At 45.7% G+C, this 72089-nt stretch overlaps 2 protein-coding genes across 2 annotated transcripts; one reads left to right on the top strand and one right to left on the bottom strand.

Moving 5' to 3' along the window:
- The first annotated feature begins 6652 nt into the window (after positions 1 to 6652).
- Positions 6653 to 8116, top strand: LOC139054756 (legumain-like). The gene has a single exon (XM_070532342.1). It carries the CDS (start codon positions 6681 to 6683, stop codon positions 8004 to 8006), a length of 1326 nt encoding a protein of 441 aa, XP_070388443.1. The 5' UTR covers positions 6653 to 6680; the 3' UTR covers positions 8007 to 8116.
- Positions 8117 to 39742: 31626 nt separating this feature from the next.
- LOC139059288 (uncharacterized) lies at positions 39743 to 71746 on the bottom strand. The gene is made up of 8 exons (XM_070537487.1): positions 71559 to 71746; positions 67048 to 67255; positions 64455 to 64504; positions 58857 to 58913; positions 54742 to 54765; positions 50829 to 50876; positions 44863 to 44905; positions 39743 to 40142 (listed from the first exon to the last, which is right to left on the bottom strand). The coding sequence occupies exons 1-8, from the start codon at positions 71559 to 71561 to the stop codon at positions 39979 to 39981; spliced, it is 597 nt and encodes a 198-aa protein (XP_070393588.1). The 5' UTR covers positions 71562 to 71746; the 3' UTR covers positions 39743 to 39978.
- Positions 71747 to 72089: the final 343 nt, after the last annotated feature.

Genomic DNA, 72089 nt, shown 5'->3' with positions numbered 1-72089 from the left:
TGCAGAGCCACTTTACATCCTGCATTAGGAAAGTGTAAATTTCTTTGAAATTTAGGCCAATTTCGGCCAAGATAAGCTTAATTAACAAAGCCACGAGAACATCTGAAGTCACCAGCGCGAAGATCTGAAAAATCCACGTACTACCCATCATTCTCACGGTGGCGAACAATGAGAGCGCCACTGTTCCCACTAGTAATCGCTGTAGAAAACTGTACGCTTGAACGTTAGATTCTCCTTCGAAACGCACCCACATCTCCCGGCAAAGACAAACCAAAGGCTGAACCTTCGCTACAGGCACTGATACGGCTCTTGACGTGCAACGAGACTGTCATTTAAAGCGCGGTCAGTCCTCTCGAACACACGTTTCTACGGGCAGGAAACGCAGCCATTGTGCGTGGGCCTTGTACCAAAGCGATAAGCACGGCGATTGTCAAGCTGGTGATAGTCGCCGGCGGCGGAGGAAGATATGAAATCGGAAAATCGCCACTCCTGTGCGAAAGCAAACATATGGCGCCCCGCGACTGATAATCCAGTCAGATGACCCGAAGTCACGGGACGGTATTATGTCGAGAATGTGCTCAGCTCCTTGCCCACTTTTTTTTTCTTTTTAGTTTACTGTGCTGGCGCTTTGTGTTGCATTCATTACACAACGAAATGAAGCAGTACCATCGAGCGAACACCCACCCCGAAACATTAGCAGGAGGACAGAAATGCTGCTAGATTTTTCCGCGTAGTCCTGTTAAAAAAATAAACTGAATAAGAAGTAAAGAAATAACATGCAAAGCAACACCCGCGCAGAGTTGGAAATATCGAAGAACGATAATCGATTAAAAGTATCCCGCAGAGCAATTAATCGTCATCGATATCCACCTTTCTTTTAATCGACTTAATTTCATTTCAATTTATTTCATCTTATTACCCTCAAGCGCATAGACGTTACAGAGGGGAGTGGTACGTGACATATAGAGAAAAATTAACAAACACAATCCAGACTAAACAAACAAAAGGCAATACAGAAAGCCAACTACAAGAGAAAAATAAAGAGCCAAATATATGTTAATGCAGAAGCAAATGACAAAGAGAATAAATGGCGGTATGCAAGAATGCTAAACGGTAGCTCAAAAACCAATCACAACCGGAGCAACATATACAGGCTGCCCCACATAACTTGAATGAGTTAGTGAATAAACTTTTACTTGGTCCAGCAAAACGCGATAAAACGCGCACCCGGCTAATCCCACGATGGGACTGACAGATCTAGTCTGCCGGCCCAATCGCGGGCGCGCTGGACGGCCAGGATCGATTTGGTCCTCAAAGACGGTACTTCGCAGGAGCGCGTCCCACTTTTTCTTGGTGAACTTCGGGCCCAGCGACCCGCACTCCCAGGGCATATGAGGCAATGTAGCAACCTCACTGCAGGCCAGGGAAAAACAATTCAGATAAATCTCAGGATATATGCTATTAAGGGACGCCGGATTCGGGTAGGAGTTCGTTTGCAGGAGTCTGCGTGTGACCGCCTGCGGTCTGCTTAACTTGGAGTGAGGCGGTGGCATAATTTGAGCCAACAATTTAAAAATTAAAGGTGCGCTGAAAGCGAATTGAACCGAAGGCAAACTATTCGCAATAGCCTATAGTAACTCAGACATCTTTTCCCCATACCTCACTCATTAATTATGTTTAATTACACAACTCTTTAATTATTGACTGAGGACCCCAAGTCTGATACGCAAATTTGGAGAGCACCTTCAGAGACCACCGATCGAGTTCTTTCCCTTACGACACGCCTTACGTAGTCCTTTATGATACGCCTTACAAAGAAAGCCCGCGAAATATGAAAAAATCGACGTGGCGTGAGTGGAGGGAAGAAACATTATCGTATTTCCGGCGAGGACGCAAATCCATTGCGCACCCGGCTGGTCCCACGTCGGGACCGGCAAGTCTAGCTCACTGGCCCGGTCGCGGACACGCCAGACAACCAGGATTTGCTTGCCTTGATGAACTTGGGGTATGTCGACCCGCACTCCCAGAGCATGTGTGCTAGAGTGGAGATCTGCGCGCCGGACGGGCAGGCGTCGGCGCGATATACGTCAGGGTAAGCCTCGTGTAGAACGGACAGACATGGATATGTGCCGGTGTGTAGAAGTCTAAGCGAAACGGCTTGCGCCCTATTCAACTTGGGGTGAGGGGGTGTACAGACCCTGGCTAAACATGTACAAGAATTTCATAACCTTTTTGTAAGTAGCGGCAGCTTCCCTGTAGCCGTAGGGACGAGTGGAATCGGCGCTCCTTACAGAGGAAGCGCGGTCGGTGAGGTGACGCGCAGCCTCGTGAGCAGACTCATTGATGCTCGGGGGAGCACCCTCGACCGACCCTACGCCAGTGGGAAACAAATCGAATGATGCGTGCGAGCATATAGACTCGAGCCGCTAAAAAGACGAGCAGATTGCTTGGCGATGCAACCTTCCTGAAAAGCCCTAGCTGTTTGTTTGTTTTGTTTGCTTATTCGTTTATTGGCAAAACAACGCTCAAGAGCGGTTCGTCTTGGTGCCAAGGCACAAGGCGGCACTAAGAGCCACCTGACTAGGCCTTTGACCGCAAACAGCACGCGCAGCAAACATGGGCGCAACGTGCTTTAAAACACACTGCAAGATATCAAACACAAATTAAAATGCACGTACATAGTATCAAACATGATACAGCAATATGAAGAATGTCTAGTCGTCAACACCTTCATCATCAGCATGACACCTAACTATTAGGGCCAATGGACTGCAATTGGAGTGAAGAGAACAAAATAAATGTACACCAAAATTACAACTGTTGGAAGAAATACATTTTAGTTAGTTTTCTTAACGCAAGCAAAGAGGGAGAACTCTCCATTGTATCTAAAAACGAGGGATAACTGTTCAAAGCTTCGGAATTTGCCGTTTTAATAATTGCATACCGTATCTAGTTCTCGTTTCAATTTTTACAACGTTTTTGTTTCTGAAATGATATGGTGTCTCCGTGTATTTCTATATGTATGGAAGAACAGGTCGCGATTTGCTTTTAAATCGAGAAAAATCTATTCCAACAAACGGTGTTTATACAACAATTCTATATGAAGTAGCCGGTTCTCGGGAGAAAGTATAGGGATGTATGAGCACGACTAGATATATTTTGAATTAGTCGTATACTTTTATTGTGCATTACTTACAGTCGTTTCAAATTATTCTTTGATGTAACCCCCCAAACTAGTAGACAATATTGTATATGGGAATGTACTGTACTAAAATAAAGTTGCCGTTTTAATCTTGTTGGCAACAACGTCCGAAATCTGTTTAGCACTCGAATTGATTTAGCAATGATACCTTTTATAAAATTCACGTGAGTTCTCCGTCGAAGATTTTCATGAAATAGTACCCCTTAGAATTCGCATTCTGAAGTCTGTTCTAATGGACGTGATTTAAATGTTATGGAGCTATCAAGGTGAACTGCTTTATTAACGCATGAGAAGGCAATGTATTTTGTTTTCCTAACATTTTATAAGAGTTTATTCGCATCTAACCAGCATGCCAAATTTTAAAGCCATAAATTAACAGTACGACTGATAGAGGAAAGGTTAGTAGATGTGAAAAAAACATTCGTAACATCTGCATAGAAGACAATGTCTGTGGTCAGGGGGATGTTCACAATATTGTTTATATACAGCAAAAATATTGTTGGTCCTAATATAGATCCTTCCGGAACTCCATAACTTACGAATTCAGTATCCGACTGTGCATTATTAATTACAACGAACTGAGTACGGTTAGTCAGGTAACTACGCAGTAGAATAATTAAAAATCCTCTTATTCGTAGTACGGTAACTTTGCAAACAGTATGGGATGGTTAATAGAATCGAACGCTTTGTTAAACTCTAAGAAAATACCCATATCTTTTATGGTAGCTCCTCTCAGACTGAAATATTAAAAATGCGAAACAATAGCGGGAGGTCGACGCAGACGACAGGCCTCGTTTCTACCAGAAAGCTTGCATCGTGAATAGCGTTCGCCGCCAGCGTTTCCCGGTGAACGTTACGGTTACCCAAGCTGCAGTTGCCGCGAAGCATGAAAACCAGTCAGGTCCTTTTAATGCTGTCGCGTTCCACTCTTAAAGGCGAAGTTTAAGCTTTCGCCATATTTTTCAACTGGGTTCTAGAAGGCCATTTTGCAAGCAACATTTCTAACATGCAAGAAGTTAAAGTATCGCCATTTGTTCATTCAAGTCACTAAAAAAAGTCGCCGATCGATAAATAGAAACTTTCCCTTAAATATACAAATATCTTCCTCACCTAGCGACAAACTTGCTTAAATGGCAACAGTGATTAGTAAAGCGCAAATTATAAAAATCAAATCTGAGTTTGGTTCTCAAAGATTGTTAGGTTAGATGACCCGAACAAACTCAGGATGATGCAAGGGGTGGTAGGTCACACTTGTTTTGCACTGCCCAGCGACAGCTTTCGCGGCAATGCAGGCTTGCAGGGCACATGCCGCATGCGTCTGGCACCGCAAATTACGGTCAGCATTGCTGCTTATAGACTTCATCTGCTACAGCACGTGGCAGCGACGCTCGAAATACAATCCTAGCTGTCCAAGCAAAGGATACGTAATAAAAAAAAACGCACATATGTGGGTGCTATTCTGAGAGATAACTTAGCATCAGTTGTGGTTTTTTTGGATTTGTCAGTGTAGATCCGACAATGCCTGCTTTCAGAAATGTTTGTGTATATGAGGCGGGCGTACATGGCCTACTTTTCCCTATTTCATCTGACTGTGGGGGCAGGGACATGCCTTCCCCGTAACCAGTGGATACGCCTATGACAAGCATACTGTCACGCACGTACAGGCAAATATAAACACATCTCATTCGATGACGACGAGGACTCGCTGTCACAACGCTCTGCCGTTATGAAGAGTGCCGGCAGCGAGAAGCAAGTGCTTCGTGCTGCCTTAGTTTCACCGCGAGGTCACCTTTCACGACCAGATAAAAGAAAGCCGTCTTGAAAGTAGTTGGAACCTGAATTGCACTTTTGAGTTTTAATTGCGCTATTGACAGACCAAGTAGCCAGAATCTATGCCTAGATCAAGGCTTCATAGACTACTGAAAACTTGAAGAGGTGGGGAAATTTATTAGTGGGAACTGAGTTGACCATGTGTGCTATATAAATATTGGTGATTAGTACGCAGATGGACCAATATGGCCGAGACTATATTGGTATAAGGCCAGCTGGTTGAGAGGCCGTACTCCTATCATCAGGGCTTTAAGCGATTTCTCTGCACTCGATTGATCTTGGTTGGGACTCCAGGTGCCATATTACCGGCTTTCGAAATGGGGGGTGGTCAAATCACCGACTTTCCCCCTGCCCACTTCCCAGAGTAGTGTGGCATGTGTCTCGCCTGACCTCGCCCTCCCCCGGTAGATACACCTATGCAGCGAGTAATGCCAAATTTTAGCGCAGCTGTATACGAGTTTCCATTTCGCGATATGTTGAGGCAAGGAATTCGACACTGAAACCACCTCATCGACTGGCATTGGGCCAGTGCTGTCAGACAGCCTTTGCAGACAAAGAGGCAGTGCAGAAACGCTGGCATGATGAGTGGAAACGGAGCCAGCCGCAGAAGAACACAACGACGAAGGCACGAGCAGTGGCATGAGAGCGAGTAGCAGTATGGGAACGCTGGCATGATGAGCGGCATCGGAGCTTGCTGTGGAAGACGACGACGGCGACGAAGGCTGGAGATGTGGCACGAGTGCGTTCACGCAGTTACGCCGAGGAACGCCGACGCTCAATCCAGCAACGGGCGCCTACAGCTGCGCTGTAAAATGTTCGCCGATTCTGAAGGCACTGCCATCAGAGACGGCGTCTCGAAGCACTAGCTGGCGCCACCGACAGTGCGGGAAACAGGCACATGACGCACTCGCCGGAGATTTCAAAAAGCCGCAGTGGCACGGCAGTATCAGGGGTGGGAGCGTGGCCTCACGATTTAAGAATTTTGCTTGTGTGATAGAAGGCAGAAGTTTGATACCGCTATTGCTGATGCATTTCATTTAGCATTATAGGGAGACTGCTCAAACTCTGGAGGTATGCAACCAAAAATTCGAGATCTGTCGAGTATAGATGATCGCGTCACCGTAAGCACGAAATATAAAACATTGAGTATGACGTATAAAGCACCACTTCTATCAATGGGAGTTTTGCAAGGCCGACCGTTGCACTCGGAGCAGTTTAGACATCACATTTAAATTATGCTCTTTCTTGCCCCGAATGCAGAGTTGTAATAGCCGAAACCTTTTCTATTTTACCTCCGTGAACAAGTAAAAGAAATCTAAAGAAAGCGACGCATTTATGTTCCTCCGACGCTTACACCAATCTCAGCAATAGGTATTCCATGAGCTGCTGATAATGGCTCGCTATAGCCCCGAAAGATAAAAAGCCCAGACGTATAGGCTATTGTTATGGCCGTTTCTGCTGCCTATTGACGTGCTGATATCGCAACACTTGAGCTATGCCAATTTCTATGAAGACGTGCAAGTCGTCACGGTCACGTGCCTTATCGTATGGGCGTACCTACACCAGTCAGGTGGACAAGCCATCTCACAAGCCGTGTCGTCTATTTAAAAACCTGCTGGGAGTCGGTACGCGATCGCACACAGCAGTCATGGCTCTGTCGCGGTACCTTTTCCTGGCGTTAGTCGCGGTGGCGTCGATGGTTGCTGCTGCACCCAAAAAGCCCGCATCCACGAAACATGCCGGGAATAGTGAACCACAGCTCTGGGCTCTACTCGTGGCTGGTTCTAATGGCTATGACAACTACCGGCACCAAGCCGACATTTGCCACGCGTATCACGTTCTGCGAAACCATGGCATTCCTGACGAACGTATCGTGGTCATGATGTACGATGACATCGCCAACGCTACGGAAAACCCAACGCCTGGTATCGTCATCAATCATCCCAAGGGAAAAGATGTTTACGAGGGAGTCCCCAAGGACTACACTGGAGACCTGGTCACTCCGCAAAATTTCCTGGACATACTTCAAGGAAAGAAGGTGAAAGGCGGCAGCGGGAAAGTTATTGCCAGCGGGCCAAACGACCATATATTTGTCAACTTCGCCGACCACGGAGCTCCTGGTCTCATCGCATTCCCCAACGACGACCTGCACGCCCGTCCATTCGTTAATGTCATCAAAAGCATGCACAAACAGAAGAAGTTCGCGAAGATGGTGATCTACATCGAGGCCTGTGAATCCGGTTCCATGTTCGACGGCCTGCTCCCGAACGACATGAACGTGTACGCCACTACCGCAGCCAATCCTGACGAGTCTTCATACGCTTGCTACTGGGACGACAAGAGGCAGACGTATTTGGGTGACCTATACAGCGTCAATTGGATGGAAGACTCGGACAAGGAAGACCTGCAGAAGGAGACACTCATCGATCAGTTCCAGATCGTGAAAGAAGAAACCAACACTAGCCATGTCATGGAGTACGGTGACCTGAACCTCGGAAAGCTTCCGGTCGGCGAGTTTCAGGGCGAACAGGACGCGAAGCCAATCGTCCTACCAAAGGTACCATATGACGCCGTCTCCAGCCGCGACGTCCCCATAGCTGTTCTAAGAAAGAAGCTCGCGAAGGCCTCCGATGCGCAAACTAAGCGGTCACTGAAGCACAAACTACAGCAAGCTCTTCGGAACAGGTCCTTCTTGAAGGAGAAAGTCGCCGAGATTGCCTCGTTCCTCGCTCAAGGAAACGAGGATAGCACCGAATCGGTCCTGGTTGCGAAGCGGAAGCTCACCAAATTTGATTGTTACGAGCAGACGGTACGGTATTTCAATGACCGGTGCTTCAAGCTCGCGAAGAACCCATACGCCCTCGAGAACCTGCGCGTTTTCGTGAACGTGTGTGAGTCAGGATATAAACTTTCGGAGATCTTCGAAGCCATGGACTTGGCATGCACCCACCCGACTGTTGTAGGTATTGTGTAAATACTAGCCTGCGCAAGAAATTAAAGATTGATGGGGTTCAGCATTTTTTTCTGAATTAGGTACAAAAAAGGCACCAAAAGAAATGGCAATAAATGCAATTTTGTAATTAATTTTTATTGTGCCGTGTGCGTGTTCTTCCGTGTGTGCGTGTTGTAAGCAGCTTGCAAATATGCAAGCGCACTTCTAGATAAAGGCACATCGACACTGATTGCATACATCGGAGCGTTTTCCCTCCACAAAAGCTCTTCGAACTCTCACGATAAAAAAAAAATATCTAAGGCTTCATGCGCTCCTATTACCAGCGCGCGCATCATAAGCCATAGTTTTTATGTCGGCCTGCGTGGCTGGCAATAAGCGCTCGACCGCTACCAATAACCGCTCGCGAGTTGACACTTCTTTTAAGCACACTTTATTGGCTGACTCTAAGCATAGGTGGTCGTTCGTGCAAACGCTCGGAGGATTCAAGTTTCTTGCTTACAATGATAGCTACAAAATGAAATTCACAACTCGAAGAAAGCTGTTACGCCATTAATGGCATTGTAAATACGCCCTGAGGCTCAAACATTACCCTCCAGATGTTAAAATTACTTCTACATGATCTTTCTGACTCATATTATAACACTGGGATGTTTCGCCTCGATACGCCTTGTTGTTACCAAACCACAAAATTAATTACCCCTCGCAAATATCAAGTTTGGTAAGTTTTTACTGTGCCACTACATATAGAAACCAACGAAAGCAAAAAAAAAAGATTGGTATCCATCCGACGGTAGCGTAAAAATACAATGGAAACCCAGTCAGGTTTCTCTTTCTTCGTGCTACAGCCGGTTGGAAGACCATAACTTTCCGGCTTCGAGCAAGGTGGCGTCACGTCAATGCCACCTATAACCCACGAACAGCTAGCAGCAGCGAGAATAACTGAGGCTTCTTGTGAAAGAATAAGAATACTTTTGAAGTGTGCCATTTAAGCAAGAAGGGAGAAACAAAAGTAAACAAGCGGCACAGTCACCGTGGTGATGGCGGTGACAATAAAGCTGGTGAGCAGTGGGTTTCAATGTGAGAGAACTTCCCACGGAAATATTGGTCGCGCAGTTATTTATCCACTATTTATTCAAATTCTTGTGGAGATATCAGATCTTATCCCTTTAGCCAAAGGGATCTCATTCCTTTGGTGTGCGCTTTCGACGCATTTCATTTTCGGCCACGCATTTATTGTTTTCTAGCATCAACATCAAATTGAAATAAAAAGTATGGGTTTCTACATGCCAAAGCAACGATCTGATTAAGAGGTACGTCGTGGTAGGAGACTCTAGAAAGCATTTTGATCCCCTGTGGTTCTTCACCATGCACGGTACGCGGGTGTTTCTGCGCTTCGCCTCCCTAAAGATGCGGCCGCCTTGGCCGGGATTTGATCCCGCGATCTCAAGCTTAAAAAAGGCCAGAATACATGGAGCGAATATGCGACGAATAGTCAGCGTTCGACGCCCGGCGGCGTACGCGCGGCGCGCAGCGGCGGAGATATCGTCGTTCGCCGCCGATCAAGCTGGCGCAGAAAAGTTCGTCGGGCGTCGACGATACCGGAAGCGGCAAACGAGCGGCGCCCCAAAGCGAGTCAATCAGACCTCACTATCCGCCCCCACTTCCAACTAAGCTTCCCCCCCAGTGTTGCCACAACGCACAGCATCGCCGCTTTCTTTACACTACATCGGCACATGAATGCCTCAAACACATAAAAAATACTAGAAGTCATTTCTAAACAAAATTTTACGCGTTTTAGAGTGTTCTGGAATTCAAAAGCGATAATAGTTGTTGTTAAAGTTTTTTTTTCTCTCATGTGTTTCACTACAGCGCATTTGCCTCGTCTAGCCACACTGATAACAACGCCGCGAATTGCCGGCGGCGGCCGCCGTGTCTTCGCTCCATGTAGCGCAGCCCGACGAACATACGGCGTCGCGCCGCGGCAGATTTTCTGCCGCCCGAACTTCGTCGTGAAACTTCGCTCCTTGTATTCTGGCCTTAACGCGATAGCCTCTACGCAACCACAGCGGCTGCGTAAACCTAAATGCGTCTCGTATAGCAATAAACCTTCAGTTGCAGTTCTGCGCTCGTTTTGGTATGGTTTAGCCTTTGTGTATGTCTCAATAAATGCATTGCCATTGAAACTGTGAGAGAAAGCCACATAGGGACTTCCTCTGCGGTCACTGGTCGGGAGGCAAATGGACAAAGCCTCGGCGCTAAGACAGGTGGCCTACCTCCTCCCACTATTCATTCGTCCATTTCTTTGTTCCTGCCTCGGCTACTATTACGCCTTTAATGAATATTACTGCAGAATGGCACTCCGTGAACAGTCTTTTAGAATCCCTGCGTTTCTCGACATTCACCCAAGATCGCTAGTGAACGGCGAAAAACTGATCGCATCTGTGTCCGCGCTTGCTGTGAACTTCTCTCCTCAAATTTCAGTTGCCCTTTCACCTTCCCTACAGCAGCATAGCCAGGCGGGCTGATTCTAGTTGAGCTGCCTGCCTCTCTCTATGCACTTCTCTCTCTCTCGCTTCTAGTGCACAGCAAATTTCCGATGGGACCTGTAGAAGGGCTGGTAACCCATGCATTCAGCAATGCCTTCTGACTTCAAGTCCATGCATGGCTTAATCTGTATGACGCCTGGCATGAAGGCGCCGAAGGAGACGCAATGAGTGTTTCAGGCACGTTCGCACCAGGCGAGATTTAGGTCAATTCAAGCTTGGGCTTCAATTTATGCATATCATAATACCCGCGTAAATACTTTCAGCTGTTTGAACATGTTACCCTCAAAGACATTTTCTTTCGGCAAAGATTTATTTGAATACGCCAGGTAGTTTTGAAACGATGCACAGCTGAAAAGCATGCAGAGCCCCAATGTGCATTCACCAGAAATTTTGTGATTTCCTGAAAAGAAAAAAAATGTTTATTACCCTGCGCACATTGATGTGTGCTCGCACATATTTCTTGATATAAGTAACTTATACCATGGTCTGTACCATGGTATATAGTTTACCGTGTGTGGCGCTAGTGTCAAGCACGTGATATTTCGTCTTGTTTTATATTTGTTGGCATTATAGCACCAAAATTTAACATATACCCTCCAGTTTTATAACTGCATTAAAACTGCCATTTACTTCACAACTTTTTTATCACTGCCTCTATTCGCGATCTTAAAGCGGCTCGAAGCAGGATGCTTTGTGGTTGCTGACACAGTTCATTCGGTTGTAAACCTGAGTGGTATGTCTGGCAATTGACGTCTCTGAATTACTCGAGATCACGGCTCCGTTTAGAAGTTACTTTCAGAATCATCGTGCCACAACGTAATGAATGCTGGAAGGGAGATGTGTGATTGCAGCATTAAACTGATATTAAGTGCCCAGTCATTCAAACCCCTGTAGCCACACCTCCACACGCACCCAAAGTGGCGATCAATTCTAGCAACCGAAAAATGGCATCTCACCTGCGGAAGGAAATGGCGTGGTAAATATCGAAGAAATATAAAGCGATCACAATGAATGAAGTGACGAATTTATCGCTATTTCAAAAACTGATCGTACTGTCACCATGCTATTTGTTTACATTAGCATGCACAGATAGCATCCTTTCATGACTGTTGTTTTGCTGTTAGTGGAGTAACGTGTACGTCGGCGCGTACGAGCGTTTTCCTATCAAGGTCCCATGATAAAACATAATAGTTACATAGGATGAGGCGGTAGACTTGCTATTGGACATTTAGCGCCTTTAGTCTTATAATAACATACGATATGCGTTTCATTAGCCAATTTATCGAAATGCATTCAACTCAGCCGAACAGTAGTGCACTAATCAGAGGACTGTAATGCAACCACGATAAGCGAGGTCATTCATCACTAACAATGTCAAATGTTTACTACGTGAGCACAAGTGGACATGAAAGATAGCTTTCTATTATGTTGTTATCAGTGACATTGTAGACAATTTTCTGACTACAGGCGAACAATAGCAGTGACGGCTGTTATCGCTTAGCATAACAGTGAGTGCTACTCTGACTCACAGTAAACATCTCAAAGGTATTGACCACGCGTCATTTTCATGATGTCGCCAACACATGGTCCAAAAACGACTCTTCTTGAATTTTATGTTATTAAAAATGGTTCGGTTATGACCTTTATGTTGACATCGGCACCCTCCTTGTATCAATAAGTGTCTTGTAGCGTATTCACAAGCATAACTTCACACTACGAAAGAAAGCAACACTGCTTGGATCGAATGTTTTCCTTGTTTCTATTGGCAGGTCATCCGCTTTTTCATCTACCTCGTCGTTTACTCCAATCATGCGCATTAGGCCATGAGAAATCTGTCGGATGTTAGTTCGCAATAAAGAAAGAGTGCTGCTTGTACAAGTTAAAGTTGTAACAGTGTGACTTCTTGAATGACGGTAAAACTGTACAACGGTAAAGAACAAACGCTTACTTGCAGCTGGTTAAGGATGCTTTCTTTGTTTTAAGGTCTCTTTGGAGTGGCCTCGAACTTTTTCCTTAAAACTTTATGGGGGCTAAAAGCTTCTTGGTTCATTGTTGGCGCGGACGTGCATGGCCTTTGATTCATATTTTCGTATGATTTCTACAAATCCTGACAACAGGAAAACAAGCGCCTTAGAAGCACCAATGGCCGCTACCTCGTCCGTATTTGCTTGCTTCAATATATTTTTTTATTTGATCATTAAGCACCATGCACGGACACAATATATATACTGAGGACAACGTGCTTATATTTTTTCAAAGAGATGGAGGTAGTCAGCTAACAATTATTTTTAATGGTATGTATAGATTATGCCTAACGAATGAATATTTTGCTCCATGTTCAACTTGCTTCAAATTACCTTGAATGCTGTGTTGACCCTGCCAGAAACCTGTAGGCTTCAGTGACCCTTTCGGCAGTCTTTTATCAACGGCGTGTGAAATGCACGTGAGTGATATGTGTCTCAGTATTGCTTCTCTTTCCAGTAAGCAACGATAACGACTCACGAAAAAAATATCTTCTAACAATTTACACCAGTTATTAGTCATGGAAGCCACGCCACCTCCATATATGTGTCTGTGTATATATATATATATATATATATATATATATATATATATATATATATATATATATATATATATATATATATATATATATTTATATACACATGCACACTCAGTAACCGCAATAAGACCAAACTGGATAGAGCAGCTGCGCTTATGCCCGGAGCAGCGAATTGTCCGACAATTACATGAAGGAAAATTACAACACTGAAAGACTCCAGATTCTTGGTGGTGCGAGAGGACTCGGGCTGCGAAATTGAACTGTCTCCTATTATGAGGCCTTGTAGTGCTCATGCAAGGCGTTCACTTCAGGGAACAATTCTTCAAGGTCATACAAAGTTTCTTCAAGTGTAACTGTTGCTAAAGGATATATATATATATATATATATATATATATATATATATATATATATATATATATATATATATATATATATAATGAGGAGTTTCTGCCTGTGGCACTGGGACAGTTTTTTTTTCTATAAATATGAAATCACGTTCAGGCACCATAATCCTCAAGATAATTATTTGTCGGAAGTGACACGAAGATGTAAATAACATAAAATCAAAGCTCGGCAACGAAAGCATAGCCTAGTGGTATGTTATTTCTTGTGACGGCCGTAAGATGGGGGTTTAGTGTTTAGTAATTTTAGTGTTGATAAGTGTTCTTTCGACGCAGTCCACTGCGAGCAATCGCAAGCACAGATTCGTAAGTTTTGCCAATGTCAAATTCTGTAAGTGAGACGTTGAGCAAAGCCTAGCCTTATACCGAAACTATTATTCAAGAAACCGCACACCCACGCTAGTAACGAATTCATCCGACAGAGTGCACTTTACGAACGTGTTCAGCAGTTGAGTCGCTACAACTATCACTTTGTGCGAGCAGTTCACACATTTTTTGCTGCATTATGAGAGGAAAATCAGTATGCGAGCCACTGGAGCGCCGCGTTTATGTCACTTATAACAGGTAAACCGCAGCGACGATTATGCCATGTAGCTGGAAAAAAAGAATAGATAGTGAGCGCCATATTCCCCTAAACAAACACAATTGCTCTCCCAGTAAATATTTGTCATATCTGGACCGATATAACATATTCCTTACGTGTTCGTATTTGCTTTCTTTCATGCAACTTTTGATTTTTTAAACGACCTATATGTCATCTGCAGTGACACCCGCGACAAAAAGAACACAGGACAACAATGATTTCTATAAGATGAATGTGTTACCTTGACGAAAAAGTAAAGACACCGGACGACTCGAGTGTATCTCTGTCAAGCTTTAGCCCCGGCTTCTGAGCCTTGCTAGGTTGAAAAAATATTTCTGCTGATTCTTATGTGGAAAATTCTGCCGGTCCCCGAGTAAGCTGGAGATTTTCAAAAAAAAAGTTAATCATACACGCGCTCGGAGAGTGTCAAATGATTGTTTAATTATTCCCGATTTTATTAGATACTAAGTTTTCAGGACTGACATAGAGTAAATTATGTGGAAACGCCACACAAAGGAGAACAAGTACCGTAACAAACCATGATGAACAATTGAAAAGTTGAACGAAGAAGAGACAAAAGAGATGCATATGATAGATGCAGCGTAATCGGTTGGACTCAATAAGCGATTGTTGGAGGTGAAGCAAACATCCGTGCAGCTGAATTGCAGAATCGAGGTCTCATACAATATGATAACAGGATCTAGTATGCGTCGTCAAAGTCTTCAAAGGGAACCTATCCAAGACGCTTTCTTGCAACAGTGCAGCGGCGGCAAGATAGAGAGAGCTGTTGCACTCTTTCTTCGTCCTTACAAAGATGGAGATTAATTTATTTCCAGAAAGGCTGAGAGGCCGGCCTGAACTATAACTTGCTCCGGCCCGCTACCCTACACTGGGGAAAAGGGACGGGCAGGAAAATGCCTCATGGTTGATGATGATGATGGTATGAGGAGAAGGTGCATAAACACGTTGTCAACTTCATCCTTACAAAATGAACACAGGGCGGAGAAGACAGGACCTTGCTCTTGGTCCCTATTGAAATGGCGCAACTATACTCTGGGTGATCAGCCATGAATCGGGCGGTGAAGGAACTGTTAGCATTTTTTGAAATAAATTAGCCTTGCTTGCGTACGTGCTACCTAAACCATGGCATGTTCCCACTACGGCGCATTGACCAAGTGAAATAACCACACCAGCGTGTCAAGAATGCCGCTAAAACGGAGCGTCAGGAGTTGGCAGAGCGAGGTCGTAAACGTGCCAAAATTGCTCGAAAAAGTTACACGGCCACGCAAAAAGATTTATTGTACGAAAATAAACCCATGCTCTCCGGCAGGTGCGACTAGCCAGTGGCTGAGCGATCAGCGGCAGCCATCTTTTCTTCCTTTCGAAACGGGGCAACCTGCGGCTATTCAGAAGAAAATTCAGTTTTGTTCGGCATATTATTGCATCTTTAACGCGTACACGTAACTTTGACGCAGTCAGTTTTTGCGGTTTTGTGACGTCGCGTGACAGGCAGGTGAAGGGGGTGCAGCATGAGAACTTTTTACCAATAGCGGAGGGTTCATGGATAAAAGACGTCGAATCAGAACTAACTATTTTTGTTTGGTCCAATTGTGCATAATCAGTGTGTACGCGTCATTTCAGATGTGGGGCTATCACGGTTTTCGTGACGTTGCGTGGCGGACAGGTGAAGTGAGTGTGGTTGAAAAAAGTTTTTGACCAATCGCGCAGGGCTGATTGCGGAATTGGAATAGAAAAATTTGGAATAGAATTACGTTATAGCGCCCATATTGAACAGCAATTATGCTGCTTCACTAAGCTTTTTATTGGGCAGCCTAATGACCCCATATTTGTCCGCGCTTCAAAGGAACCCTCAACAAGCTTGGACCTTAAATATGAACAAGTGCGGTGGGTAGAACCCTTTGGGACGATCGTGCCCGCAAAGTATGATAACGGCTGCGCGGCTCAATAACGGTTGAAATTTCAACCATAAGGCCGCTCGCCCTTCCTCTTGAGATCGCCACGCTTTGAGCGAGAGAGTCGAATTCACGCACACAAACGCCTCTACCCAACACACTCTGCCTGCAACATCACCGAACATGACATGCGAATGCGGTTAATCATAAATGCGTTGCGCATTGCTGTCACTGGAAGAGCGCCGCGGCGTAGCAAAAGAGGAAGAAAGGGTGAAAAAAGGGTGTGCCTTGTCACGTGAACGCGACGTTGTCCCTCTGCACCAGTATGGGAGGAAGCAGGCAAGGAACACCGTTTGTGGACGCGCGTCGAGTTAGTCGAACCCAAGGAGCAGAGTGTCTCTGTTAGCGTTCGCAATTGCTCCCTGGCGGTATGGTAACAGGACAATTCAATTCCTTCTTTCTCTGTCAATAATTAACTGAGCTGAAAAATTGTTTTCATCAAGCGGTCCCTAGATGAGGTCTTACAATTTTCAATGTATAGCCCAAAATTTAAAATGGGCGCTGGTGAAGGACCCTGTAAGGTATCGTTCCTATAAAATTAAACCGAGGTAATTGCAGTCAAGCAGGCTGTATCGGCGGGCTCGTTGCTGAGTATATAACCGATGGTCATTAAAGGTTACGGACTGAATTCCAAGAGAAGGGAAGCGTAGCCGGGGCGGCAGAAAGTTAGGTGGGCGGTTGAGATTAGGAAGTTTGCAGGGACAACTTGATAGCAATTAGCACATGACCGGGGTAGTTCGAGAAGTATGGGAGAGGCCTTTTCCCTGCAGTGGGCGTAGCCAGCCTGATAATGATGCTGCTGCTGTGATGGTGATGAGTGCTAATGTCACGGTACAAGGCGACACGACAAGGCACTACTCTCCTGAGAGGTGATAAAGATGTCATTATAGAGTAGCGCCTTGTCCAGTCATTTACCTTTTGTCACCTGTCCGTTACATACCTACTTATAGTTGCGGCCCAGCAATCATTGATATACAAGGCTAAAGTAGCAATGGTCGAAGGCGCTTCACACCGTTGATTCTCACTAACGCACTGACGCGCTCCGCATTTTTCCAGGTATTCGTATTTTTCTGAGGCGCTACCTTTCGCGCCTGGCACCTTTCAGTGCATTCACCTCGGCTCTCGTCAGGCCTCGGGCAACATCACCGCCCAGCTATGCTGCCTGGCTGGCCTAAACCGTTTCCAGAACCTCGCTGCATGCCGCCAAGCCTGCCTTCCCTCAGTGCGGCCGGAACAACTCCGCAGCGCAGCATAAAATGCTGCCATGCAAGACACTCGGAACTTGACGAGAGTGCAAGAGGAGGGAAGCGCTCACGCGAACCATTTCAGCTTCTTTTACGCGTCTGTCAGGCTATGAGGAGCTCCTTCATTACCAGTAGCTCAGCTCTTGTGATAATGAGGTGATTGCACGTGCAGCAATTCAGCGGCCTTCTTGTTCACTAGTTTAGGCAGCAGTTCTAATAGGGAGCTCAGCAAGTAGGATTTAACGATACTGCCAATGAAATGGTGCCTAGCTAGTTGATTTTGATGTAACATTGTTTTAAAAAATCATTAACACTCGGATAAGGATGTGCTCTAAATATGTTTGTTTTTATTTCTCTGCACTCCAAATACTTCTTTCTTTTTTTTTCTGTTAGCAGTGCCTGGCAAAGCTATGTTCGCAAGAAGTTAGAAAACATCCTCCTTTGCAGGGACCATGCTAAGGTCAACTCGGAGACCGCCCCGCTTCAGCCTTTTCGACGAGCTACTCAACATATACAAAGGAATTTATCGAAACTGTCATTTGAGGGAGCTGCAGGACAATTCTCTACGACTGCCTGAAATACTGAGTACGATTGCTTCTTTTAGCGGTATTTGTCAAAGTGAGACATTATGCTCATTTTATTTATATGTTGAATTTAAAACCATATGCTTTGAACACCATAGTGCAATCAAGAATTTCAAAATACTACACTGTCTTAATATGGATGCAGCGATAATTTTTGCGCTGTTTACTGAATATTCAATAACGCAATCTTCTTTTAGAGAGTTTGTGAGCGCAAGGATGAGATGAGCATTCTTTCTATGGTCACTGCATGATTTCTAGGTTGCTGCATGTGTGATAAGAAAAACGCAGTAGTGAAAACAGTATGCCGACGAATGCAACATTGATTGGACAAACCTGCATTGTTAGCAAGTAAAATGTATTGCGAAAGAACACGCACACATTTATTTATTTATTTATTTATTTATTTATTTATTTATTTATTTTTGGTTTTGCGTAAGTCATTTCGGAAAACATTTATCTATATGCTTCTGCCGAGAACCGCCCTTCATTAAGAATGACCTTAGGTGAACGTGGCACCTTTTTTTTGCTCTTCAGGTAGAGTACTGCTGCAACACTGCGAATATACCTGTAAGGAAGAAGTTTTAGGCAGAAATAACAAATAAAGTTGATGGTAAACAGTCCAATAAAGACTTGATAAGCTTCGCATGAGTGACGTGCACGACACCTCAGCCAAGGCGCGATGGCCATATATATTAATTTGTTTACTTACTGAGGAAGCTATGTGCCGCAATGACCTCCATGAGCTGGATTAAGACAACTCGGAGAACGAGTTTTGGGCTGTGATAGTTACAACCTATGAAGACAATGGCGAATCTGCGGATTTTCTTCCAGTGCAATATGTATACCGGGTGTTTCGGCGAAGACATTAGGTAATATTTAAAAATAGCAATAGCTATTTGGCTGTAGCGAGTGTAATGCCGCGCCTCATGAGGCGATGTTCTGCTAACCTTTCCCAGTTTTGGTTTCGCGCGCTCTGATAGCCGAAACTCGTGGTGCCATAGTTCAAGCTGTTCTCGCATCTTTTTACAGGTCTAAATGTTGATATGGCTTGTATGGAGAGCTCGCTTCAATTTACAAATTACGACGAGGCCGCTGAAATGGCATGTATAAAAGGTAATTGGCTTCCGTTAATTGTCGACTAATTGCCACGTATCATGCGTCACCCCACGGAGGCCACCACTTATGGCATGTCTGCGAATGAATCATCCCAGGTTTAAAAACTACTCTTTTGAAACATTACTTCAAGTCTTCGTAGACACACCCGGTATACTGGTCGTTTACAGCGCCGCAGTATGGGCGCTGTCATGCTTGACATGAAAGTACCGTGCCGTCCGAGCGGGCGACGTAAAGACGTGTTGAGTAAATGTAGAAAAGCGCCGGTTTAGCTTTCTCGGTGAGCATTTATTCGTGAGTAATGCAACGTTTGCACCCGAAAGCGCGAAAAGAACGTTAGCGCTGGTGTTAATTTACGCGCGACCTTATTTTAGCCCGATGGCGGTGTGCAAATTCGATGCGTGTGCGTCTTCCGATGAAGCCGACTTTAGGTCGCACTTCAGCCCGTTCCGTGGCGAGGCGGTTGTAGGCACCATTGACCTTTAGCGTGACCTCGCTGCGTGACGTCACAGCACGTGACCTAGAGTGACGTCACACCAGCTGTGAAAAAACGGGGCCCCATCTCACGCCGTCGCAAGGCGAGGCGGTAGGCACCAACGGCGGCCTAACTGTACGACGAGGAGACGTACAACAAAGTGTATCGCATTTTGGACGGGGACAATAACCCCAACATTTATTACGGCGTAACGCTACCGTACTTTAACGAACGCTACTGCAAGCACCGAGTGGGCATATCTTACGACGCGGAGAAAATGGAGTGTTACCGCACCGTCGGCCAATCGATACTGGAAGATTTTGTAATGGGCACGCTGGTGAGGGAAATGTTTGTCGGCATACACGGATTCGACGGATGACTTCCTCTTAGTTGATTCACTGTAAGCCGTAACACTAGCATAACCCAAGACTACCACCAGCCATACGTCCAGCTGATCCGAGAATAACACACTATTGCTTTGCAATCACCAGGCTTAACCAAGCTAAGCCACGGCCGTTTTTTTTCTTTTGTTTCCTCGCAATAGTATAGATATCTCTTACGACCTCACTACTATGCAATCAGTTGTTCCGCTCGTTATGTTTGGGCATATTGTTTATGACATTATGTTCAGTGGCATTAAAATTGTAGCGCTGCTGAACTCACTGCCTCTCGCAACCACCGGTATTTCTGAAGATGTAAGCGACTGACAGTCACCAGAGATGCATAAGCGGCTAGAACGCTCAGTGCTAGATACACAAGAAACTCTGCTCACTTACCTGCGCTTTTATTATATCACCTTACCAGTCACAGAATTAGTCAGTCTGGGAAAAAAAAATACGTAATTAAGTTGTGCGCCCAAAGTGTCTTGGTGTTTCGTGCTTCAACGAAAGAGCAATTGGTTCAGCGTATTTATTCGTGCTTTGCATGCTCCGACAAAATTTGCAGAGAAACAACGACATTTAATTCCTGCTCTCGCAACAGCATTGAAAAAATGTTGTTATACGGGGAACGTTACAGGCTTGTTGTCACGTGTACATGCGCATTCTATTGCTATTGCGCCTCTGGTCGCCTCCTCCTGTTGATGAAATGCGCATTACCCACACTGGAATGACTTGCCTGCAAGCGCGGCTGATCCGGCAGCAGTAGAATGGTTCATATCTGCGATTATACAACTGCAAGAGCAATCCAATCGACTCCCCTTGTTAGCATTTTTCACGAGCATGCGTGCTTTTTGTACCGTCAGCTCATTCCTATCAGTTTTCGCGGCCAACAGACGCGTGTGTTTGGTGAAGCACCGGCAACTTCCTGTTCCTTTTAAGTATTGATCGATCCAACGTTTGTTTTAACTAAGCAAACTTTAATCTTTATTCTGCGATTTTCTTGTTTTTGCTGGAGCGGTGCATTACTTATGTACATACCTCTTTGAGAAAACGGCACCAAGAGATGGTCTCTCTCATGCCACGCTCTCCCCCCTCCCTTCCTTCTGTTTAACATATTGCTATGGAACAGTTGTTCCTTTGACAAGGAACAGGTCTATTATGAATGAAAGATGGTGAGTACGACGATGCTTTAGCCTTATGCGAGCTGTTGAGCTTTAGCGTTACGCGAGCCTTACTCAGTGTTACGTGCATATGGACTTGTATATATATACATGTGTATACAGTCGCTTCCGTGCCTCTTTCTACGTAACAATTTTTTTTCGATCTGTGGCAATGCATCACGTTGTTTTGTATGTGCGCACGTATTCCTACCCACTCTTCTATAAATTCTTGTCAGAGACTGTCAGTAACCTGCAAATGTGGAAATAAATGAAAAGTAACGCACTCGGAATATTCAAAAAGTACGACAGTGCAGCGGCCTCAAAGGTTAGAGGAGAGGCACACAATCGGTCTTCAAGCTCACACACGGTTGTAACTTCATACCGCAGTAATGTCGGCGATAACCATTTTTGAAGCTACGCTTTCTATGTCAGCCCTGCCGGACATCCCTCGTCGTGTCTGCTGCTTCTGTCATCCCGAGAAATTACGTGTCCGATGGTGGTATCTTACCTCGGACCCCCAGCACGGCAGCCCGATGATCTTACCACCAAACCGCAATGGCACGTATACTTCTATCGTAGCGATGCGAACCAGGTCTCTCAGATTGTCACCGAGTTTGTCATATTTCGTAGTACGGGTGCGACAGTTCTTTTGCGCCAAAGACGCACGAATGAAATGGGCAAAATTATAGCACATGATTAACCACTTCGCGAAAGCTTCGCTTGACATAGATTCCAAGATAGACGTTTCACGAGCATACCATTTTCTTTTTCAGAGTTGAGCACGCACGTATTGCGTGAAAAAAGAGCTCATTCGTCTGTACCAGACAACCATTTCCTTGATAAAAGGCACGCCTGTACAATTGACACGCCAACTCGCGGTTCTCCATTTTCGTACGCACAGGGTACGGTGACATCGCAAAGTGTGTAGGAAGATATTTTTTCACATAACGGCGTCGCAGTTAGGTCCATGTGTGCAGTATGCTTTCAAATAAAGGCAATATAGTCAGCGCAGGACCACTAACTATCTGCGGCAATTCAGGCAATCAGATGGCGCTGCAGTACATTTCAATGGCACCGTACGGCGGCGCGCTGCCTAGCAGCCAGCCAGCGCTATCTTTTCTACCCCCTGCAGTCTAACCTCTGCAAATGGTCTGTATATACAGGGTGTCCAGACTATCGTGCACCAAGATTTAAAAATATCCAAATGACAAGTAGCTGGACAGAACCATGGTAATGTTGTTTGAAGTCGCCTTAAGATACACAGATTATTGTTTTTTTTTGCATTCCGCCTGATATTGAATTTTATTAATTCATTCAAGTTCTTAAGCATTATAATTAGATGCAAAGTGTTAATCAGAAAGTTGTAAAGCAACATGAAAAACTTCCGATACAGCTTTCTCTCGCTCAATGCGTGCTATATAAACGTGCTTTTCCGAGCGTGAAAGAAGCGCACGAATACACGCAACATTGCCGCGCGAGAGGAGTCCGGGAACCATTTTGGCGACAACGCGTCATAGTGCTGCAGCGGCAGGACCATCGCCATATTTTTATCGTGATATAGTATAGTGTGAGCACTGCCCTGGGAGTGCGGGAACGACATGGGCGACAGCGGGTCATACTGCTGTAGCGGCAGGACTATCAGCTCCAACGCCGGTGAAGAAGAATACGGTTCACGCGCATGTAGCGCGACGGAAGAACACGCCGAGGCGTTCGACCCGAGTGCCCGCAATATCTGTCGCTCCTGAGATCCCGCGGCACCTTTACTGGCCGGCCTCAATAAACAGTGACCACGGCAGACACATCTTCGAGCCGCCTTCCACAGTGCATTAGTGGTTGTCAGTCGCCTGCGACAGCGAATTCCGAAACTGCTCCAACCGTCTTGTCTTCTCTTGCTGCTGGAAGAGAGAGAAGAAACTTTATCATTGAATGGCCGGCAATTTCGTTGTGGTGGCCTCAGGTGGCGGCTCCAAGTCCTTGGACTCGGGCGGCATCTTTGGCTTGCCGGACGGCCCAGAGTTGGTCTGCCAACTCTGAACTTTTGAGAGCCGCCTCCCAGCGGCGGCGACGCCGATGGAGAAGGTCCCCGGCGGGCCCCGCAGCTGGGGCGGCGTCGGGGAGAAGCGAGCTCGAGGCTTCCCGTACTGTGGTAACCGCCGCGATTACGGACGCGTCGCGAACGGATGTGGTCCCGTTACCGTGGTTGCCGGCACATTCCCATAGCATATGTCGCAGCGTTGCTCGCTGTCCGCAAGCTTTACAGGCATCTGTTGGATATAAACCTGGGTAGAAGTGATGTAGGACCGCGGGGCTAGGGTAGCTGTGCGTCTGGAGCAAGCGTAATGTTACGGCCTCATTCCTGTTTAACTTGTCGTGTGGTGGCGGGAATGTGCGTCTTTGGAGTCTGTAGTGTTGGGTGAGATCTCTGAACGTGGTCAGGCGATCGCCCCACGCCCATTGGGATTCTTGTTGCTGTGTTTCTGTTGTAGTGTCCCGATCCGGCATATCCGATGCCCCGCTCTCGGGGGCGGAGGCGGCCACGTAATCAGCGGCGGCTCGGCGTGTGAGACCTCGAGCCGTGGCGTGGGCCGCCTCGTTGCCCGCGAGCGGGACATCGGTGTGTGCCGGGTCCAGAGGAGGAAGACTGTAGAATTTTGGGGTTGCGAGGGCGATGACGAGCCGCCGTCGTCACAAATTTGGAGTATGCGGACCGCTTCCCGCGAGACGCGACCGCGCGCGAAGCCGCGGATTGCCGCCTGCGAATCGCTGATCACGATCGCAGCGCTAGGCACCGTGGCCAGTGCTAGGGCTATTGCGGCTTCTTCGGCCGCCTCCGTGTGTCCTGTGGTCACTGTAGCGCTCGCGAGGCATTTACCCGTGCGGTCTACAACCGCGATCGCGTGTGCGCTTTTCTCTCCTTCATATCGCGCAGCGTCTACGTACACCGCCTCGTTGTTGTTGCCAAACTTCTTCTCAAGGTCTCTCGCTCGTTTGTTGCGTCTCGCGGGCGTGGTGCGTCGGGTGCATGTTTTTGGGAAGCGGCGGGATGATCAGGCGGTCGCGGACCGAGGCCTGAACCGCCATCTTTTCTCCATGCTGAGTGTGGTACGCGATGCCGAGTGTCTCGAGGATGCATCGACCTGTCTTTGAATGAGATAATCGTTCGTACTGCGCAATGTCGTGCGCCTCGATTAACTCGTCAAGTGAGTTGTGAAGCCCGAGCTCCAGAAACTTGTCGGTGCTTGCGTTGAGTGGAACGCCGACCGCCCTCTTAAAAGCCTTTCGTATCATGCATTCGACCTTGTTTTTTTCGCACCCTATCCACTTAAGGTAGGGGGCAACATACGTTATGTGGCTTATCGCGTACGCCTGCACGAGACGGATCGCGCAGTCTTCACGCATACCATTGCGTCTATTCGTGATGCGACGCAAGAGTCGGATCGTGTCATCTACCGAACGACGAAGTCTTCGCACCGTCTCTCTGTTATGGCCATTTGCCTGCAGGTGTAAACCCAGGATTCTAATTTTGTCTACGTGCGGTACGGGAGTACCATCTGCCAATATAATACGTATTTTGGAATATTCCCGTTCTTCGTCGCGCAGGGTTTTACGACCTCTCCTTGTGGGTTTGTAGATTAACAGTTCGGACTTGGTAGCCGAGCATTCGAGGCCCGTTCCACGCAAGTAATTCTGGACCGCATCTACCCCTGCCTGTAGCGTTCGCTCGGCGTGACCGTCACATCCTCCCCCGGGAACCCAGAGGGTGATGTCATCCGCGTATAGACTATGATGCAATCCTTCAACTTCTGTGAATTTCTCGGGTAGACCGAGTAGAACTAAATTAAAGAGTAATGGTGATATGACGGATCCTTGCGGCGTGCCGGACGGACCCGTCTCAAATTCCGGCGATTCCTCGTCGCCAACGACGATGCATGCACGCCTGCAGGCGAGGAAATCTCTAACGTAATCATATGTTCTTTCGCCAAGTCCTAGCGTTCTAATTGTTTTTAAGATTGCTTGCTTGCTGCTGGAAAATGTGCCTTTTCAGCGATATTACATTTCATGTGCACAATAAGACTACGTTAATATTTCAGTGCGAGCTCCCTGCAGTGTTGTCAGCTTCAACGGAGCAGGAATGTCGTCTGGTTCACTGCACTTCCAACGTCGTAATGCTCCCAAGCATTTTTCTGTGATACTTGTGTATTTATACCTGCATTGTGGGTCTGAGGCAGCGCGTGAAAGGGACCACAGAACATGCGGAAGCCTGTACGTAGCATTTTTTGAAAGACAAGTAGCATGCTTGTGCAGCGCGCTATCACCCTACTTTGGCCTGCATTTTTACATTTCCATGTCATCTCGATTGTGGTATGCACTTAGCGTACCACGACAGAGGTGCGTACAATTAAGTGATTTTTTATGCTTCTGCATGCTGCACGCAGTTGCAGGGAAAGATCTTGCACTTATGTGTTTACGTAGGTTGCGTGAATTAGCGTGTTAGAGGCCAAGCGAGTACTAGGAGCATCTGTATGAGCTCTTTTCACACTGGCAACCAGCACATTTGGTACTATAACCAACTAGCTCACTGCGCCTTCGAAATCTGCTTAGCATTTCAATAACTACCCGCCTCTGTTATACAGGCATACATTTTTCAAGTCAACGATCGAAAATACATAAAAAGTGTATTAATCTATCATAAATGAAGCTGTCACACTCACAAGTCCGGGAAGTTAGGCAGCCCGTACACATTCATGGCTAAAATTCGAATGTGCATTCATGGTTGCATGCAGCGTTTCACTAATCCACTTCGTATTCGGCGTTGCGCGGGAAGGTACCACTCCTTCTTTTTCGCTTCCGCCATTAATCGTGGTGCATTGTGTAAAATCGATCGAGTAATTGCCCGCTGCGGATTTCAAGTTTCCAGGGCAAAGCCTCGGTTGAGCACCGCAGGTGACGAACAATCGGGGTAGGGCTCACGCGCGTCCCCTCGTGATTTCTGCTGATTGACGTGCCCAGCTAAATTTGAGTCACGCGCACTCTGGTGATAGGCGTTTTACGCAAGGCGCTCATGCGCGCGTCATTGTCAGTTGGCATTCCTGCCATTCTTACAAAAACAGCCGTTCACAGATAGCACTGCCCAGAACTCAACCGCGCTAATCTTGAAGCTCTGCACAAAGCAGTCTGGAGTGTAGAATGGCAACGGTAATCGCTCCGTGCCCGATAATGAAGGCGTTCAACTTGAGCAATGTCTCGAGAAAACACTTCAGTGCCGTAGCACTGGACAGTTATCACAATAGCACCGGCTAGACAATGAAATCTTGCAAATACTGCCAAAGCGGTATTTACAAGAAAATGAAATGAATTATTCAATGAACGACGTTGGCACCTTGGCAGAACTCTAGTTAGTACTACTTTTATTCCGTGAGTGAAAGAACTCGGGCACAATTCAAAGACAACGCCATTGCTACGCGGCGTCTTTGAGTGCCAGTGCGTGAGGAGTAAAAGGCCCCATGTTGTTATAGACTTTCAGAGCGGACAACATAGTGGTGGTCTCGCACTTACCGCCGTCGCACAATCAATGCCAAAATGGTTTTTGCTGACGATAGGAGGAGCTTATAGGGAGCGATTTCCGAATAAAATTGTGGGTTAATTGGTTCCGTCGGCGCCCAGCGCTTTTTGTGTTCATAGCCAAATTCGCCACTTTTTTCTCAGCTACAGTGATAAACTTAGAATAGTTGCGCGACCATGTCATGCCCCCTTATTATTCTCAAATTACTTTAGCTGAAACTGCCTGCGTAATGGCTGTTTCAAGTTAGTATGGCAGAAACTTCTTTATCTGAAAAATCAAATAACTACTTTAGGTCGGTGAAAAACACTGATAGAGGATTTTTTTTTTTTGCAGATGGGATGCGGGGACCCCAATAATAGTATATGGGACAATCACCATTTTATGGAATTAACAAGGAACGCTTTCCTTACAGCCAGTCAGTGAACCTTATAATTGCGAAATTAACCTTTAGCAATGTACATAAGCAAAGTTATTTGCGAAACACTGTTTGTTTAAAACCATTTTCTAGAAACATACTGTCCAAATTGACAGCGACATTTTGTCTGTACTGTTTTTCGGACCTCTGAGGTAACATGGATAAACAAATATTTTACATACGTTGCAAGAACAACACTTCGTTGGCTGCGTGTTATAAGAGAGAAACGATTTATAACGAGAGATTTATCCTAGGGCTAGCAAACCATGCGTCTATTTGCAGCGTGTTCACCTAGGGCTTGGCAACACACCGTTTTCAACGAAACCACCGAAATCGACTTCCATATCCATCGATCGGCTGCTCAATATCTGGAAATTCTGAGAATCTGCGCAATCATTGCTCAGGGATCATTCATAGCGCCTATATCCAACTGATACTAAAAAGAAAACCTCCCGGAGGAATATCCACGGTGCTCACAGGACCATCTGCTTATGCTTGATATTAGTACTCTACACATAATACTACACTTATTAGTCAATCACACTGGAGCATTCCACCCACCTTGACAAGGCGCAAAATAGAAAATATCTTCCTCTGGCGCGCTAAATACTGACCAGAGGTGGCGAAACACAATATAAGTAAAGCTTAAATTAATTGAACATTCATGGTCGCAAATAATCTCTTGCTTTTTCTAATTTATTTTCGTTGTTTTGCTGCGTGCTGCGTTCGTTCTGCTTGCAAAAATTCACGAACTTATTTCGCCTCATTCCGATGTTTCATCAAGAGAATAGCATTTGGCAGACGCTAGACACTAATAAACTGGCTGTTTTATTAAACCTCATGGCGAAGCCAAGTGCTATCTTTTCCCCATGCAACAATACAAGTTAAGCACAAAAAAAAGGGAAAAGACAATACTAGGAAGAGGGCACTGCGTATGAGAATTTCGTTATCGCTTTCTGTGCCCCTCACTGGCATTAGTGTTGTACGCTGCCGTAGGCTACTGCTAATTTTTTTTTTTGTGTGTGTGGCCCCATAGAGTGTCACGTCATCTCTTATAGAGATTCGTTGGTTAGTTGGAGTTTGATGGTGCAAACGCTGCTCAGGCCATGCTGTGCAAGTCACAGACAACACGTTACGTTAGAGATGGTCTAAATTACCACTTTTCTCTAAAAAGTCAAACATGTTAGTAAATGGCACTAGCGTATCTTCTGCCAGCAGTAGGGCAGTGTGTTTAAGTATATGCAAAGTATACAGGTTGTGTAAAAGTTGCCGTCTCTCTGTTTCGATGCATAGACATGTCCCAATGGTGTGTATCACTGTGTGAGGTTCATGGCATTTTCGCAAGTTGGCGGATTTTCTTTCCAAGGAGAAAATTTGGTGTCAGATGTGTTTGTCCAACTAAATGTCGACACTGGATCACCTCATAGAACTGTTGTTAGTGAGTGCACGACTTCCACTCGCCAATTACGGGTTTAGTACGATGTAGCTTGCTGCTTATACAGTGGTCTCATTCGTGTTGCCATTTTCACCTCAATGCCTTCCGAATCGCACTGATACTATCTTGACATGTAAGTGTTTTGTTGGTATGTCTTTGTACGCTGCCATTGATGTTCGTCTATCCGCTACTTCAATACCCGGTATCCCAACATGGCTTAGTATGCAGCAAAACCTAATTTATCGGCCGTATTTGTTTGTAGTTACCATGTTTAAAACATCACCTAACAGGGGTTCACTTTCGGATCTCACGTGTAGAGTCTTTAGTGTACTTAATGATTCAGTGTATATTACTGTGTTTTCATGTTTGTCAGCGGTTATCTTTTTAACGACAGTACATATTACGTAGACTTCGACGATAAAGACAGAGGCATGCTGTGGTAACCAACTCCCAACTTTCCGTTACGGCCCCCACACCCATAGGTGTTCTTTTGTTTTAGAGCTATCAGTGTAAAATGTCATGTAATTTTGATATTTGTCTTGAAGAGCGCGGAATTCTTGTATAATGTTTTCATGTGGGGTGTCCCTTTTCTTTAAATTTGTCAATGTTCAGTCACATACCGGCGCGAAATCGTACCGCGAGGACAAACGTTCTGGCTTTCTGGCAACCTGGAGGACTTCCCGAGGGATGTCATAATCCCGACAGTATTCCTCGTATCGCAGGATAAGCGGCCTAATCATGTTTGGTTTATTTGTATAATGCAAGCGTGAGCTGCACTGTGTGACAATGTTGTAGCATATGTGTTGTGGTGAAGAGTGTATTCGGAGTACGTAGGAAAAGATTAGTAGCACTCTGCACTGCTGTAAAGGAGGTTCATTACAGTCAATCTATAAACTCTGTACAGGCGATGTTCTGTAAGCACCACTTACCAGTCGTAGTCCAAGGTTATGAACTGGATCAAGTCGTCGGATGTAAGACTATCTGGCTGAACCGTATATGATGCTACCATAGTCTATTATGCCACGTACTTAAGTGCGGTAGATGTGCTGCAAGTGTTTACGGTCAGAGCCCCAGCGCTGTAGGGGCAGGACTTTGAGGATGTTAACTGCATTGTTCGCTTTAATTTTAAGACTTTTTAAAGCGCGTGAGGAAGCTCAACCTCTTACCAAACCGAACACCCAGAAACTTGTGTACTTGTTTTACCGGTAGTGTGGCTTCCCGTAGCTTAAGGATGGGATATGGTTGTAGGCCTCTTTTTTTGTGAAATGACGACACTAATGGTTTTTTTTTTCAGTTGAAAAGCGAAAACCGTTTTCAGCTGCCCACTGCGTGATTTGTTTAGGCCCGTATTCACAAACCAACCTTATCTTAACGCTATAAGGCGCCCTTTTATAAGGATGAGGAAAGTATAAGGTTGAGAAAAGGCCGAGGTATGATTCAGAAGCGTCCCTTATTGCGTGAAAAGGCGTCCTTATCGAAGGCGGCCTTATCGTCATAAGAGATGAGCATGGGTGCGAGGCTATGAACTTTTCTTGGCCTTAAACCGCTCAGTTATTAAAAACGAAACACATTTTTGTCGCTGAGAACAATAAATATAAAAATTGGATGGCGCATTATTACGCGTTCTGAAAAAACAATGTGAAAAGAGCAAGTTCTAGCTGTTGCGCGTCTCATCTGCAGATGAGAGACGCGCAAAAAAAAAACGGCAACGCGTGTTGCCATGGCAACACGTGTTGCCGCTTTTTTTTTTTCATTTGCGGTGCTTCATTTTCCATTTCCATTTTGCGGTGCTCGAGCGCAGTTCCTGCACTTTTTCTCTTGTGTGTTAGCTATAACTTGCGTTAGATGCTGTAAATATTGCGCGTATTTATTTATTTATTTCATTATTTGTTCATTTATTTGTGTTTTGAAGTGTTCGTTTGCTTATTGTAAGATCTGTTGTGGGAATGGCCACTGAGAGGGAAAAAATCAACTTTACGGAGGAGGAGCGGGGAATTTTTATTGACTTGGTGACAAGAGAGAGCAACGTGCTGGAGAACAAGCGTACTGATGCGGTGTCCCTGAGCGAGAAGAAAAAGAAATGGCAGCAGATAGAACAACAGTTCAACAGTAAGAACGGAGTCCACCCGCGCACGGAGCATCAGCTACGCAAGTGTTGGGACAACTTGAAAGAGAAGTGGCGCAGGGCGAACCGCGATCGTCTGGGCTCGGAGCAAGTGGCAGGATGGAGAGAAGATGTACCACCGCTCGTTTTGAAAAGCGGAACCTGCCAAGAAACTCGCCGTCGTTGTACATCTCCATGACATTCTGACGGTCCCTGAGTACACGCCGGATGAGCTTTACATAAGGAAGGGCTTCGCGAACATCGGCTTCCCTTAATAGGGCGACAAAATCGACTAGCTCCGAAAAGCTGCTTGCGTGGTCGGCCTTAATAAGTGGCGCCTTAAGGTAGCTGCTGGGCTACCTTAAGGAACGCTCCTTTTCCGAGCCGGTAAGGTTAAGGAAAGGTTCGACTTAAGCATAAGGTTTGTTTATGAAACGCGTTAAGCCGCTGAAAAGGTAAGGAATGCAAAAGATAAGTATAAGGTTGGTTTGTGAATACGGGCCTTAATGTAATTTGAATTTGCCGTTCGCAGGCTGCCAAATTCGATACACGACGCGCAATCTGTAGATCATCCACATATAATTAGTGCATAACACAGGATGGGATTACATTATTGACTGAGTTTATTTTCACCACAACCAGTGTTGTGCTCAATACGCATGCCTGTGACAGACCATTTACCTGAATGAATACACGTTACAGCACCGTTCCTAAACGCACTTGGAATGTTCGGTCGGACATGAAATCGGCTAGACATTTGAGCATTCTTCCATGGATTCATAAATCCTCTAAGTCCCTTAAAATACCAAACCTCCATGTTGTGTCGTACGCCTTTTCTAGATCGAGGAAAACTGTGAGACAGTATTGCTTGTGTAGGAGGGCTGCACGTACCTCGTGTTCTAACCCGACTAGATGATCTGTTTTAGAATAACCTTTCTTGTACCCACACTGATCGTTATCCAGCAGATTCTCGGTTTCAAAGACGATATTTATAATGGCTTCATAAGACTTTGCAAGGAAACTTGTGAATACTATAGGTCTGTAGCTGGTTACTGCAGTATAAAGTTTTGCAGCTTTCAAGCAAGGGATTACAATGGCATTCTTCCACTGATTCTGTATTTTTCCCGTATCGCGGATTATGTTGAAGAAACGATACAAGGTCTCAACTGCTTTAGGCGATAAATGAGCTAGCATTGTGCAATGTACTCTCTCCGGACCGGGTGCTGTTTTTGACAGTAGTGAGTACTCTGCTGATTTCCGGGAGTGTTAAGGGGGCATTATGATCGCTAGGAGCTTCCTTCTTTCTGAAGCTTTTGTTTTTCTGCTGATTGTTTATATATTTGAAATATAGCAGAATAGTTTATTGAACTTGATATGTTATAGAAATGCTGCCATAATATGTCTACTTTTTCTTTTAAGTTCGCTTGCATACCTGGGGGTGCGAGTATGAGGATCGTGTAAGGAGCGCAGTCACCTCTAAACTTACGAAGCTGATCCCACATTCTTTTGGATGTTGTCGAGCTATTTATGGACGATACATAGGTTTTCCAAGACTGTCTTACGGCTTGCCTGCGCGTGTACCTGGCTTTCGCTTTTGCTTTTTGAAAGAGAGGAGGTTATCTTGTGTAGGGTATCGCCGGATACCCCACGCTTTGTTTTGTAGTTTTTTAGTGTCTGTACAATCATTTGTCCACTGGCGTTTTATTATTTCCCATAAGAAACCGGATTATTGTGGGTTTGTCTGCTCTGCTGCAGCAAGTGTACAGGTAGCGATCTTATCATTCATTTCGCCTATCGTTAACTCCTCCCATACGTTATCCAGCCACCTTTTTAGTGAAGAGAGGCCATTCTGCTAGATGGAGTTTCCAACGGGGTGGTCCTAATGGTATTGTAGGGAAGGGAGATGTCTTTTTTAATGATAGCGGGCATATGGTCACTACCATAGAGATTGTCGATAACAGTCCATTGAAAATTGCCAAAGAGACATGGAGAGCACAGTACCAGATCTAGACTGCTCATAACTCCTGTTCTTGGGGACCACTAGGCAGAAGGTTAGAGGACAAGTGTTTAAAAGGCATATGTTATTTGCTAGGATAAAATCTTCAAGTGTTTGTCGCCTGGTGTCAGTGATTTTGCTACCCCATACCGTGTTGTGTGCGTTATTAGCACCTGCTATTAGAAAAGATTCAGATAGCTCATTTAAAATCTACTCTAGATCTCGTATAGTAAAAAGCGAATGCGGAGGAATATATATATTGAACAAATGGTGATGGTTTTGTCTGCTAAAACGGTGACAGCAACGGCTTCTATGGTACTGTTAATGGCAACTTCTCCAGCTGCGATACCGTTCTGTAGAACAATGGCTTCACCACCCGAAATCCGGCTCGCCTGAGTAGGGTCGTGCCGTACCACATTCAGGCCTTTTAAAAAAAATGATGTTTTTCTCCCAGGTTTCTTTCCTGTGAGCACAAGGGCACAGGAGAGAAGTTATTTATCACGCATTTGATGCACCTAAGTTGTGTACGAGTCCTCTACAATTCCAGTGGATAATGAAAGCCATTATGAAACTGAAAGGTAAAAAATTGCATTAACGACTGAACAAAAAAGAAGAAAGATATTAGGTGACATAGATCTAAGGAAGGCTAATAGAAAGGAGCGATAACCTTTAGGTTATCACTTTCTTATTTAACGTGGTTATTAGGATTTTGTCTCTCTTCCCGCGCTCAAAAGAGCGCATGTCCTTCGGCGCCGATGACACCGGGTTTTTTTCGGTCGACCTCCATCGCTCTTTCTGAGGCGCTGGAGGACCGAGAGTTGGGCACCGATGCACTTGTCTTGGGATTTGGGGCTCGCTTGTTGTTAGGACCCTGCGGGACTGATGTCTGCGGGGCCTCTAAAGAGGATGGAGCAGCACTTGCTGATTCCGCCACGGGAGCGGGAGTGGTCACTACAGGACCACTATGCGTGGGCTCGGAGGACTAGCTAAGGCCTCTGTGACACTGCCCCCACCTGCGTCACATCGGCATAACTTCCTCAAAGGTACGAAAATCGCTTTGTTGCTTCAAAGAGCGAGATTTCTTTCTTTAGCATTTAGTGCAATTACTTTTTTTCCTGTTTCCAACAAGGTCAAGTTCTCGAGTAAGCTAGTCTCCTATGAAGTTCACGTAATGTGGGGAAGAAGTGCAATTATGAAGTTGATGATCCTTGGAGCGGCATTCCGCCCAAGTTTTTTGTGCTCGGCATGCATGTGAAGCATTCCAAATCATTGACATATGAAACATCATCTAGAGTTCAGGATATATGGTCTGACATTTCCTATTACGTAACCTGCGTCAAGTGAGGCAGGCATTACGCTTCCTCCGAAGGTGATGTCTTGACGGGATTCCTTGGTAATTGCTGCGGATGCCAATTCTTTGTGCTCCGCTAGCGTTTTGTTCCTGGAAACCTTCCAGCAGTTCCTCATCGCTGAAGTCAAGAAAGTCCTCCTCAGATATCACACCCGTGCTAGCATTTAGTGTTCTGTGTCCTGAAATTGTCACTGTGTCGTCGCCAATACTGGTAAGTTCCGAGAGCTTTTGTGACTGATCTTTGTCATTTAGTTCTGGGAGGAGGTCCCCGCTAGACATTTTTAAGGCTTTGTATGTCGGTCGGATTTTGTCTTTTAGGCACGTGGCCACCAGGAATGGAGAGAGCTTTCTAACTGTTACGTTGTTTTCACGGTAGACTACATAGTACTTGAATGATGGAGCCTTGCTTGGAAAAGCGAACTGGAACGGTGCTTCGGTGCAGCATCTTTTCTGACGGCGACCATAGACAACAGAGGTTTGCGCTGCCATAAGAAAAATGTGTATATTCCGCCCACCACGGAACCCAACAAGGGGACGCGGCAGAGCTTGCATATGTCTGCACGGCGCCAGTCGTACGCCGTCACTATAACAAAATATGGTGTACCCAAGGTAGGATAGCCACACATGGTTAACCCTTGCCGCGAAGGAGAAAGGTAGTAAATGGAAGAAATAAAAAGACAGGTAAGGCCAATGAGAGAGAGAGAGAGACGAAAATTTAAGGAGAGAAAGACAGGAAAAAGCGACTGCCGTTTTCCTCCAGGTGCTGTCTGTGTGAAGCAGAAGCCAATTACGTGTGTTGCCTCTGCCGGTGAGCCTTAAAGCTGCAAACACCCGGCACTATCTCAACCTCCAGGATCGCTCTCTCAACAGACACCGCTAAGCCGCGCACGGCTACACGCGGAAGGGTTCAACTCTTGCCCGCGCGAGTACGTGGTATCGCGACACACCAAACGCCTGCTTACATAGAGGCCTCTGCAGGGATCTCTTGTAGAGCTCACGTTCATTAAACTTTCTTGATTTCTATAATGAAACTAATGATTTTCGCGAGGATGTTTTTTGCTTACTAAAGGTAAACGCACTTCAAAGCAGCCACTATTTAAATTTGGGAAGTATGGTTTGTTCAACGAACTGCCATTCTTTGGGCAACTATACATGAGAAATAAGTGTTTATTAAGGCGCAGCCGTGTGTTTTTCGACTGCTTAACGTATCGGATAGTGCTGGCTGTTTAACTTCCCGGTCAATTTTTGCATCCTTTCTCCAATTTTTTCGTCAATTTTTGCATCCAAGTAATGGCCTCCTCATCGAGTAATCTATAACAGCGGTTAGACTTCCGCTATCTGCCATTGCCAATCTTTAAAACTTTTGGTGCAGCTAGAAAAAAAAAGCTCCCTCTATATTCTGCCGTATGCTGTAAGTACAAGCAACTGACATGGCGAGCTTCAATGGCAAACGGTCTGTGTAGCTGGCTAGGCCATCGTCCCTCGATATCGAACAACCGATACGTATGATCGCTGGAAGGCCGCTGAGATAAAACACTATTTGTTCTGCCCAAGTGAGACGCAGGTGAGATGAGAAGGCAAACAACGCCATTGAGTCACCGTAAAGGGGCGTCAGACGTGCGGGACACGCAACGCGAAGGGCGCCGCGACGTCGTTTTCCTCAGGCTCAGGAAAGCTTTAATTGTCAGACTGAACGCCTCAATGTAGCTGGTATCCTTTCCTAGATTATGAGAACTCTGTCCGAGGCCCTCCTTCAGAAAGTGAATTCGAGAAAAAAAACTCCGGTTCTACGAACTAAAAGGCCTGAAGTGTTGCACTCCGTTCACAGGGTGTCGTACAGCTTGAAGAATGTGGCTAATAAGTACAATGTGCTTATTTTTTTTTTTCTGCTCCACGCCAAGTTACTGGTTTGTGGCCACGCATGTCGGAACCTTCGAGGAAACCCACCTCTGTAATGCAAGACTTCTTGGTATTCGGATTCAAGGCAGGAGTGCGAATGCTTCGGCCATTAAAATCGTGCAGTTATATTAGAAATCGTGAAACTATATTAGAAGGAATGAGAGCACCCGTATTGGCGATACGTTTGTTGTTCTGCGTAGCAGAGGAAAGCAGCTTTTAGAAAGAATGCTGTAATTTATAGGCTTTGTGATATAACGAATTTCCGGCTTGATGGGCAGTGCGCCTGGGCGATCTTATTCTGCTAGGTATATAAATAGGCAAAATCTTCACTACAAAGAATAGTTTTGAGTGTAGCGATTGTCCCTTGTAACATCGCCTTCTTTGTCCTGTAAAAACTGCGCTTACCAGTACAGTAGAACCTCTATATAACGAAGTTGCACTCGCAGCGAGAAGTCTCATTAGATCACGAATTTTGTTAATTCGAGATTTTAAAGTTTTAAGATTGAAAACAGTTTCAAAATTTTCCAGAGCATTCCTGGTGGATAGTATCTTCATAGTAAGCAGTTATAAACAAATTGGAACAACATCGGACAGTAATGTCACGTTTATGAGCGCCAGCGCTTGCGGTGCTGATCGCACCGAGATCGATACATCGATGTTGCTCGCGGTGTGCGAGATTTCTGTGTGTTGCGTCACGCGGCTCCGTAAATCTCGGACGTCATAGCTAACCGCGCGTAGTGCCCGGCAGCCAGCACCCACAGATTAAAGACAGCAAGAAGATGCGGATATTTGTCCTGAGCAAAAAGAAAAAAGAAGATACAGAAAAGCCACAGTTTTGCCAGAAAAGCAGACCACTGATGGGGATAGCAAAGAGATAACTGCACGAAGTATGTTTTCTTGGTGCCACGCGCGCTAAAGCAAACACTAACATACCTCACTAGATAACCGTGAGCTCGCACTCACAACGCGAGTGAGTGTTTCGCACGATGTCGTGGAAACTTGAAAATTCGTCACCCCCAACGCAAGACGCACGGGAACAACACGATGCGCTGGAACGCACCCACCATTGCGGCTCGGGCTTTAAGAGATGACCTGTTAAATATGGCGCGTGGCCGGGATACGGCTGCGCACGACGAGAAAGCATATAGGCGCGTGGTTGGGGACCCGACTGCCCCCCAGCCCGCACTTGATCATGTTATCGCGAGTTCACTCTCTCCCCATCCGCTTACGCAAAATGAATCGTGTCTCTACGAGCGCTGCAAACTGCGGCGCGTGGTGCAACCTCCGGAAGTTGTTTACCAACGTGACAAATGGCGCTGCGGCATCTCCTTCCTATATACCATATCCCGGCAGGCCCGTTTTGACGGCCCTTTTGCCGCTCAAACTTTACATGCAGAAAGACGCTTGAAATAACTTGCCTTGGCGGACATCTTCATATATATTTTTGCCAGATTTACTAGCCATACAGGCTCCAAGTACATGTGTGTAAGAGCCAAAAGCTTCATTAAATCGAAACCGTGTCACGCAATTACTTCGCTAAATCCCGAAAATAAACACACGGTTTTGAATGCAGCTGAGATGCGGATATGAAAATAGTTCGTTACATCGCGAAGTTCATTAAATTGAGGTTTGACTATATTCATTTATAAATATGAAACAACTATCCCCGCAACCAATTTTACTAAACTATATTTCATCATGTATTCCTGGGCCCTGGTTACCAGAATTGATCACTAACTAAAGCAACGAATTGCACTTTATATAGATATTTATTGCTACAGAACTCAAGTTTGCTGTGCCAGTCATTATACTGTCCGTGCGTGCATGCTGAAAGCGATCATGCGGGTCAAATATACAGCGCGCGCGCAAGAGTACATGAAGGGCTGATGTATCCACTGCTAAAGCTGAAAGGATATGATCTGCGGTGGTAACTGTTCCTGACTTTTACCAGAGCTACTACTCAACGCCACTGACCTTGGCAGTGACTTAAAGCAACATCTTTGCAGTGTTTTCACCCAGAGGAAACGCTTTCTAGGGCATGGACCACACACTTACCACAGGGCTCGAGCATATTCGGCCGCATCGGGTTGTCGACAAAAAGTTGCTCGTGCCTTTTTTTTTACGCCCGGATTTTGGCGTCTCCCACCCCACGATGTTCGTGCCTTTGTCGATCGTCGCTGCAGACGAATTCAAGTAACGGCGTTTTTTAAGCAAAGTTTATCTTCTACTGAATTTTGAATGTCGTCGTGAGTCTTCGTGGCAGTCTTGTCTAAGAGAATTAGCGTGGATCGTAAAACAAGACTTGGCTTATATGACAAAACATGGCGTGTCCGATGGTGGGTTTTGAATCAGGGTGCCCCGGCACAATAGCCCAAAGAACTACCCACCATGCCCCAGATGGTCTCATGGTATGACAGAATGGTAACCCTACTACTTTCCTTACGTTATGCATGCCAGTTTTTCTAGATGCTTGGCGCATATACATTAACGCTACATAATACTTTGACCTAAATACGTAAGAGCGCACAAGTCACCCCCAAATTTTACTTGATGTTGCTAGCAATTTCAGACGCTGTGTAACATTGCAGATCATTCAGGATTCTCGCAGTTTATCTATTACAGTGCTTTTTGTGAGTTCCCCAGGTCGTAACAGAACGTGTTGTAGGTTCTTCACAAGAACATAGTTCAGTTGCCATTTTATGGCTTTATTACTGTCGTAGTCATCACCAAGCCATCGTAGCGCCTGGCTTAGTGTTTTCTCTACATATGGTGCTATAGTTCGATAAATGGCGCCACAGTGTTCGCTGCTTTTGGCTTCTTGATTCTTGGTGCCTGTGTCTTGGGTAGGGAGGGCCAGTCAGGAGGAACCCGTATAATTTCATTCACAAAAGTGATATGGAACAGCAGCGACACTGAGAGAACGACAGCTTGTAATTGCATTCAGACTCACTCGTAAACACACAACGGGGCCGTGACAGTGCGCACGGGTTCGCGTTGGCAGCAGACAGCTGTGTAACCGGCCCGTGTCGTTTACAGCTTCAATTAGTTCGAGAAGAATTTCCTACAGGACAACCTCTGTTCAGCTAAAACGTGTTTTATCGATTCTGGCTTCGGTCATTCGTGTGTGCAGTGTGGGGTCTCCATACAGTTTGCGTTGAGTATGACGTTTCCTAGCGAAAACGTGCCCAGCTTTGTCACGCATCCGGATTTTCAGTTGTCTCTGGGGAAAAAAACAGCATTGTTTGCAGACACCAAGGAAAGTCTCGCTGGCACTGGGTTCCGCATAATTCTGCGCGAAAATGGCCGCTGTGAGCGGCTTTTCGCACAGTATGAACGAGCACAGATACATCGCCAGTAAAAATCAAGCTCGCACCAATTCGAAACGAAATTAAACAGCTTCAGATATGGCTATCTATCTATCTATCTATCTATCTATCTATCTATCTATCTATCTATCTATCTATCTATCTATCTATCTATCTATCTATCTATCTATCTATCTATCCATCTATCCATCTATCCATCTATCTATCTATCTATCTATCTATCTATCTATCTATCTATCTGTGTTATTACCGACAACTTTCTGACTGAGAATCTCACAAATGCTCAAACGTAAATGAATAGCAATAAACCTACATACACCGGTTCTTCGTCATTGAAGATGACATTGGTAGCAAATTGAGACATAGGTGTTCTCTTTTTTTTTTACATTAAGGCATATGAGACATTTACCTGTCTCGATACGGTAATTATTCGGGGCATCGTAACACGACATCGAAATAGCATAAGTGCACCTCGAGAGTTGCGTTATCAGCTGGCATTCGAAAGGGGCGCCCGACTCGTGTTTTGGCAAACTGGGTACGAAGTCTTACAAAGTTCAGGGAAGGTGACCACATTGCAGAGTAGGATTACAGCATGGCATGGCACATCCAATAATGACACAAATCACAGCGACTATGCAAAGGACGTCGTGAAAGGGAATCTTTTTTATAGCCCAACCAGCAGTCTTTTTTTTTTCTTTTTATTGTTTACAATCGTATTATCGTTCACTTGTGTAGTGAAAATACTATTGTTTGCGGGCGCTCACGATAGATATTTCAGGTTCCCGTTGACTGCTCGATGGCACAGATGCGGAACAAGGATAACTCCTACGGCCACCGCCGATATCTCAACGATGCGCGATACCGTGGGCTCAGCTCCATGCTTAAACAGAATGTTTCCCTGAAGCGGAAATTTCATGTCTGTGCTTCTGAAACCATTCGCCTTGTATGGTTCTCCAGCCGATGGGCGCGTCCGACCCTTCGTAATCCGAGGTGTCACTCAGAGCGATTGCCTCTATGCCAGCTTCTTCATAGTTATAGCCTTGCGCTGTTAAGAAAAAGAAAAAAAAGAAAGCCGTTAGACCAGAAAGCTCAGCATCGCACGTCACACCGGGTGCCATACGCTTCCCGACGTCTGCAAATATTAGGGGAGAATATCGTATGATGAAGCGTAGCCGCTTCGATTAATAACCGGATGGGGCATTGATGCGGTCCTGCAGCGCCTTGTATAGGCGGCGTCCAAATGGCACTCCCAGTGAGGGCGCCCTCGAGACAACGGATGCGGACCTTGAAGACAACCCTGTTGTGCCGTCCAAATGCCGGAAGCGATCGCGCAAGCCGCAAACACGCCATAGTCAACATGTTTTAGACATCACCTATTGTAGTTACCGAATGTGCTCGGTATCTAAAGGCATTTCCTCGCGAATCGACCTTCAACGATATGCTTTAATTTAGTTGTTAGCCATACAAAAAATTCCGCCGTTGCTACTTTACGGCGTTCCGTCTGCAATACACGCTGTATGTGAAACAATGCCCATGATGCCGCACTGTTTGCTGCTTCGAGCTTCTGTAACTGCGTGACTTGAGTATCGCGTGGAGAGAGGTTCCCTCGCTCCACCCATGTCGCAGGCCGTACCATTCGTGGAGCTCTTTTTTGTTTTGTTTCCCCCTTTTTTATATTGAAACGGTAGGTTGATCGCTTAAGCGAACACGCCCTAGCATAGCATAAGCGAATATTCTTGCGTGGTAAGTACGGAAACGTTCAGTTTTGCAGCAGAAGACAAGCGCAAGATGGGCGCTAGCTCTTTTCCGTGTACCCTCAAAATCGTCGATGACAATTGTTTAGGCGCCAGTAGCTTCAGCAGCTCGAGATTGGACGTCCTGGATGCTGCCTTTAAACTGTACCGACTTGTCCGTGTTCCACACCTATTTTAATGATTGTGCGGATTATGAACCTGATTAGAGGGCTTTTATTATAACTTGCACATGTTTTATACCTGCTTCACTGTAGGAGACATTCCAGCCAAAGTAAGGTCATTATGAAATAAAAATGAATAGTTATTTGTTTATTTGCTAACCTACTTATATATTTATTTATATTTTCATTCATTTGTTTATTGAATATATCCTCAAGGCCAAATTCGTTAAAGAAGGAATAGGCTACTGCAACAAACAAAATACATGAACAAAAATGCCCTAAGTTGCATAAATAAAAACGGAGGCTTCCGATAATAATTTTCTAGCTAGTGTTTGACAACATGGCAAACAAATAGGTCGAAAATAACATGACGTATACGCAACTGGAGCTCGTTGCAAAGGTAAAGTAATGATATATCATTAAACAATAATAACAAAAGCTACTTAATTTTTTGGTTATCAATCAGTGGATGCAGTCATGAAGAGAAAGATTATATATCGCAATGTTTCTGAAAAACTGCTAGTGCGAAAACTCTTAGCACGGTCTTCAATAGTGCTATGTTTACGAAACGCAAGAACGAAGACGGGGGACGCAAACCAGGCACTACAATCTCTTAGTAAACCTTACTTGGATGGAAAGAATGCTACAGTCCTGCAATATAACCGTCACCCGCCGTGGTTGCTCAGTGGCTATGGTGTTGCGCTGCTGAGCACGAGGTCGCGGGATCGAATCCCGGCCACGGCGGCCGCATTTCGATGGGGGCGAAATGCGAAAACACCCGTGTGCTTAGATTTAGGTGCACGTTAAAGAACCCCAGGTGGTCAAAATTTCCGGAGTCCTCCACTACGGCGTGCCTCATAATCAGAAAGTGGTTTTGGCACGTAAAACCCCAAATATTATTATTATTAATATAACCGTCAATAAGAAGTGACTCCGATCTTGAACATAGCAGTTTAGACTGATCAGATTGTACTCTGCGCTTGCCTTTGAAACATGTGTTACTAATGATGAAACTTTTTTTTTTGGCGCATGTTAAAAAAGTCGCAGGCCTGCGTGGCGCATGAAGCACAGTCGCGGCGGCGTAAGCTAGAGGCTCCATAGGAGCTCCATCTTCAGCACCAGGCGCTGCAGTTTCTTTGCGGCAAAGCGTCTTCGCGTCGTTTTCAGGAGAACGATCTGAACTGTCCACCCGGCGTCGAGGGCCAGCTGCGGCTCGTCCTGCTCTCTGCACAGCGGTCTGCTGAGCCCGATGTTGCCTGCTTGCAGCCGGGCGCGTGGCTGTGCGATTCGCTTCTTCAGCAGCAGCTCGTACCTTGCGAGGAGGTGCCATAGCGTGTACCGAAGTGTAAACACAGGTATCCAGACTACGTGGCGTACATGTCACATCGCCTGACCTGTGGCACGGAACATTGCTGCTGTTGATGATGATGGTCGTAATGATAGTTTATTGGCATCCCCTTGGAAAGGGGATAGTCACCTAGCCTGCTTGAGTTAACCCATCTACATGCAGCCTGCAGCTGCTATGTCGGGACACCTAGCGGAATATTGACACGTGTACTTATCTTTATCGGGCGACCACGTTTTGCCACCTAACAAATGTAATCGCACAGCGTGGGACGCGCCTGCATGTATCCGAAGTTTCTGGAAAGTTATTGATGCTTATACCCGGCTGTCTGTTGTCACCGAACGTTATGTTATCTGATTTCATCGCGTGACGCGATTGGTGTAGAACTTTGTGGAAGGCACGCGGATCCGAACAATTAGCCTGGAACATTCGACGACTGCTGTATAAAAGCCGACGCGCTTGACCCGCTGATCAGATTTGTGACGATCGCCGACCGTGTTCGCCGCTATCGTTGTGCTATAACTGTAGCCTGTTTTGTGGGCACAGGTTCACCCAATAAAAGTTCGTTTTGTCTTTCACAGTACTGCGTATTGCTACTGTGTTCTTCAACGTTACCGACAATATAATATTACGATGTTATGAAACCAGCTTACAGCATAGAGTATGGAGTAACTGTTATCGACGGCAGTGTCAAGGCAGATTTTATAGGAGCAGTGAACGAACTTAAGCTGCCTGTGGGAGCCATGAGGTAGCCTTATTTAGGTCAGTGCTTGGTTTGAGAGTTTATTAAGCAACGATATCGACGCATAATGATGTACTCAAGTGATAATGTTTATAGGCTGTTTGGGGACCATTCCAAGGCTGTCTCCGAAATAAACAGGTATCTGACCTCCCTTTCGTGCTGATACCCAACTCTGAGTAGCACATTTATTTTTGTAGTAAACTAATGTTTTCAGGCAAATGAGCTTGTGACCAGGGCTGTTCGTTTGTAGTTTTATCGTGCTCCTGTGCTGACCCTTAGTTTCAGTTACCCGGTAAGCACTCGACAGACATTCTAAAGCCAGTGCAGCGTTTCTACCAATCTTGGTAGAAAATCAGATTTTCGACGATCGCCGACTGTGTTGGCAGCTCTCGTTGTGCTTTAAGGGCAGCCTGTTTTCTGGGCACAGGTTCACCCAATAAAAGCTAGTTTTGCCTTTCACAGCATTGCTACTGTGTTATTTGACGTAACGACCACGTGACAATATAACGAAACTGCAATGCAGAGTTTGTAAGTGTCGACGATACGTGGCAACACTTGTCACATCGCATGTAAAATGCCGCAATACGGCGCTAATGATGATGATGATGATATAATGACATTCCCTACGAAACGGGACGGTGAAAAAGAGTCACCAAGCATGCTTGAATTAATCTGGCATATCATGCATGTTTTTCGTTGCATCAATATTTATACATCTCCATAAACTTCTTTTTATTCCTCAAGATTTCTCTATCTAGCGTGTACCGCATCTATACAACTGCTACATGGTATGTGACCTGGCGTAATTATGCGCAGCAGCAATGGACATCCCGCACGTAAAGACGCTACGCGGCGTGCACCTAACATCGCAATGCAAGTGTCACGATACGCTACTAATGATCATATATGATTTATGAGGCTTCCCTTTGACACTCGATGGTAACATAGTCACTTAGCCAGCTTGATTTAATCAGGTAAAAATATGTTTTTTTCTAGCTTTCTTGCATACATATCCATAAACTTCTTTTTCTTCTCAAACCTCCCTTGACTTCCGTGTCCAGCTACCTCTGCATCTGTTACATCGCGTTCTACCTGATGTAATATTATGCAACTGCCATGCAAAACGTGCACGTATCAACGCTACGTGGCGCGCATCTCACATCGCGTGTCTGCTCACGCACTAGAAAGGGTTTAGAGGGCATTCCTGCGCTGTATGCTATAGCAAGCGCTGGCGTGGCTAAGTGGTAGAGTAGGAGACTCCCACGCCCGGGCGCGCTCCTGGCGATAAATTGAACCTTGCTTTTTCTCATTCCAGGTTATAGCTGCCACACACACCAGCGGCGGAGGCGGCGGCGAACACCATCGCCAACCGAATCAGCTGTTGCAGTGGGCGCATCATGGCTCACGGTGTAAAAGACGAACAGTCGAAACACAGTATTATTCGCGAACACTGTTGCTGTTGCAAGCAAGAATCGCTAAATACGACAAACTGATGTGTTCAATACATAGGCGAGCACCACGTTCATTTAGGCTCAGAAATAAGATCAAGTTGCATTTAGGCAATCGCGCTATGCTAAAGTTTCGCACTACATTTAGCAGCCTCAAGACAGGAATTCGTTCGTGAGCAACTGAGCGCCAAGCGCACTCTGCGGAGGAGTGTCGCGCTATTTCTGCAAAATAGATCACGCCCCAAGCAACTCGGCAGTACAGTGTGCTCGTCACACATGACCGTGTCACTTAGTGACGTGGCTTTAAATACTCACAATCCAAGTTGTCCGCAGGCTCCCCAGACCTCCTAATGGCAACCTGCAAATACATAATCGGAATGTCTAATTAAGCTTTCAATACGTCAACCTGCCTACATACAGCCGAAGAGCGACACTTTCACAAATATTTGGACGCATAGTAAGCCAGACGGCTTTATTGCTAATATGCAGAACCGTAGCTGCCCATCAAGGCACTGAAAGACACCGTTTGATGCACCCTGCTCATGCTCTCTTACTTTATCCCACGAGTTTATCTCACGTAACGAATGTATGCTGTGAAATAAACTGCTACCTGTTCAATTTCATTCGAACAGTGCCAGTTTCCATCGCGATCTCTTACGATGTCGTTCGTAAAGTGCCTCCGCCATGACGTTTCAGCTGCACTTTTGCACGAAACTTTAAGAACACGACAGGATCAGTGGGGATTATTAGACGGCGTTGTTTCTTTTCTGCTGCTTACTATCTAACCCGCTTTTTCGTCGAATCAGTCGAATGAAAGCTATACTGATGTTTAAAAAGAAGGAACGCATACTTATGCACATTACTGTAGCTTTGCGAACACAGGGATATTCACTGCGCGTAGAATACAAGCGTGTTCCAAACAACAGTGAGTTGATAAAACGAGTGCATTTTCTTCTGGCCGTTTATCGGCAGGCTTGGCCACAGGCTCATGCTTGGTTGGATTGGTGTCCGTGTTGCATCGTCTTTGCAGATCATTCCTCATTTCATGTTTATTCTGTGCCATCAGACAGATATCAGCTACTATTTAGCATAGACGGCAGTTAACTGCTATTTCCAGTTTTGTGAAGGGGAAGACGAAGAAGGCGCTCTTGTGTCGGCTGTGCGCGCGATCAGCGTTCCTCTACTGCCAGTACAACTCGACTGTGCCTAGTGCCTTATAATAAATCATCATATTAAATCATAATATTACGGACGCCAGCGGCATCGGACTTGGTGCAGTCCTCGCACAACGGAAAGACGGCTATGATGAGTACGTCGTCGCGTATGCGAGCCGCACTTTAAAGAAGGCGGAAGCCAACTACTCAGTAAGAGGAAAGGAGTGCTTGGCCATTATTTGGGTGCTCGTCAACTTTCGTCCAAAAGGGGGCGACCTATATGCTCGCGCTTTTGACATTGTCACCGACCACCATTCACTTTGCTGGCTGTCCTCGTTGAAGGATCCCGTCAGGTCGCCTAGGCCAATGGGCACTCCGCTTACAAGAATATGATATCCGCGTTGTCTACTGATCGGGCAGAAAGCTCTCTGACGCCGATGCGCATTCCCGATCACCGCTACCTTGTGATGTTGCTTCAGTGTCTCCGCTCTTCGCATCCATATCAGCCTTCAACGTCGCTGATATGCCGGACGAGCAGCGTAAGGATCCCCTGCTTTCACCCATGCTGAATTTCCTCCACGACCCATCCGCCACACCCTCTTCTCGAACACTTCGTTGCCAAGCCGCTCACTTCACTGTCCGCGACAACGTCCTTTACCGCAGAGAGAGAGAGAGAGAAACTTTATTGTGATTGTAAAGATTTGAAGGAGGGGTGGTCGGAGCCTCTCAGTCCAGGGCCCCACTGGCCTCTGCCGCCTGCCTGACCTGGCTAATTAAGGACTTTATTCCTGCCAGATCGGAGCGGGCGAGCTGTGCCTCCCACTGCTCCATTGTCCTACTAGTATTTGGCCTATGAGGGTGCTTAGTGCACTCCCAGGTTATGTGCATTAGGGTAGGTATGCCACCGCACCAAGGACAGTTGGCCCTATAACGAGTGGGATACATGGCGTTGAGCAATTTTAAATGGGGGAACACCCCGGTCTGTATTTTACGCCAATCGGCGGCCTCTTCCCCGTTAAGTTGTGGGTGAGGCGGCGGGTATTTTCGTCGGACTCCACGCTGATGAGCAAGGATGTCTTTGGCATTTAAATTGGTGGAATTTTGTGATGGGTAGTGCGGGTGGTTGGGGTTAGAAGAGGACGCCGTCGCTCGGTTAGTGAACCCTCGAGCTAACGCGTTAGCCTTTTCGTTCCCCTGTACCCCCGCGTGGCCCGGGCACCAGAGTAGGCGATGATGGTGGTTGAAGGATTTCGGGATTATCGCGAGGCTAGCCGCAGTCACGTGCCCCTTGAGAAACATGCGACATGTCTCCTGGGAGTCCGTGACCACGACCGAGTCCCTTTGCGAACGCTCCGCGTGAGCGAGTGCGATCGCCACTGCTAATATTTCAGCCGAGGTTGGGGATCCTGCCGTGGCCGACGCGGTAATTTGCTGTGGGCTGACAGCGTTCACAACTGCCAGGGCGTACCTCCTTTGGTAGCGCTGCCCGGTCACCGCAGAAATTATTTGCCTGATGGTCGCAAATGGCGCCTGGTGATACCACGACACATGCGTACTGGCATATGCGCTTATTTTCATGCTTCTCCTCATAATGGTCACGCCAGTGTTCTGAAAACGTATACTTGGCTAAGGAAGGGTTTCTACTGGCACGGCATGTATCACTTCGTGCGCCAGTACGTACGCGCTTGCACGGCGTGCCAACGGCGTAAAATTCCACAGCGCCATCCTGGTGAGCTACAGCCGCTGCCCTGCCCGGCCCGGCCCTTCGATCACGTCGGCATAGACCTATACGGGCCACTTCCCTGCAGTTCCTCGGGTAACCGATGGATAATTGTATGTGTCGACCACTTGACGCGCTACGCCGAGACTGCCGCACTCCCGGCAGCCTCTGCGCGCGAAGTTGCGTTCTTTATCTTGCGGAACTTCGTTCTTCGACATGGCGCACCACGCGAACTGCTCAGTGACAGGGGACGTGTATTCTTGTTCGAAGTAATCCAAGCCCTTCTCGCAGCATGCATCATCGTTCACCGCCAGTCTACAGCCTACCACCCGCAAACGAACGGCTTGACAGAGCGGTTCAACCGCACACTCGGTGACATGTTGACTATGTATGTCGCCTCGGATCACAGTAACTGGGACACTGTTGTGCCGTTCGTCACGTATGGCTACAATACTGCCACACAAGCTACCACTGGCTTTTCGCCCTTTTTTCTGCTGTATGGACGAGAGCCCTCGTGTACAATGGACACACTGCTCCTATACCGACCCGACGCTTCCGAATGCACGCCTGTGTCTGAAGCCGCCAAATACGCCGAGGACTGTAGGCAGCTCGCGCGAACCCTTACGACCGCTGCTCAAGGTCGTCAAAAGCTTCGGCGCGACAGTGGCGCACTTACACCAGTTTTCCCGACTGGTTGCCTTGTTTGGTTGTGGGTCCCGCCTCACAGCTCTGGCCTTTCGACCAAACTCCTTGCACGCTATGATGACCCCTACCGCGTCATAGACCGTACCTCCGCTGTCACCTACGTTGTAGAACCTGTGACGCCTTCACCCGACCATAGGCATTGCCGGCGTGGCACGGTTCATGTCAACCGACATAAGCCGTACTATGGCCCCCTCATCCTACCTACGCCGTAAGTCGCCAGGATGGCTCCTCTTCGCTCGCGGAGACCATTGTGGTGAAGAGGAGGACGAAGAAGGCGCTCTTGTGTCGGCTGTGCGCGCGATCAGCGTTCGTCCACTGCCAGTGCAACTAGACTGTGCCTAGTGCCTTATAATAAATCATCATATAACGCCAGCAACATATTTTCGTGAATTTCACTAACGGTGAACTTGAGTATTTCGAGTACGATTCACAATAAGCTCTTCTTTTCGTCAGATGTGGCGCTCATGGTGTGGTAGTCATAATCATAAGCCTGCATCACTCCGAAGGGCTGCGAAGGAACGCAGGACTCCCCAGTGTCCTCCAGTTAGTCAGTTGGGAGAGAATCACTGAGCGGGCAGAGTGGACATAATTGTCCCGAAACTTCGGTGCGGAACTGAAAAGGGGAGTAAGGAAAAGGCGCCATTTACCGTGCCGACTTTTTTCCGCGTTCTGCAGCTAGACGTGCTCAGGCGTGGTCCAGATTTATCTCGTGCCCCAAATTCCTAATCTCACAGCTTCCAGTAAGTAACTCTCTGTCGCCCTCGCCTTTGTCGTCTACGCTGCGAAAGCATCGATTCTGTAGCAAAACAATGCACAACGAACAGAGAAGAAAATAAGGCATGAATTAAGCACAATGAAGGCAGGGTGAAGCAGGCTTGCAGCAGTCACTGAAAAGGCTACAACTGGCAATTTTTAGGAAGGATGGAACAGGAACCCCAAAATTGAGCCTAGAAGGAAGGATACTAAAGAGGTAAGAAAGAATAAGACGGCAGGTCACAATCACTCCAGTAAAACATCAATGAATCATAGGGGACGGCTGCAATCCATCAAAGAAAGGAGGCCGTCATTACAGGAACGGGAGTCTTAAAGAAAGAGCTCTTCCCTCTGCTCCGATATGGGAGCAGGCCGCAGAGGATTGCAGCTAACAGATGCTGGTCAAGGCAATCAGAGAGAGCACCTGCTATGTGGAGGGTAGCTTGCGTCGCCTGAAGGTTTCCTCTCAGTTCATTTGCTGCTCTCCTGGTTGCAGAGCGTTACGTGGACAGCGGTTTCCAACTTGTAGATGGACAAAACCTTAGACAAGGGGTCATGAGGAACTTATAGACACTGTTCTAATCCTAATTCCGTCCAGAGCCGTGCATTCTTCAGCCTTTTTCAAGTTCGTTTTTTTTAACTTCCATATTGTGATACCTTGCTCTAAACACGAGCAAGACGTATTTGGTAAAGGCTTTGCTTTTCTGGGAAATCGCTAAGCTGCTTGTCAAGGCTTGGGGCTGCCAGCCAAATACGATTGATGATGATTTAATGTTCTGCACGTTTTCACTTGGCTATGATTCCTTGTGACTCTGTTATCTAGATAGACGTACTCGTTTCGTCACGACAGCATCACCACCCGGAGTGGCACAGGTAGCGCACTTGAACGTCCCTGTAGATCTCGTGTACGTTGCGGAAAGAAACGTTCGCCTTAAGCCACGCCATGCGTACGCCCGCAAAAGCAACATGTTGGTTTTACAAGAAACCCAAGCTGTATCGTGAAAAGTGTTACAGCATCTTTTTTTTTTCGGACCGCAGTCGTGTGCCGTATAAAGACCACAACAGTGGCAACACGAGCGAACGCAATTGTGGGGAATCGAACGCAGTTACGGCATTTACTGCGTTGCCAACGAGCTTCGTAGTTTCGGCTCGCCTTTTCCGTGCAGATTACTTATGGCGTCGTCGCGTATATCGACGACTCGCCGACAGAATGTGCGTGGTCAGTGTGAATTCTTGAGCGTCCAGCTTTCCGCGTAATGTTTTACTTCTGCTTGTGTTACTTTATGCTAGGAGTTGCATTGCGCTCACATTTCGGATTGCTTGTGGGTCCTCCCTAAATGTGCAGCTTTCGACAGGCCGACTCGTATGTTGACTAGCCGGTCTCATTGTATGTAAGCCATGCATTTTGCAAAGTGTTAACAACTAGCCGCGTCTACCATATTGGTGCTACTAAAGCTATGCTACGGTCAATCGAAGGGCAAATACGTTCTTTGCGAATGTTGCTGCTGTAGTCTGAACGTAGTATTACAGTGATTTACATATATGAGCTTCACAGGTTATAGAGAGGCATGGTAGTCTGGTCAATGATTTCGCGCGTGCATGGCCCTATGGTTCAGCATGGCATATGCATCAGGCAAAGAAGTTGACACAGCTCTTCGGACACCACAGGGACCACATGGTAGCATTGTACATGATGTTGTTTGCCTATAGTTTGCAACATAGTATAAAAAAGACTGAGATTAAAGAAAGGAAATGAAGTCAACCGTAACGAACTCCGGTTTTCTGCCCTACACTTGGGGATCGGGGAGACGTACGTTTAGAAAGGTAAGAAGGAAATATTATGCACCATAGTGAACCCGTTGCACAACATGCATCCAGGAATAACGCCTCACAAATTAAAAAAGATTCCACGCGGGAAGAATAGGCAGTTCAGTAAAATATGCACCTACCTTTTGACAATCTTCAATGTATTGGTTTTCGACTTTTGCCAAGCATCTCTATTGATAAAAACAACACGATTACTTTCAAACTCTCAATGTGTAGAACTCTCTGCATCAATCGCACACTTCGGAGCTCATTCAGACACAGCGCTGTAAGCAATTTCAATCAAAAAGCGAACAAGTTCAACAGATTTTCAGAAATCATGTACGAAATTCCCATTATATACTAACAAAATATTAGTCTTAAGAAGGTCCAGACTCTGGAGCACTTGCGCTAAACAGTACGATGCACTGCTTCCTGTGACCAACAACAGACATATCTTGTGAGTCTTGGATGAAAGGTTTCGCTGACGTTAGCATGCCTTGGAAAACCTTTACGGGGCCTTTTGTGTTAAAGTACGCGTTTTTGCACATTCAGAAGTACAACTGTTTCATTTTCCCGCTCTCCTACTTATTCCTGACTTTATGTCCTCTTTGCGAATCGCTTGTAGCTTGGTTTTGCGATTCGTAAAGCAGGCAGCAATTTGCTTTCCCCCCTGCCACGGTGGATAATCTTAACAACGTTATCTTCTATTTCGCTATGTGGCTTTGACTGACATGACAACTCGGGGTAATTTGCCACCACTTTACGACATAATCGCTATCGGTGTTACTCTTGATGATGATATTGTTACTCTTGATGATGATATTGTATTTGACGGACGGGGTCGTGATAAATCTGCTATATGAGTTATAGTGTAGTTTTTGGTGGCACATTTAGGCTGACTGCAGCAATACCTTCGTATTTACCGGCATACAGGGCGCTCTATATATAGCTAACGTCAGCCAAGCTGTTAAAAATACTGATACTATATATGCGTGTGAGACCAAACGACATGATTCGGTCATGTCTTCGCCGTCACAAGGACCATTATTGTGCAATAAGAAACTGGCTTAATATAGACGGTTATTAAATAAGGTTTTCTGAGTTAAAGGCTTCACTTCTCATGTCAACCCGCCGTGGTTGCTCAGTGGCTATGGTGTTGGGCTACTGAGGACGAAGTCGCGGGATCAAATCCTGGCCACGGCGGCCGCATTTAGATGGAGGCGAAATGCTAAAACACCCATGGTACTTCGATTTAGGTGCACGTTAAAGAACCCCAGGTGCTCGAAATTCCGGAGTCTCCACTACGGCGTGTCTCATAATCAAAAAGTGATTTCGGTACGTAAAACCCCATAATTGATTTTTTGAACTTCTCATCTCAAAGCTGTTGCTGCGCGTGGAAACATACTATTCAGTGGTTTTCGGCGCGGTATGTACGGTGTACGTTTTCCTTCACTCGTACTTCCTCGCGTGTACTTACTTCACTAGTACGGCGCGAAATACGCAAAGCGTCGAGTGCCCGCGCATCTCGACATTATGTGCCCGCGCGTCTCGACACCATGACACCAAAGTGATTTGAAGGAGCTAACTCCGATAATTGCCTGGCTCAGAAACCGACGGCAAATAACTAATCTTTCTCTAATTATGCAAGTCATTAGTACGCAAGAATTGTACTGAATGAATGAATGGATGAGTACTGAAGAGCGAGCATCGCAGGACTGACTCATAGTGCCATATATTGCGCAAGCTCGTCTTTATTTTAGAAGCTTGGCCAACGTTAGCTGGGACGTCATTGTATTGGCACTCACAAGTAGCACGGCTCCGCCTTAATTAATCAAAGAAGCAATGCATGCATATACACACGCATCTGGCGCGGTTTTCTTTATAAAGTTTCGTATCCGCCTGGTAACACCGCCCAGCTTCGTAAAGGGTCATAATTTCGTATTTCGACACTATGTGAATGTGCGAAACGTATTTTGTGTGTGTGTGCCTGCGAGCACGCGCGCGCGCGTGTGTTTGTGTGTGTGTGTGTGTGTGTGTGTGTGTGTGTGTGTGTGTGTGTGTGCGTGCGTGCGTGCGTGCGCGTGTGTGTGTGTGTGTGTGTGTGTGTGTGTGTGTGTGTGTGTGTGTGTGTGTGTGTGTGTGTGTGTGTGTGTGTGTGTGTGTGTGTGTGTGTGTGTGTGTGGTTAACGGTTACTCCCAGCCATTCGGCAAGTTTCAGCATGCTAACGCACCATGCAGCGGCAAAACGGCGCCGATACTTTACCTGGCGACTTTGACTTGAAAGGAAGCATATTGTGTGGCGTGCGGTTCGAGAGGTGTCCCGCTGAAGGTTTACGTGGGAGGTTGGGGCGCTCGCATCGAGACACCATTGAGCGCGGGGAACTTGAAGCTTTGCATGAGGTGGCTCATTACGCTCATAAATTAGGTGCATAAAATATTTATTTATTTATTTATTTACTTTTTGTATGTGTGTTTATAGATACATTACCAAGCCCTCGTGAAACATTCTAAGAGTGGCAATAGGGATCGCTTACACAAAGATCGAAATGTACTAACATCTCAACAAAGTGAAACAACAATTCCCTTTGTAAGATGATATTGAACCCAAGAACTTCACAACGTACACTAGATGCAAGGGAGCAACAATTGTAATCAATATTTTTAAAGATCCAACAACGAACAAGAATATGTACCGACAGCCAAAGAAAACAGCGAAAAAAAAGGAAATGAAACAGGAATAAAAAGGAAGTGAAGTCGCAATAGAAACTTCAAACGAGAAAAAGAATAACAAAATATCTATGTCACGTATATAAGAAATAACTGCTGTTCAGGTTTCGTGCAGAGGCAGTGGTTTCGTACAGCCTAAAATCATTACTCTTATCACCTTTCTCGAAAAAGTGACCTTAACAAATGCTTCTTCATATAAGTTATTTTTTATTTTTTTGTGCGACGAATAGCTCACGACTTCGGCGGTCTCTAAATGCAACTATATTTCTATTTCGGAAAATCTTCAATATTGTAAAACACGTATTATTTGAATGATGCAGCCATCGCTTGGTCAATACACACGACCTATTGAGCAGTGACATTTTCGCATGTGTGCCCTACAGGATGCAACAACCTTGCCTTTAACAAATAATACTCCCATATGTGAATACGCTTCCATCGTGTGGGTCCCGCATTAAAATATTCCTTCGCGCAATCTCTGGAGCGCCCAGATTAAAAAATCGAGTTTCGTCATGTATAGCTATACACTTCGAAGCAGCATCGCTAGAGGTATGAAATACCTTAAAGTTATACATTTTCGCTGTCTTAGGTATTTCGTAATACACTTCTACCACCAGCTCATCCCAAGTAGCTAAGCATAGCTGCCGAGTTTAGCCTAATGCCGTGCTGTGAGTATCGCGCTTTTGGAGAAATTTCTCACTACCTTCTTGTCACCAGCCACCATTCATCGTGGCGTTTTGAGAAATCGGCTCATCAAATCGCACGCGCTCCGCCATGGCACCGGCTTGATTCACAGAGCTATCGTTAATATTGTGGCGTCAACCTAAATACCTAATGCCGACCCCAATTAAGGCTAGACTAAAATACGTATCTCCGCCTCTCATTATTTCTATTGGAAATTCCTTAATTCTATTCTTCGCAAGACATTTAGTAAATGAAGCGAAGCACACGTTTGTCTTGTCCTCTTGCATGGGTGCTTTGTGAATTTCAGCTTCGAAATGTGTTAACCATTTAGCCAGATCTCATTTGCTGCTTTTCGAATCAGCAGACAGACTTTGACGGACCTTGAGAAGTACGGTTTTCAGCGCAGTTAACTAATGCTTACAGTTTCTGAGCGAACGCTTATTATCTAAAACTTATTGCGTGTTGACTTCTTTGTGTAAGCGCAACGCAGAGTTCTTTTCTGTTATTGCGCAGCTTTGTGTTTACAGTGACAGCAAAGGCAGGTGACATAATCATAGTGAATGAAGCAACAAATCACATTGTCCTTAGACTGGACATTGATATGCGGAGTATGCAGCATGCCTGGAATAATGAAACTATACTTACACCTGCACGGCCTATTTCATAAGCCTGCGCATGTTGAAAAAAAATAAACCAAGGTTTACAAACATGAAAGGCGAGTTCCGCTATTAGAGAGAGAGAGAAGACAAGAGAGAAACGCTTAATAAAGAAAGAAAAAAATCTGTATATGTAAACTACAGCCCCTATGATGTTTCCGGCAAGGTGCTTAGATTAGGTTATTTGTTTATCTTCTCAAAAGGCAAATGGATAACTAGCTTCTCATATATCGCTGTACGGTGGGCAAGCGTCACACTTGTAAGGATCCACTCGTCTGGTGTAGCGACTGAGCTCTGTAGCCCAGCGATGCAGATTCTTCGCAGTGAGGATAGCCCACGACTTATTCATAGCAGTTAAAGATACACGTCAGAAGTAAATGTGGAAAACGTGCAGGTCAATAAACTACTACTCCGACTTCATTGAAGCTGCTACCAGCAAAAAGAAAGGAAAAAGGAATTTTTTCGTGCGCCACATTGCTTTTCTAGGAACGGTCAGCTGTGCCAAATGAGGCCACGGCAAAGAAACTACAGCGATCGCTTTTTTTTTTCTTTTCGATCTGACGTTGCCACTAAAAGGCCAAACCGCTATGAGGTAAGTAGTCCTTCCCATCAATGATATTCCTTTAGTGTCATCCACCATTCAGGACCGGCTGATCCTGCCCATAACGTAGGAATAGAACCGTCACATTATTTCCGAGCGAGGCTTGTTCTTCGGCACTACAAATGCTCTCAGTGCCCAATACGCTAACAATTTCTTGCTACTCCTGCCGGAACACCACGATAGTGGCAAATTCAAAGAAAAAAAAGTCTTACTGCAAAATCAGGGTAAAAAGACTCCAGGAGATATATCGCTTGACACGTTGATCGGAAATTCCGAAAATATAAAAAAAATATATATTGTGGTCACAAATTCTTTTTCCATGTAGCCATGTGTTTACACAGCCGGTATTTAAGGTACGTCGCGTAATACATCAAACGAGAGCCGTCAATCACATTATTTTACAATTACGAAGTAACGCATTTAGCTTGTGTATTCATTACTCTCGCTTTGTCTCTCGAGCGACAGTGGCTGCATAACTCAGTCAACTATCCGCAAAATCTACAAAGTCAATTTTTTTACATATACACCAGTGCTTGCAGTAAGCCTTAGACGCTGATAATAGTAGGTTCTACCTCGCAGTTTATTAGAAACGCCAATGAATAGCGAACGTGGTGGGCGTCAAATGAAAACAAACGTTCTTTAGAATGCACGCTTAGTACTGCAGATGTCCTGGTTAATCGCCACTCAAAGATGTTGCACGCGAAGGCCAACATATGCGAACCAATTCAGATGCTACACTGATGTAAACTGTGTACCATATGTGATAAAATATTTTCTTGTTCACGCCTCAAATGTCCAAGACCAAAAATCGAGCGAGGCTGAGCCAGAGGGCAGGCTAATCGTTCCGGATGAAGGGACATGCCTACAATGGGCGCACAAGAAGCGCCTCAAAATTGAGACAACGAGAACGTTTAAAAATGCCCATTTCAATAACTAAAGTTTCCGTGGGTGTTAAAAAAAAGGAGCCGGAAATAATGCGTAGACCCTTCGTTGACTCTCATCTCCGCTTTCTTAAATGTTGGCTGATACGCGTGACAATATAGTGGGTTGAATAGCCTAAACGCCTGAATTGGAGAGCACTGATGTATATCGGTTTTCAGGACGCATCCCAGGCTGCGCCACAAACCTTGCGGCCGGCTCCTGCGGGAACCATTAAAGGCAGGTAAATGTGCTCGGTGAAAGTGTGGAGAGTCGACTAAGTTTTAGACATTGAAGCCACACATAATTAAACTACACATATAGTAAGGTGCAAACGTAGCCACTTGTAGAATTTTTTTAGAGGAGTTCCAACTCGGGGATCGGCGTGCAAAGCTGAAGTTATAGTTGAGCTTACCGAGCTAGCATCCGTGAGGAAATTGAAATTTTATTATTTTTTGGTTTGCAAGTATGTGAACATACCAAAGATGTAAGACATGCCGCTGTAGAAACTCCTCCTACTTCTTACTGACTCATAATGTGATACAAATGCACGGAAGCTCTTTCTGGGAGACCACTTGCACAAGGTTCACGATTTTAAAAGTGCGTTGAAAACACCGCCTCAAAAATAAATAAACTGATATTGTAAGCACTGCCGAAATTATTGAAGTGTAATGCATAAGGAACTGACTGAATTGCAAGGCTATGAAACAGCCGGGCACCTCGCAACACACTACATACTTGCATTAGACTATGCGCCTAGAAAGCGGTAAGGTAGGGCGCGTGGCTCAGGACAGTAAGAGAACATTCTGTAACGAGTGGGACGCCAATTAGAAAAGCACGCAAGGGGCGAGCACTTTTAAAGCTAAATTCTCTCTACACATTACGAGGAAGATCAGGTCACAAGGGAATTTTGGTTGTCCTAGACGTGAAATTATTGCATCCGAGCGAACGTGACCATTTGGTGGCAAGTGAACTGTAATTGATACGCAACGAGTTTACGAACGAGCCGTGAAGATGGATGCGAACTCACTGCTGCACTTCGAGCAGTAATATTCTCACACAACGCTAGCCACTGTGAAAAAAAGTGACATCTAGGCAAGTGAGCATGCCCTGACGAAAGAAATAATTATTAGGACTACTAAGATTCTTTTTTAAAAAATAAACACCTGTTTTGATAATACATAGTTTTTTTTTATTCGCTAGGCTAGGCGACGTGATGTCAGTGGGGAACTAGACACCAAATTAGACGCATCATCTTAGCGAAATCAGAAGACATCGACTCTACACAAGGAAGGACTGCTACAGAAAGGTCGCGGGTTTGAATCCCACCGCGGTACCCGCACTACGATGCGGACCAAAATGCAAGAACGCTCGTGACCGTGCATGTGGTGCAGGTTAGAAAACCCCAAGCGGTAAACATTATCCCGAAGTCTTCCACCACGGCGTGTTTGATTGTGATATCGTGATTTTGGCTGGTAAAACCCCTGAATTTCACTAATAATCATTCGAAACGAGGAAGCAGGTATCAGATGCAGACATAGGAGCAGTGAACTAGCATCATAGTCCCAACTGTGTCAGAAACATCATCAAACAAGCTTCAGCCGTGCCACCTAGCGAATAACGACTGGCCGCCTCGGTCTGAAACGCCAATCACGAGTTTACGCAATCGTTCAGTTTCCGCTTTATACGGCACTTGTCGCAGATGGTCATACCAGTGCAGAAATGCGATGGCACGGCACAAGATGCTTTTCCACTCTCTTGGCAATCACGCACCAGCGTAATGTGGCTATCTGAAGCGTGCCTGAAAGTTCGGTAGGGGAGTTGTCTAGGTTTCATTTATGGACCAAGGTATTGAGATGAAACAATTTTTCACTGTGCGGCATTTCTGGATATCTGCAATATCTTACCCACTGGATCAAAGAAGAAGGAACGGGGCGGACTTTCTTTACAAAAAGCTTTGTCAGAAAATACATCCCTATCAATAAATCTCATATGCGCATATTATTCGTATCCATTAATCTCTGATCAGTAAATTAGAACACACATTCTTTTTGTGCTCTCATGTGATCATGCGAGATTACTGTACGTATGTCATGTATCATATGAGATTTTTCTGATGGAGCTAAAATTTGTATTTCTACAATAAGACATCCATGGGAATATGAAATATGCGGAGCATTAGCCACACTAGAAAATCAGTTGCTATTTCACGAATTCGTAGAGTCCAATGTTCTCATATACTCATAACTGACATGTACAAGGTAAGTTAAATTTCGTTTCCTTTGTATTCAAATATATCAAACAACGCGAACACCTTCACACAAAGCGTGGTCCCGCCATGCCTTTATTGGGAAGGCCTCTCAAAGCAAGGCTTGTGTTTTCGTTTCTTGTTCACTATTAGCTCTCCCTATAAAATAGCATCGACACCAGGTAACGTGAGAGCGAGTTAGCAATATCGCGACAACAGACCATCGTTCTGTTGATGCGATCGGCTCTTTTCCGTCTAGTGGGACAACATTAGACTAATCTGGCCCAGGTGCATGGAGCCGACCTGAAATACTGGAAATAAGGCAGGTGCAACTTACGTGTTCTTGCTCGAATACCGGATCCACATCATCGCATTTCCAGAGGGGCTTTATTTTCTGGATGACAAAACAAACATATAAACTAGCAATACGGCCAGGTTTCTTGACGCGTGCAGTTTTTCACTTACCCAAACTCTCACGGGTATTGCAGGAGTAGAAGCGTACTACGCTCGACATTTAAAACAGACCACAAGATTAATGCTCGCTGCGCGATCACAAGGTCCCGCTGTGAAAAACTTTAGTAGAGTGACATCTTGACACTGAACCTAGGTTTCCTTCCATATCCGGACTTCAGTGATATTGGATTTAAAAAAAAAAATATGCATCTTCTTGCGCGACTTCATACACTAATGCCTTAACATCATGCACGCAACGTGCGCGCATGATGGAATGCAAAAGGAGAGAAAGAAAAGGGAATTTATAGATTGTAGTTCACAAGGATACCGTATGCACAAGGGAAAAACGCAGAACAGACTATACAGTGGGCGGAGACTAATATGAATGCTTTTTCCGACACCGTTGCATGTACTCGTGCTGCATTATATCACTTTTTCACCAGCTTTATTCCTTTCCCTACTTGTCTGTAAGAATTCTTTAAAATCACATGGGTTAGCAGAAAAATTATGCAAACTTGAAAGATTTTGTCAGAAATATTTGGGCGATGCATAAACCTTGACACCCTCTGGCAAAAATAGAAGGCGACTTATTATATAAGAGTCGCCGTTTCGCCGTAAGGGTGAAGCATTGATAGGGATAGAGAATTATTTTAAAAAACTACATGAAGTGACGCTTGTATTTTTATCAGCCGCATCAATTGCAGTAAAACCTCGCTTACTTAATAAAGTCGCAAGCACGGTGTCACGCGCGAACAGATGGATGGATACAACTTTCTTGTACGTCCGGCAAGGTTTAACGCGACCATGGCTCAAGTCTCCCAAGGGGGAACGTCAAGGCCCTGCCTCAACACCGCCTCACGGGCTTTCTGGTCTGCCTACGTCTGGATTCCGAGGTCTGAGCTACTGAGAGCGGCGGCTCACCTCAACGACAAGGTCTCCGGAGCAACTGCCATCCTTCCTATAACTACACTGCACGCCCAAAGCATGCGTTTGAGGCTTGCTGGTCCTTCCTGGCACAATTCGCACGTGTCGTCCTGATGCTTATCTGGGAAGATACGTTTCAGACGGAATGGATTAGGGCAGGTGTTCGTCTGGAGTTGTCTCCAGGCGACGGCCTGCCTCCTGTTTAATATGGGACTCGGCGGTGGATATATCCTTCTGGCGTTTAGATATGCACTGGTTATGTCGTTGTATCTGGTGAGCCTGTCCCGTTCTGGGCGAGGAGTGTTCGTGATCGTGCGAGAGGCGTTGCACTGTTCGGCGCGGCTGGTCATGTCTCGCGCCGTCTGGTGCGCCGTCTCGTTTAGGTTCGGGAGCGCGTCGTCTTCCATGGTGACGTGCGTGGGCAACCATATGATTCTCGAGTTCACGGTATCGAATCTGCCCGCTTTGGCCAAAATGGACAGGGCATCCTTGGAAATTCTACCTTTGGCGTAATTCTTCACTGCCGCTTGCGAGTCGCTTAGTACGACTTCGCATTCCTGTTCTGTTAGGACCAGCGCGATCGCTACTTCCTCCGCTATTTCCGAGTGTTTGGTGTATACACTGCATGTGGTTCTGATTTTGGAGTTTGTACTATGGCGGTGTACTTTTGGCCGTTAGGATATTCGGCTGCGTCGACAAAGCGCGCGTTTCTCTCTCTGCCGAATGAACGGAGAAGAGCCTCCGCTCTTGCCTTTCTTCTACCTCGGTTGTAATCGGGATGCACCTTTCTTGGGATGTTTGCCACTGTAAAGGTGTCTCTGATTTCCTTGGGGATTTGCATTTTCTGGCCGTGCTGTTTGCGGTACGTTATGCCGAGCGTGTTCATAATGTACCTTCCCGTCATTTTGGTCGACAGGCGTTCGAGCCGCGAGATGCGGTGTGCTTTAGTTATTTCTTCCAGGGTGTTGTATATCCCCAGCTGAGCTCGTCGGTTCCGGGAGGCCCGGAGCTATCTTGTACTTTTCCTTATGAGCACGTTGATCTTGTTCTTTTCCGCGACGTACCAGTTGTGGTAGGCGGCTACGTAGGCGATGTGGCTGACAATGAAGGAGTGGATTAGTCGAATGACGTTTTCTTCCTTCATGCCCGCGTGTCTATTGGTTATTCTCTTTATGAGTCTCGTGGCGCTGGTGATTTTGCCTTTGATCTTCCTCATGGTTTCGCCGCTAGCTCCGTTGGCCTCAATGATCATTCCGAGAATTTTGATCTTGTTTACTTTGGGGATTGCGTTTCCGTCTTGGGTGTACAGGCCGATATCCTCGTACTCCTGGGGTCCCGTGTAGCTCCTTGGTGGCATGCCTCTGCGCGTGGGCCCGTAAAGGAGTAGTTCGGACTTGCTCGGGGAGCATTTCAGGCCCGTTCTTTGGAGGTACTCTTCGACTTTGTGAATGGCCGTTTGTAGTGCGTTCTCAATTTGGCCGTCACTGCCGCGGTGCGCCCAAATCGTTAGATTGTCTGCGTATATAGCGTGGTGTATTCCTTCGATTTCCCGTAGTTTGCTGGGGAGAACCAGCATGACTAAGTTGAAAAGGAGCGGAGATATAACTGAGCACTGGGGGGTACCTGCACTTCTCTGGGTTCGTTCTCCGGACTCGAGGTCTCCAACCATTAGGGTGGCTTTGCGATCGTTCAGAAAGTTCCTCACGTACTTCTAGGCCTTTTCCCCCATGTTCAGATTAGACACTCGTTTCAGGATCGACTCGTGATCGACGTTGTCGAAAGCTTTGTCCAGATCTAGTCCTAGGATGGGTCTAGTGTTTCTTGTCTTGTCGTCAAGGATCTGGTTCTTCAGTTGCAACATTACGTCCTGCGTTGACAGGCGGGATTGGAAGCCTATCATGGGGTGGGGGTAGGCTTCCGTCTCTTGTGCGAACAGAGAAACATAAAAAAGCCCTCCCTCAACGAGCGGGTATACTCGCGTCATCGCGACTACCTGCGGTCATCGAAGTGTTTGATGGGGGGGGGGGGGAAGGGGGGGATAGTGCGTCTTGGTGAAATAGTCAGCTGTTCGATTCCATAGATGATCGCAGTATCTGTAATACCTTAAAATCAGACTTTGCGTATTGAGAAGTACCCGGTATGGTGCGAGGGAACTGAAGCTCGCTTTGATCTCTAACAGTCCCTTCACGAGCGCGAAGACATTGCAGTGTTTAACCGAACGGTTGTGTTCCGAGGACCCATTTCACGTATATATAGGATCGCGTGCAGTGGCGGTGGCAGTGTCACAAGCCTGATGCGGCTTGTTGTCAGTCTTTACTTGCGTCCTTGACCCGTTCGCGCTCTTTTCATTTTAGCACCTTCCCATGCCCCGCCCTGCACAATGGAGGGAAAGCACGCAGTGACCTGCGGATGCTTGTGTGGTAAAGCATGCCGTCGTAGTTGTTCCGTGTGCCCCATGGAGTCGTGTACAAGAATATCTTATCCAGCATTCAAGTATAGGTTAGACGTACTGAACCGGCTGTCAGTGCACTCTTAAAGGTGGTCGAAAGTGCCACAATAGGGGCTGCTTGCCCGCCTACGCGGCAATGAACTGGCGGGATGCGGATACGAAGCAGAAATGGGCGCGGCGCTCATCCGGTGCAGTTTCTGCACGGTGGCGAGATGACGACCAGAATTTGTGAGGCTTGCTCTAGAAAGGGTACAGGGGGACAATATTTTTAGCCATCCCTTTGTAGCACTCCGTGAGTGTCATCTTTCTTCAGTTTTGGTACGGCGATGTGATTCGCGTGCTTGTTCAATGCTCTCGTCTAAGCTAGGGAGGAGAGTTTTGAAAAAAAAAGTTTCAGCTGCACTGTACCAATGTAGGTTTAAGCGCAAGCGAGCGAATACTTGTAGCTATGTCTGTTCTTGTTAGACCGGTTGGATCTTTCATACTTTTTTTAAATGTCATGATTACTGAGAAAAATTCGGGGTGGACAGAATCACCCTGCGGTAGAGTTTGTCGAGCTGCAGACACAAAGCTCGACGACAAAGATGCAGGATGGGTTGCGATGGTAGGCAAATTGCTGAATGCAGGAAAGTCTAGTCGCACGAAAGCAGGCGAGCTGTTGTGATGGGAGCCACGGGCTTGTAGTCATATGTACCATCCGCATAAATTGAAACGCGAACAGGAAATAACTGGTCGTGAGACCTGCTACGCGTAATTACATGGAAGTTCGACATGCAGTCACTCCGTAGCCGGTTGGTAAGCATGAAGGTGTCACAAGTGCCCGTCTTGAAGTCTTATTAAGGCCATTGTTGCAATGGCATGCGAACATACAGATGCAACTACGCATTGGCGAAATTTCAGAATGGTTCGCGCTTAGATTTCTGGTGATATCACATCCTTGAAGTTTCGATGTGAATGGGCGTCGGGCTAGAACGCTCACGAGCGATGATTTCCGATTGCCCACGGATAACAGAGTGCAGTTGGGATCGGGTCTGTCGTGCCACCTTTACCGCTTTTATAATTATGTCGATGGTGTTGTTCCATCATCCCTTGCAATTTGCTCGTTACATCGCTGTCAAAAAATGCTGCACATTGCATGTCTTTGAACGCTCCCAGCCACCTCAAGAACATTTCTCGCAGACAGGCGTTGAGATGGACTGGAGAGTCGGCGGAACTCTAGCCGGCAACAATTGTTATAAATCACGAGATCGACCAATTTCGAACAATGCTGGAAGCCGTTCTGTCGGTATATTCTGCAAATTCAGAAAGCGGTTGGGTAGATAAAATTGTAAAAAGGCCATGTTGCGCAAGAAATACATAAGAAGTTACAGTGCGGTGGCCATCACACAAGAGTGTGGGAAGGTGATCAAAACTCTTATTTCTTTGGGTTAACTGCCGTTAAGTGCAGGTCAGTAGCCTGTATTTCGGATAAGCCGGAACTGGCTGTGCCTGCGGAAATGTTTTAACGCACTACATGCTCACCACAGTTTTCTCTGTGACAGTATTACTGCCACAATCTAACGTAAAGCAAATGGGAACCTAAGCACACACGTGAACCACTTGGAGTAACATGCCTACCGAATGCTGCCAATTACACACGGCAAAGGCATATAATCTGCAGGTCCGCGTCAACAACACATGCAGTTTTAAGACCATCGCTGCAGCAGTGAACCTGCGCTCCAAGAAGGTTCCAGTTACATGTCCGAAGAGTCCACTATGCGAGAGGAAAAATTCCTTTTCAAATTTTTTCAATATACGAGCACCAGTTCTTTTTTTTCGCGTTTTCGAATAAAGTCAGTGTGTGATATGACTCACGTGAAAATATTCATATTTTCCTCTAGCTTACAACGAAACTGATTTATTTAAATCGCGACTAGCTGCAGATTAAATGTTGTCTGCCTTCCGTTCTGGTGCACTACGACGGCTCACCATTGTACCGCCTGCGCGGTACATTCAGTGGGCTATTACTGTTGACACAGCCAGAACGCTTTCAGAGTCTCTGTTTGTAAGCAGCAAAATGGTCTATAGAGGTACACACTCTTAACGGAAATGAAACACTTTAGTGCTTACCTTGTCGACGCATGGCTTGCCGTAGGATATCCATACCCGGCGGCACAACTCTGAAACAAAGTTTAGTGAGCTGTCTGCGTTAAAAAGAAACCTGTGAAAAATTTTAGTGTTAGATCAAGACGTAGGTGGTTAAGCCGCGTAGGTGGTTAAGCCGTAGGTGGTTAACCACTGCAGTGTGAGAGCAGGAACTGTTGGCAACCGTCCCAACAATAGGCAACCATCCAACAACTATTTGTGGCTTTCCTTAAATGCCATCTTGGGTAACGTTCCTGTAAATGCCATCTCGGGTGACGTTCCGCTAATGCTGCGGTGTGCCTTCGTGCTTTCCGCTGCGTCACAACTTCACACGTGTTGCGCCCTCTGTCGCAAGCCTGTCCGTATCTTGAAAAATTGGCCATAGAAACAAATAACCAGGTCAACAGCTTGTTGTTCAGCAGCAGTAGCAGCTACTGCTGCTGTCAATGTTAATCGCAAAATTAAAGCAACCAAACTATTAAAGCTTGCGATTATATCTCAGCCACATAAACTGATATCACAATTCTGTAAACTACATTGGCTGAGACATATAAAGCCCACAAAATTCATACATTATATGCTGCTCTGAAACATACCACGAATTTGTAAGTATAATTTTCAAAACGTCCTCGTAAGCATTGCGACAATTTCGTTTAAACTACAAACATAACTATCATATTTACGTGTTTTAGACCTTTTAAGAATGCCGTTTAGCGAACCGTCACATTTCTCTTCGGCGCAGACTTACGGGTTTCAAAATGACGTCCTTTAGTGCCATTTTCTTTATTTTAGCTTGCCCACTATGGGCAACCTTTTTCGAAGGTTTGATATCCTCAAATTTCTGCCTTCTTTACTGTCAGTAGAATGCAGCTTTTCTCCCACAAACCAAAATTGTTTTACATTGGTTGAGCGGTTGCTTGGGAAAGCATGTCTGTGTATAGCGCACATACGCGTCGCATGTAGATAGATAGATAGATAGATAGATAGATAGATAGATAGATAGATAGATAGATAGATAGATAGATAGATAGATAGATAGATAGATAGATAGATAGACAGACAGACAGACAGACAGACAGACAGACAGACAGACAGACAGACAGACAGACAGACAGACAGATAGATAGATAGATAGATAGATAGATAGATAGATAGATAGATAGATAGATAGATAGATAGATAGATAGATAGATAGATAGATAGATAGATAGATAGATAGACAGACAGACAGACAGACAGACAGACAGACAGACAGACAGACAGACAGACAGACAGACAGACAGACAGACAGATAGATAGATAGATAGATAGATAGATAGATAGATAGATAGATAGATAGATAGATAGATAGATAGATAGATAGATAGATAGATAGATAGATAGATAGATAGATAGATAGATAGATAGATAGATAGATAGATAGATAGATAGATAGCACGTGCATGTGCACGTGCTGCCTTCCGGCAGTATCAAGGGGTGCCTACATAAACAGTCGTCGTCGATGCAGCGGTTAAGTGGTACTGGTTAAGCGTCGCACTAAATATCAGTAGTAAGGTGTCGCACTGCTGTCGCATCAAAACGTCTTATTTTTCAGTGCCCCGATGGGCATGTTCACTAATGGATTGATAAAATGTGAGTTAACTTATGGTCGACAGGTACAGCATGTCAAATTAGACTTCGCTCCGTCTTAGCCTTATGTGAAATGCATAAGACTGCCGCAACTTAACATGATCTTGAATTGTAGCGCGAAGTGACACAGACAGAGCCTAGAAGCAGACAGGACGAGCGCTATCTGTCTGCGTCAATTCGCGCTACAATTTAAGATCATGTTACCGTACCAAGTCGCCCAACTTTCTATCCTTTTGCTGCATCTTAAACTGTTCACGGTCTTTCACTACATTAAATTTACGCGTTCCTTATGACCTCTCTCCCTCAAGCTTATGTGACTGAATTATTATTATTATTATTATTATTATTATTATTATTATTATTATTATTATTATTATTATTATTATTATTATTTCTAGAGAGTTGTATTGGATTTAGTTAAAAAATGTTTTTCAATTGACAAGTGTATGAGTCTTCTTTACCGAGGCTGACACTGAGCTCCCTTGAAGAGGGAAAATTTTAGAATACCCAGCTTTTCGAAAAATAAATGGCACAAATACAGAACATTGCGCATATTGCATTGCGTACGCCCGATATCTTGACTTGTCTCAGGCTATGTTATTAAGCATTTTCTCGCGAAGAGAGAAGCGCAAGTCAACTGTGTTTTTCTAATTTTTATTCTATCTTAAGCTGGCTTTTCTCTGGACTGGGGAGAATGTTGTTAGTCAATTTCAACATGCATTTTCCAGTTACGTGAATAATTATAAATACATTTTCTCGCTCACTCAATAGTAGGCAAGTTATATCCGCCGTTGCTTTCTTTCCAGTCGCCGTAGTGAAAAATGTTCGCAGTTACCCTTCTCTAGCATCTGCCTAGATTTAATACGCTACAATTGCCTCATTGGCAAATATAACCATATTTGTGAGTGACGGAACTAGTTCAGCTGTTAAAGTATATCTGTACTCATACCACAAAGGAGTGACCGCGTCATCATTGCATATCTTGAAGGAGGCAGTCCTTCTGGCGGCGGAGTGACAGCGCCTTTTCCTCTGTGGTCCAGAGGGGCGCCGTGTTTAGGTTTGTGGCGTTTTGCACTTCCCTGTTGGGCACATAGAAGCTGCGATATTACGATTATCAGAATGGTCAGGCAGGTTCTTCTCGTTCGAGTTGTCATTCTCTGTAAAGAGCATATTGAAAACGTTGGTTATGCTTTGATTCTGATGGAACAATACGAAACATTGGGCACAAACAGCGGAAAAAAAAGGGCGCAGGCAGAGCGCCGAAAACGGGGCTTAAGCCATCCCTTGCGCGTCTTGTTCCTATGTGCTGTTCATGCACAGGTCAGGAACCAACCAGCCCAAATGTATACACTTTCGAGATAACATAGCTGCCAATTTTAAAATATGAACGGTTTCGTCATCTGCAGAAGCATTTACCTTGGGACCACTCCTTTACCCCTCTATAAGGGCGCTTTCTTCTTTAACTGCACCAAATTCATGAAATTGCCCTGAGCACATAACACGATCTTTACGTTTTTCGAAATTACTCGATGAAGCGAAAATTGCCTCTACGAGATATCAAATGCTTAATTGAATATTTACCATAATTACACTGATCAATTTCTTTTGATCAACTTCTAATTACATTACAACGCACGCTATAGCCTAAGAAGTGTAGCTACTGAGTATGCAAGGCATATCAACTTAGAACGAGTTCTCGGGATGGCATGGTTTCGAAGTATGCGCTGTCAAACTTGCAGTAAAAGGTAACTGATGTTCCACGTAATTTTATAGAGATAGGAATCATATGGACACACCAAGCGCATTTCCTCCCTCGGCATCGGCATCGCCGTGATGTGCCGTATAGAGTTCAAGTGTGATAACACCGTGGCAGCGTGCCGTATGCCGTAGGTGCGAACGAAAGCGTGCGAGGTTCAGCTGAGGATTCTGGCTTCAAATCGCGCACGCAATGGAGGAGGGCGAGGAGCAAGCGCGCCGTCTTCCACCGCGCTCAAGGCACTGCGGGGGGGGGGGGGGAGCAGCGTTCTACTCACGTGGAGGCTGACTATGGCGCGACTGAGCGCGGCCGCATGCACCATACCTTGAAAGCGATCGGCGATGAGTACAGATGTGCACCGAGGCCTGATAGCTTTGTGTGCGCTGTGTTGATGCCATTTCCGTTGCGCCACCCCGTTGAGCCACCCCTACATTTCGAATTGACCCTCCCACAAATTTCAAGTTGGCCCATCTCGCCATTTTAAGTTGACTCCACCCCAAGTTTAAGCTGGCCTGCGCCCAAATTTTAAATTGGCACGCCCCCAAATTTCAGTTGGATCACCCCGAAATTCAGGTATGGCCGACCGCAAAATTTCAAGTTGGCTCACCCGCAAATTAAGTTGGCCCACCCCGAAATTTGAAATTCGCCCACCCCAAGTTTATGTTGCACCCCCCCCCCCTAATTCCAGTATGGCAGCCCCCAAATTTCAGGTGCCCCACCCCCAAGTTTCAAATTGGTGCACCCCTATTACAGGCTTGCCCATGCATTTTCTATGCAGCACTATGCACCCCTATATGTTTGTATAAATCTCGTTATATGGCTATCTCGATCTCTGATCAATTTCTTTTTTGCTCATATTGTCCCTTATCGCTTATAAAGATACCACTCATTTACATTTGCACTATTATGGCGATTAAACGTTTCAACTTCACAAACTACATATCTTTTGCTAATATGAGGCATTACACTTTTCGCGTGATGGACAGATTTTGCTGGAGATGTCGCCAAAGAATGCAAGCGCATTAGCAGATTTCACTGGCGTACTCGCCATAGAATGCCCCTGCATTAATACTCGAGCACTGCTTCATACAAGCCGACATAAAATATGGCTTGAGCCAGTCACTCAAATTGGCTGCCACGTACGGAACGATGAATTGAAGCTCTCCTTCCATGCGCTCCATGCATGACATTGATGTCCCATGAAAAGGAGCCCGCACCATTTTCTTGTAATGCCGCTTTGAAAGTGAAGCAAATGCTTCTCGCGTTCTTCATCTGTTGCAATGGTCGGTTCGCGTACTCGAACAATACGATCCAAGTTTCGGGATTACCCGGCAAACCACCAAAGGGTTCAGTCTGCGCAACATCGGTATGACGGCTTTGAAACTTAAGGCCAATACAAGTGTCTCAATCATCTAGTTTTGCTGGTAATCTTGTTTCTGTTGCATTTCAATTGCCTGAAGAACTACAGAGAGATCTGCATGATAAGTTGGCTCTGATGCAGCCCACGTCTGTAATTATAGCAGCACAACGCAGTTGAAATCCAAAGTTTTTAACTGTAAGGTTCGCTGCATACCTGCTTAGTTTGGGCCCACAATTCAATAGAGGAGAGTGGGGAATGTGCCTCGAAAGGTCAATGTCCTCGGAATGGCTGGCCCGACCAGATTGACCCATGGGAACCGTCAAGCTTGTTTGTCGAGTAGAGCATTGGTTTGACGGAGGTGGAGGGGACGCGGAGGCGAGTGCGCGAAAAGAACAGAGCAGCAAATTTTGTCTTACGCCTGTACTCGAAAATTGATAGCGGTACCAACATGAAAAATGAAATAGGATGGAAAATTCTTTCCTCTCGTAAAAGAAAATGCGTCTGAAACGTTGTTATAAAATATTGCATGATAAAACCGGCATTCGAAAGCAAATATACTTAACACAGGCCTCATTATGTCTCTGCACGTACTGGTGATCGTTTCAAGATATTAGAATACCGTACAAGAGCTAATATGTATGCTAATTAAGTTTTTGATCTTTTCATTAGCGATCGGAATCGCCTATCAAGTCGGCAAGTGCGCTGTTTCAATGAAGATGTCTGTTTTTTTCGACATTGCAACCCCTCGCTGTAGCGCCTTCGGGCGATGCGGAATGATCATTGAATAAAGAATAAAGAAAGGTTGGTGCCAGGGAATCTCGCTGAAGCAAGCTTGGCCCCTATAAAGCATATTCTACCCTTCTGTGCGTAAAATGTGAATATTTTAAATATATTCATTGTACCAAGAAGCGCCTCGTCATCCATGGTACCGACGAAGATCCGCCAGCAGTAAGCAGCAACCGATGGAAGAAACTTGCGGTGAATCTGTGCATATTTACTTTAACATTGCCGTACTTATCCTTCATTGCATGCATCTTCTGCCCTACCATTTCAGTTTCCTTGTTACGGAGCGCATACTGTCCCTCGTTTCATACTGCTTCCTGAATGTTTTCGACGTTAAGGTTCGAATGACCATTATTTTCATTGCGGTCGTCAGCTTTGACAATTCAGCAAAATCAGTGTAATCGCTGAAGCTGTAAAATTTCACATTCGGTAGCTTTTTTATTAAATCACTTCTTACTGAGAAAAGGTTACTTCTTTACTGTCTTAGTGCCTTACCTTCTATTCTTCGGTTCCAGTCTTAAAAATTATTGTTAGTATGGTTTATTTTATTATTTATAGGCTATCTCCAATGCTCATTTGCATAGCCTATATTTGTTGCAGGTACTAGCCCAGATTCATCCGCTTTTCGCCGGGCCATATATAGGTTAATATTTACTTGAATAACTTCGCTATTTCTCTCATCAAATTCACAGCAACGCATGACCTCATTTATCTGTGACGCACGCCCTTCACCTAACACTTCTACATCCTGCACTACACTGATTTCTGCACTAAGTGTGAAATCTAAATCATTGCGTGTTTCACCGTTCTGGCTTTTTCTGCTTACATTTCGTTCTGTTGCGCATCCAGAAAAAAGTTCGGCAGCATGTTGCACTCTTGCAGCACGTGAATGGGAAAGCCTGCTGCACACATGGTAATCTATGAAGTTATACGATCTGAGGGGTCGGACTTCTAGCAAGATACGACGAGCCGCAGTGTGAAGTAAACGTATGGCGCTGCAGGTCTACCTCATCGACGACACATTAGAACACCTAATATATGCGTTCGAGCGTAGTGTTCTACTGGCTTCAATTTATATCTCCTATATAGCGTTATTGCGATGTCTGCGGTCCGTTTCTTATTGCTGTAGAATTCGATAGCGTTGCCCGCTATGATAGTGTGAAATAGATACACTCCCCCGTATTCTCTGTCATCAGCAAGGCATCTATAGCAGAGGACACCATTAGTCGTCGGCACTGTATCAAGCTGACTCATAATAATGGCACACAATTCCTCAAAACGATCCGCTAAGGTAGTTTCAAAGCTGTATTGCTCAATTATTTACGGCAGAGCGATTGCTTTGACACTATAGAAAAAGGATACTGTATCGGTGTTGTCGTGTGGTCCTGCGCCAAACCTCATGCACCAAGTACGTCTAACATCGCATTTGTACCTCCATGTTCCATGCAGCAGTTAGGCACTGCTTTTTTAAAACGCCCTATCACACATTCTGAGATATACGTAAAAGTAAGGAGACATTCTATTACGATCCAGTGCGAAAATTTCACACTGGGACACTCACCATGACGAGCCAAAGTCAACAAACCCTCTTTAAGTAGTGTTCACCTTCTCACAAGAAAGTGACCAATAACACGAACAATGAACGCTGGTTGTCCCGATGTCGTATTTGTGTAACCTTGTCGGCAAGCTTATCCCTGTATATTGCGTCTATCTCATCAGCCTAACTCCACTGCTGTTAGTATTCTTTTTTTTGCGGCGCATTCTTTACAACTTTACATTTTTGCGCTAAAAACCTGAAAGTTAAACTTTATGGCTTACGACGGCTGCCTTCCACAGGTGGTATCCAAAGCCTTTTCTTTTTCGAGCGCAGCATAGAGGGAGTTCTTTCTTTATTCGGTTGGAGAGAACAACAAAGAGAGATGAACACTAGAAATAAATGTTCCCTTAAGCGCTAAGAGCTCATTCTACGCTCTCGGCCTTTGCTATTTTCTCAGCAAGGCCACGTCAGTGCAATACGCTGGCGTCATTGACTGCCTCGTTGCGCTTAGTCTGCACAGGGTGCTTGTAATATGTTAGGAGTGAAGCTGTAGTT

Source organism: Dermacentor albipictus, chromosome 1 (genome assembly GCF_038994185.2).
Source record: "Dermacentor albipictus isolate Rhodes 1998 colony chromosome 1, USDA_Dalb.pri_finalv2, whole genome shotgun sequence".
NCBI lineage: Eukaryota > Metazoa > Arthropoda > Arachnida > Ixodida > Ixodidae > Dermacentor > Dermacentor albipictus.
This window is presented reverse-complemented; position numbering and strand designations above follow the sequence as displayed.

Excerpts from the sequence above, each read along its gene's own strand:
- LOC139059288 (XM_070537487.1), bottom strand. Across the intron at positions 64,505-67,047 it reads GACGCGGTCACTCCTTTGTG|AGTTGTGCCGCCGGGTATGG; the intron begins GTATGAGTACAG and ends ACTTTGTTTCAG. Across the intron at positions 44,906-50,828 it reads ACATTGAAGATTGTCAAAAG|GTTGCCATTAGGAGGTCTGG; the intron begins GTAGGTGCATAT and ends ATGTATTTGCAG.
- LOC139054756 (XM_070532342.1), top strand. The coding sequence starts at position 6,681 with ATGGCTCTGTCGCGGTACCTTTTCCTGGCGTTAGTCGCGGTGGCGTCG.